Source organism: Pristis pectinata, chromosome 10 (genome assembly GCF_009764475.1).
Source record: "Pristis pectinata isolate sPriPec2 chromosome 10, sPriPec2.1.pri, whole genome shotgun sequence".
Taxonomy (NCBI): domain Eukaryota; kingdom Metazoa; phylum Chordata; class Chondrichthyes; order Rhinopristiformes; family Pristidae; genus Pristis; species Pristis pectinata.
The window spans coordinates 71,493,373-71,565,461 of NC_067414.1; the positions used below are offsets into that span (position 1 = coordinate 71,493,373).

Here is a 72,089-nt window from a genome sequence, read left to right on the forward strand (position 1 = left end):
GTGGAACCGGCGTGATTTCTCTCAGTGGCAACCCAAATATGTGCATAGAAAGTAGTGATATCTAGGTGAGACAAGAGTAAAAGTGCAACGTGCTGCACATTGCAAGGACCAAGATCAAATAAACCAACGCACAACAGCGTAATCCTCACATTGTGTATAGTAAATCTTGGGGTCCAAGTACATAGATCCCTCAAAGTTGCCACACAAGTGGATAGGGTGGCTAAGTTGGTGTATGGTGTGCTGGCCTTCATTAGCCGGGGGAAATGAGTTCAAGAGCCGAGAGGTAATGCTGCAGCTCTACAAGACTGGTTAGACCACACTTGGAATATTGTGTTCAGTTCTGGTCACATTATAGGAAGGACGTGGAAGTTTTGGCGAGGGTGCAGAGGAGATTTACACTGCCTGGATTGGAAAGCATTTCTTATCAAGAAAGGTTGAGCAAGTTAGGGCTTTTGTCTTTGGAACAACAGAGGATGACTTGACAAAGGTGTATGAGATTACGAGAGGCATAGACAGAGTGGACAGCCAGCGCCTTTTCTCCAGGGCAGTAATGGCCAATACTTACAGGTCACCAGTTTAAGATGCATGGAGAAAAGTTCAGGGGAAATGTCAGAGGTAGCTTCTTTTTTTTAAAAAAAAAACAAACAGTGGTGGGTGCCTGGAATGCACTGCCAGGGGTAGTGGTAAGGGCCAATATGATAGGCAGATGGATGAAAGAAAAATATAGGGGTCTGGGAGGGGAAGGAGAGAGGGGGGTTAGATTGAATGTGGATAAGGTTTATATAGGTCAGCACAACATCATGGGCCAAAGGGTCCGTACTGTGCTGTACTGTTATATGTTTGTGTTCTAAATATCTTGTGCAATCCAAATAATGCCTGTTGGGTTGATTCCGATCCACAAATACATAATAGGTGTCCTCTCAGAAAAATTGTGAGCAGCTGACTGGGAAGCATACAGTATTGAAAGGGCACAACTTTCAATGCATATTAGAAAACAGATGACAACCTACAATTATCTGTACAATTTAAAATACCACAGATTCCAATTCAGAAAAGGGAATGCTCATCACAAACAGAAATCAGAGGAACCTTGCTGAAAGCTGCCATAGGCATACTAGGTAGACTGATATATTGATCTTGACAGCTGCTTTCAAATTAATAAAAGACTTTGTGGGTTCAAGAGAGTAGAGAAGGATGATGTTTGAAAGCTGTGTTCATAACATGAGAAGTATTATCCTCTTAAAAAAAAAATCAGTCACTTTTGCAGCCATGAAATTCTTATTAGGTACAAAACAAACTCACTGCTGATTAGGGATTTCAGATATATAGAGAGCAGCCCTACCTAGGAGTATCCAAAATGCCACAGGCATGAGTTGAAAGTATCATTTGGTGGAATTAATAATCATACTTGTTGAATCATTGTAACCTTTGTCAACTATTTAATCCTGAAAAAGAAAATTTTAATCACATCATATGGTCCAAACAGAAAAAATCTCTTTTCTAATTTATATTTGACAGTTCCCAAATGCAAAGAATGTGAAGTAGTAAATGACAAAGCTTACCTGATGTTGGTTTCAAAATAAACAGGATGCACCAGCAAACAAAACCTCCACTAAGCATTACAGATTATGTTAATTTGCTTTGCAAGTTAAGCTTTTGTTTGCATCCATTGAACCAGTGATATTTTGTCAAAGATGGAGATTCCCTCTCTCTCCACCACACACCCCCACCCCCCAAATATCACAATCAAAATTTATAAATAATTACAAAGATCACCCAAAGACAAGATGTAGGCTTTATTTTGGTACACTTTTCAGCAGTGGGCAGATGTCAAGTAACACCAGAATACAGAAGATTTGAAAAACTGACAGCTGAAGATACGGAAACATTGCAAAAGGATGTTGCAACACATCAGCAAACAGATAAACTTGACCTTCGTTTCAATAATTCCCTACTGCTGTACATTTAACATTTTATTCTGCCAACATAAATTGGAAGTTTCACCTTCCTACACAACCCTAAAAAGAGATTTGCATCTATTCATAATAAAAAATTAACTTAAATTTCTGATCAATATATTTTACAATAATAGGCAAATATTAAATGTTCATGACAGTCACTGGTAATTGTGATGTGTTCAATCACTATCAACAGATAAAAATATCAATATGAATATATGCATCAACCAGCTTTGAAATGAAATACAGGGCTAAATAGCATTATATTAAATATAGACTTGCTTTTCAACATTGAATTTTACTCCAAATTTTGAAATGCCCAACATTTTTAAGTGCAAGCAATTTTCTTATAGAATAGAAGCATAGGAGCCACAGGCGCTTCACGATAAGCTTTTTAGCTGTCAGCTACATTCATTGTTATTTCAACATCTGGCTATGACCTAGTCTCAAATATTTCCATAGTCACTCATTGAATATTTACAAACCTCCTTAACCAATAAGTGATTGAAGCGACACATCAGACGTATTAACTGCATTCAAAAAACTCAAGACAACTGCATGTAAACATAAGTTTAACTCTGAATATCTGTGGAAAGGTTCCACTGCATGGGAATGCTGCACTTGTGTTGCTGCAGAAAGCCAGCCACTGTAATGCATGGTACAGCAAAATCTGGCCACCAAACCATGAGGAATGAGTTGACAGGCATCTGCTGCAAGCTAAGCTTGAATGACAAGCCAGTGGTCCTCCATTACTGTCCAGACATTTTTTCTTACATCAGAAACTGGCTTGCACTGCTGGGATCACACTGTAATAGCCGAACAATGGAAGGATCGCTCTTGGCACCTTTAATAAATTCTTCAAGGGAGAGTTTACCTGGAAATAAAAAATTTTTTTTTAAATGTTATAGAACTATATAGGCTTTTCCAACATGGATATTCTATCAATTAATTGTTAATTTTAGCTGATGAGCACAAACTTTTTAAATACCACTTTATGGCAGGAGATTGAGGTGGAAAATTCTAAAGCAACAGTAGGTTCCTCACTGTAGGTCAGCTCACTGAGCCTTACAGATTCAAATATTTGCTAATTGGAATACAATTCCTCAGGGCTGTTGAATAAAGCCGACTGCACTGAACTGCACAGGGAAGGTTTACCGCTAAGCGTTTACATTAAGTGTGGAATTAAACAATGCAAAAAATATAAACAAAACCTTAAGCCTCCAAAAGCCCATTTTGTTATTACTTTTTGAAAAAATGTAACTAATTTTATCCATTTATTAAAGTTGCAGATAAATATCAACTGGGTGGGAGCCCTAGAGAGGAGAGACATCACCAATAATATTTTCCCCAGATACTTAAGGGACAACGTGAAGGACATTTAAACCCAAATGGTCAACTGAATCACTGATACCACTACCCAGATTGACAGAAGTCAAATTTGTGTGCTGCCAAGTCAACTGAATGTTATTACATTCATGGAAAAACTCTGGACAAACAGCTAGGCCAATGTTTCTACATGCGAGTCCCATACTGTAAGGGATACAATCCTACAGACGAGACATTAAGTTGAAGCCCTGGGTTCCCTCAGATAGACATTGGACTTTAAAATGACCCAATTAAAGAGGTTGATAGTCCAATTAACCTTTCCCATTTATCCAAGGCATACACTGGTCTTGAACATCTGATATACTATGGAAAAGGGGATCAAATATTCAAAAAACCTTGGATTACACTTTCTGACAACATTTTCCTCTATTAAAATAGACACAGGAATTTATAAAGAAAATAGCAAAGTCATAGACAGGATGATATAATTACAAAGTTACTAGACAATGTTGATGACTTCCTCTATGCTTACAGTGAAACATTTACAGTGGAAGAAAACAATGTAACTTTATAAGCACAGAATTAAGTTTGAGCTGTTGGGTCTGAACAATCTTAATCCTCTGCTTGACTTCCCAAGTGCAATGCTGCAACAAATAGTATGTTACTTTAAATACACAACATTTTTTCTTTATTCCTCCTCTAAATTGACCTTTGGAGCCAGTTTATAATCAATCCAGAAGAATTTGGAACCAATTCAATTTCATCTTCAAGGTCAAAATGAAACTAACATGCTTATTACTGATAGGTTAGCCAGTATGAAATGCATGGGTACAACTTCCAAAATGGGGACAAATTAATAAATGCATCACAATGAGGAATGTAATGGATCATTTGGTATCGTGGCGGCACAGTGGTTGAGCAATCAGATTAGTAACCAAGAATCCTTGAGCAACAATCTGGAGACAAAATCCTGTTGTGGAACTCAAACTACTTAGTAATGATGACCATTAAACTGTTGTAAAATAAAAATGTAGTTCTTTAATGTTATTCAGGGAAAATGTGTGCCCAATTTGGCCTATACACGACTCCAGACCCTCAGCAAGAATGTGATAGACTTTTAACCATCACCAAAATGATAGAGCAAGCCACTCATTTATATTGCAACTGCTACACTGAAACAGATGCAACATTAAAATGGATGGATCACCTTGCATCAAACTCAGTCACAGCAAAGACATTCCTAGCCCAGACAGTCTTGCAAAGTCCTCCTTATAAACATCTGGAGACTGGTATCCAAACTGGGAATGCTATCCCTCAGTCTAGTCAAGCAACCTCCTGATGTCAGTAATCTACAACTGCAAGTGCAACTGTGTGCCAGACTCCTCCATCACAATCCCCGAGTATGTGCTGTCCAACAGCATGACTGACCCAGAGGTACAACGGTATTCCAATGAGAGGCACAAGCCCTGGGAGTCCTCAACACAGACTCACGAAGTCTCACTGCACTAAATCAAACTTAGAAACCTTCCTGATTACTACTCATCATCCTCCCTCAGCTGGTGGATCAGTGCTTCTCCATGCTGAAGAACAGTTAGAAGCAGCACTGCAAGTAACAAGGGCACAGAACATACTCTGGTGGGGGAGTTCAATGTCCATCAGCAAGTTGGCCTAGTATCACCACCAACCGCAGAGCTGGCCAATTCCTACAAGATATAGTGCCAGTCTGCAGGTAGGGAGTAAACCAATGTGGCTGAAAACCTACTTGAGCTAGTCTTCTCCAATCTACCTGTTGTTGATGCATCTGCCCATGATTTAATTGGTTAGGTAACTGGCTGTACTGTCTGTATGGAGGCACAGACCAAGGACACCCTCCATTGTCTTGTGTGGCACCACAATGGTGCTGAATGAGATCAGGTCTGGCAGCTCAAAATTGGGTACCCATGAGGGGTTGTGGACTATCAAAATGTACAAAAAGAGCAGGAAGAAGGTGGAAGAAAGTAGTGGTGGTGGGGGTGGGGGCGGGGGGGTGGTGAAGAGTGAAGGCAGGCTTCAGCTTTTGACTGGCTGAGACAGGAGTAATGACAAGTGGTAAGTGCTGGTACTCTTGTGGGATCATGAGCACAAGGAGATGTGAAGCTTGGGTTCACACATAATATTGGGATTAGCAGCACTATCACAATCAATGCACGTTTTACCAGGATAGTTGATGGGGAAGGGGAGAATAGGGGAAGCAAACGGCACCTCAAACAGCAAACCATGGCTGAACTTTCCAAATTTTCATTGCAGGATGGACCTCAGACATGATAAAGTGGTCAAGCTCGCAGATGAGAGAAGTGCACAGGGTAGGAAAAAAATCCTAGGCCATGAGTGAACTAAGGGAAAAACCAAATGAATGTAATCCCAATTAGCTGGGGAACAGAGGAGATTCATTCAAGGTGGATGTAGTCCACTGTCGATAACTGGAAGAAAGTTGGGACGGTGCACCAGAGCATATTCTTTTGATGATTACCAGCTTTAGCAATTTACTCATTTGCAGTAGATAGTTCACAAGTATGTGGTCCAGATGATTCAAAAAGCATCAGATCTCAGGATTCAGTAACTTGACTAATGAGGCAAGTTTAACAACGTTGGACCTGCTACTGGCCCTATGCATTCAGTGTTACTAACGCTATAGGGTTCTGACTTCTGAGTTCCATCCTCCCTTCCTCAAAGTAATAAATTAAGTAGAGACACAAGAGATTGCAGATACTGGAGTCTGGAGCAACAAAGATGCTGGAGGAAGTCAGTGGGTCAGGCAGCACCTGTGGAGGAAAAGGTCGACACCCTTCATCTCTACAAACTAACTGGTATTCTGATACTTTGGGGTCTCACCCATCTAGTGAAAGGCAGTGAGATGGAATGGTCTGCTTCAGTGTATAGGGATTGCTCCTCTCTCATTACCAACATAAAAATTAATCCCTTTACTGGGATTATTCCATTAGGAATTTGCAACGTATTGCTTGTAAATTTTGCTATGTTCCATTTGTTACATACCATCGTTGTTTGTGTCCATCTGTCTGAATATCTTGTCTGTTCGTTTTTCTGGCGTTGATTCATCTTCCGGCATCTTCATCACAGAAGATACCATTTTATAAATTGCCTGAGTGCATGGAAATGGTATTGGTTAACATCATTTACTCTACTGAGACAATACATTAATATTAATTAAAATGTTGTGTTTAAAGATGATCTCTTTACATTCAAATTTGATGCGTGTACCATGTAAACCAAAGTAGTTAAATTAGTGCTCGATTTTTCCTAAATGTCAAAAATAACTGTTAAAAAGGCTTTGAAGTTCATTCACAGTCTATCAAGTACATACAATTGCTGTTTAGGAATGACCACAAAATACAGACTCCTTTTGACAGTGGTATGGATATGCAAACATGAAGCTGGGAGTACAGAAGTATGCTGCAAGTTTTTTCTCTATTTCCAAAGCAAATTTTCTGGAAACTTGATAGTACTCAATTATAACAAAGACATGTTTATCAAGATATTTCAATTTAAAAAAAAGCATCGGAAAAATTGGCACATCAAAATGAAATGTCAACATTCAATTGCTCCCTCCAGTATGTTAAGGTTATGACAGCTTTTCTGAACATACCATGAAAGCTAAATTTTGGGAGCAACCAGAAGGACAGGTTGGTGAGATTATTGTAGAATGCATCACCCTTTTGATTACTGTATAATTTGTTGTGAAGGTAAAGGACTCAGCAGAAATAATTAGTTTTTGAAATGCATTGAATTTTCTAATTATGTCATAATCTTTCACAAAAAGGTTTTAATAGTAATGGTCGTATTCACACAAGTATGTACTAGAACTCCAGAAAGATATGCAGATTCTATCAAACTTTATATTTGGTTAATTTTACTTTGCAACTTTTCATTACACGTACAGAGTATCAGCCCTAAGACATGACAGCTCACATAAAGAGTCTATACACCAAGAACCACAAACCCCCACCCAAAAAACACACCTGCACAATTGTCACACCCTGCACAGACATTTTCTTCAATTTCTACTATGGGAATAGGGGAGGTACTTTAGGGGTGCTTGCTTTCTTCTTGGGGGGGGGGGGGGGGGGGGGTCAAAATAGCAGGAAGTGGCAGAAAATTCAGGTCTAGGACAACCCATCTATTTTGTTTCATTCACCAAATCATATTCTGTGGAAGCCAAATGCACTAGCCAGAGCACACACCTAATTTTTATAGAAAAATACAAATAATAGTTGGATGAAAGTAATACACACAACCTATTCTCTATGTAGCTTCAGTATTTCTAGTCAACACAACTTACAGAATGTTGCTCAATACTTGCCTTCCTCTCCCTCCATCCCTATCACCACTCATCACTACCTGTTTATCGGTAGTTCTAGCATATTGCGCTCTGTGCAATTAAGCAAGCAGAAACTGCCACAATGATTATTTTACCAGGGTAACATTGTACAGGATGCAGTAATTGTGTGTGGTTTGGAGAAAAAGAACATGGGTGGACCCAAGGAAGTAACTTCAATTACCATCTTGGAATTGTTTGAAAATGTTAATATTTTTACGGCAAATGATTTAATTGATTTCAGCATTAAGTTTAGTCTAAAATTCAGTTTTTAGAATTACTTCAGGCTAACTTTTGGTCCAACATCATGCCAGCTGAGCATTGAGTAAATTATTGACAGCAATAAAATAATAATCAATCCTTCAAGACATGTGATTGCTTCTGCCCGAGCTGTTAACTTCTTCAGGTTACCAAAGCGCTGTTGGTACACTTTTCAAAACTGGCTAAACACTACAGAATAAAAATATTATTTAGTGAAAGAAGAAAGATCGCTATCCCTTTTATGCAAACTATATTTCCTCAAGCAGATTGCAATGTGTTAAGTGGTAGCCATAGATTCGGTAGAATATCTGACAGGCTTATCATTAGTCTATTCCTTTTTTGGAAAATAGGTATACTAGCAGTCTTCTCTGGTAGCCACCAGAGGAAAAACAATTATAAAGTAATTAGGATATGGAATTCAATGCTGAATAGTAATAGAGTTCGACTCAAAGTAATTGAAAGGAAAATATTTGTAGGGTGCCTGGGGGAGGATAGGGGTGTGGGACTAGCTGGATTGCTGTTACATCGGACCAATATGGACTCAATGGCTGAATGGCCACCTTATTGATTGTAGCCATTGCATGATTTTGTCTACAGCAAAGAGGCTTGGAAAATGATTGTCCACCACCTTCCTTCCCACTCTCTTGCCCCTGGAATATCATTATATTCACTCCTAGTGACTGACTTACTTTTATATAAAGGGTAAACCAACATTCCCATCATTTTGGAATGAGGAATTTTCCAAATGAGGGGCCCTTCACTGCTTATTCAATGCCCGCCAATCAAGCTATTGTCCTGCAAGTACCAAGAATGTACTGTGCAAAACTTGTGTCATCTCAGTCTTTCCTCACCCAGTCTGCACTATATATTGTCTCTACAATCTACATCTGTGGCACTATTCTCATCGTCCTCTCACATTCATTGTAATGCAGACATACTTCCTTTAATGGTTCCTTCTATCATATGGCCAAGGTCATTCCTTGGTATCTAGGGCTCTATCCTAAGTCCTTTCTATCAATGAGATACAACAACACAGTGGCAATAACTTGAATTCCCAAGTGCACATTGTGGTTACCTGACCTAACCTTGCTGCTATTGCTAGGTCCAAAGCCATCGTTACTCTTCATATTCTTGTTAAATGTCAACTTAACAAAATACTAGCTCAATAACATGAAACTGAAATTAAAACTTTGCCACTGTCCTCAGCTTGTCCTACATTTCAACTTATTGTTTGTCATTAAAGCTAACCTCAGGGTAGTGGGCGTTTGCATCCTGTTTGAAGTTAAACTAAACTTTCACCTACATATCTGACATGCTATCAAGGACCCTTTGATAACACTGCACACTTATAGCCTTCAGCTACCAAAAACAAATCTACAACTTTATCACCATAAAAGCCTGAGCCTCTCAAAGCTTTTCCCATTTCCCTTCCAAAATTCTAGGCTCTTTCAACACTGCAGTTTCTACACACCTACCTCAACCAGACTTTTACATCTAATGAAAGAATGAGAATTTTCATTTTCATGGTTCAAATATTTTATCATGGCACAACTTATCAAAAATACATCCCCAGAAATACATTCTCAGCAATAGTAAAAACTTTTGGCAAGAAACAGAGTGGATCATCTAACCAGAGTCTTGTGTTTTACAATAGAAAGCACAATCTGGCATCAGAATTCAATAAATAGGTACTGCAACATCAAATTAAACAATTTTATGCATTAGCATACCTGCACAATCTCCAGCATTTCACTTCTGCCTAATGTACCCATTCCCATCCAGGTCATACATACTAAACGCCCATTTCAACTTCTGTTCAAGCTTTCCCCGAGATGTAACACTAAGTGCAATTATAAATTCTCTAAAGTCAATAGTTCCGTCAGCATTTGTATCAAAGGTACGGAACACGTGCTCTGCAAACTTTGAAGCATCTCCATACGGAAAAAAGTTTGCATATATTTTCTTGAACTCTTCTACAGTTAAATGGCCACTGGGGCAATCTTTAAGGAAGCCTTTGTACCACTCCTGTAGCTCATGATCTGTGATTCCGTATTTTCTCGCAGGTCTTGAAGCACCTCTGGACGAAGTTTACTGTTCTGCTTTCCCATCCTCTTGGGTTTAGCTTAAATCTATGAAAGTGAAAAGATAATTAGCATGAGTGAAGCATTTCAAGTTAAATGGGGTATATATCCCAAATACAACTTAAGTAATCAAGACTCTAATCAGGTAGCCACAGTATTATACAATTCTCTCAGGCAAACAGGGTAATTATGTAATTCCTGCACTTCAGGTCAAGGTGTCTTGCTATATTTTCCCATCTTTATGCATTCAGCAAAATTCACTAGGAAAATTAAAATGAGTGACATGAAATGAGTGACCAGAAAATACTGCAAGTACTAAACAATAAGCAACCAATAGATAGAAAGCAAACTAACATTTCAGGTTGACATTCCTTCATCAGAACTGGAAAAAGCAACCGATGTAACAAGCAATGCAGGAACAGAGACTAAAAGGAGTTATTAAATGACAAAAGTGATGATGATGCAAGCAAAATTGGGAGGGAAATAGAAGATACAACTACTACTGAGGTGTTACCTTAGGATTGAACATGACTTGTATGCACTCCGGTTCTGTGGGTTCCAAGATGGCTGATGAGGCCAAGGAGGAACAACAGACTCTTCCACAAGGGGCAAGTGATGGCCAACTGAATGGGCAGGAGGGTAGCTAGTGAAGTGTCCACTCCTTTCTCTAGTTAAGCAGGGCATCAGTGGGCTACCAATGAACAACCTCAACATTCTCAATACCATCCCGAATAAAAGAGACTCCTTTTATCTGCCAAAGTATTTGTAATAGTCATTCTCCTCCCAAAAGGCACGTGTTACTCTACAAACTGCAGTGGATTTGCTCTGCAGCACACAACAGCGCCAAGAAAATAATAGGGAGCCACAGCATCAGCTATACTTGGTTTCTGACTCCAAGAAGGATTGTGGAGTATCGTTTCTTGAATTTGGCTGCCTGGAGAAATCACTTTCATCTTGCATTTGGTACATGATTGCACACCAATGATTTTAACCAATGGCACAACACACCCGATCTCAATGCAATCTGGTTTCAAGCAAAGCTGTCTGTCATCACCGTAACACTTTATTCAAATTTTTCTTGTTGCAATGTTACACATCACCTCTAACAAGCTACCCACAAGACTGCATCAATATACAAGAAACCATGAAGCACTTCAATCTAATTGCCTCTACCTCTGAACCAAAGTCAATCCAACCCTAGACATTAGCATGCAGATGTTTGTGTGCACATAAACAAAGACAAGAGGGCCAAGCTCCAAATCATCATTGACTTGTTTATTGGATTTACATTTAGGATCTGCAAAGCAAAGCTCCTTTATCAATTTACCCCGCTGTACCACACTGCTCCCTAATAATAAAGGTGCACTACAAGATTCTGGAATATACAGACCGCTTCCCATATCTCAGAAGCCACCTCTTAGGCAGGCATTTGTGAAACTTACCATCACTTTCATCATACCACCAGAACCTTTAGTCATCTGAGGAATAAAGCCCAGCACAAAGCTCATGGCCTACTGGGCAGCAATGATACACATCCTCCTGTTTACTTCTGAGGCACTTCAAAGAACTGGAAACTTACCAACAATGCTGCCTCCACAAAAATTTTCTAAATCCACTGGAAGGATAAGTGAACCAATGAGAGCAAACAGCCCCAAGGCAACACTGTCAGCATCAGAGCTCTAATCACTCTCAGGTGGACACCCAAGACTCTAGAAAACTGGCATTTTGCTCCAAGATTACCATGAAGATGGAGGAAACTACTCAAGAATATTCTCAAAGCTTTCTTGAAAAATATCCCCATTGATTTATGGGAACCCCAGCAGGTAACCAAAGTGGAGAAACAGTATTCTAATGTTATGGAGAACCTAGAATCCCCTCAAGTTAAGACTGAAAATTGGTAAGATCCATTCTTACAGTTGCACACTTCATGGCACAATCTTTAAGACACAGTTGGTCCATACTTGAACTGTGCATTAGAAAAGAGTATATTTGCTCTTGTAGGAATGCAGTGCCAAATTCACCAGAATATCACTACTGACACAGTGCTAGATAATATAGAAAAATTGCACAAATATGTACTCCCTAGCGTACAGAGGGGACAATTTAATTTTTTAGGATGTCGAAAGGAATGGGATAAATAATGAGAAGTCCTGGACCAGGGAATAGAACTTTGAAATTCAAGCCAGTTTATTCTGGAAGGTTACCATTCTTGAAAAGGGTGGTGGAAGTTTAGAATTCTCACAAATATTACATGCTAGCTCATTACTTCTAATTACAACTTCAATAGTTGTTGCACCTAATGGTGTCAAGTACTTTGAAGTGAAGGTGGTTCAACCATGACCGCAATAACTGGCAGGACAGGCTCAAGTGAGTTGATCCTTTTCAGAGACTTCAGTACTCTGAGATTTCATCAGAAGCCATAGTAATTTAAGGCCCCAAGATTAATAATGTGTTGAGAGTTTCTTTAAGCGCAGGTGACAGCTGGAGGAAAGGTTGGGAGGATGGTAGCCAGATTGTTTATCTGCAAGTGGAGCACATGAAAGCCTAGACTTCTGTACATGCTTCAGGTACTTTTCTTGGAGAGGTAAGAAGCTTTCAAATGATCAGGACAACCAAGGACAAGATTTAACCAATATTTGAAGTTCAATAATGAAAATACTAGCTAAACCTAGTAAACTAAGAGAACATTGGTTACATTACTTTGCAGTAACGAATTATAGGCAGAGTTTTTAAATGCCACAGAGTACATGAAGCATAGACTCTCACTATTGGCATTTATAAATCAAAACTCTAATTAGCTTATTGTATCAGTGTATGTTGTGATACAAAGATTCACAACAGAAAGATATCAACTGTAGCAATAAATGGATTGCCAACACTGACATGTTTAATGCTCTACAAGGTTGAGTTTTGGTCACAGGGAAGTACAGCTGTGTCTATGGCTTTTGGGAGGGGCCTGGTGAATCAGCAAGGCTACAGTCCCTCCTAACTATCATTAAACATGTTAACATTGGACACAGGATGTACATATGTCTATGTTGAATGTGTCTCCTCCAAAAGCGACCACTTTTGAATGTCACCCTGCGTCCTTTCAGTAGACAGCATAAATATTTTGGGAGAGAACCAAAAATAAAAATGCAAAATTAGGAGGAAAAAAATTGTTCTTTGAAGGTGTGTCCAGCAATGGCTCAGCAGAACCGCTGACCAAAGTGGCACTGCCCAAAGGGCAGCCCGTAGACTGTGCCTGCACCAGGTGGTGGCAGAACACCTGGGAAAAGCCATCTTATTCTTTCCCTCAACAATCCAAGTCTTACAGTACGTGACATTAGGAGTGACCTCTCCACAGTTCATGAGACAGAGTTCCAGCTTTAAAATGAGCACACCCTCCATGATCAACAAGTTAAATTGTAGAGATACAGAACAGACTCCGTTCTCAAAACTGGCCACATGGCAAAGGACTACATGCCATTTGAACTGTACTGCAGCTCTATCCAATCTCGTGCTCTAGGACCTCTCTCTCACTCTACCATTATCAAACCAGGGGGCAAATGCTTTCCAATCCCTTTTCATCACCTACACATCGGGGACATGCTGGAATGCTCTTCAGCTGCTTGGATAAATGCAACACTAGTACCTGAGAATTTCAACACCATTCACTACAAAGCAGCCCACTAGATCAGCACTCCAGCTAGCATCTTAACTATACCACATTGGCCTCCAAAAGCACATTGCAGCAACTTGCCTTGGCTTATCCATCAATGTCACCATGACGTGCGACTTCTACCACCTAGTGTGGCAAAGATAGCAGGCGTGCAGGACCACTATCTCAGTCATACATGATCCCGGCTTGGAAACAAGTCATTCCAAGTCAAAAAAGCCTTGAACTCCCTTCATCTCAATGCCAAGGAAAACCTTCTCTACAAGTACTACGAGAATTCAAGGCTATGGCTCCCTGCCATTTTCAATATCCCCTGAATGATTTTATAAAAATGTGCATTTACTAGATTACAGTCTATCAAACTTTCTCTTCCTTTTTGCAGTTGTTCATTCAGTTCAGAAAATTAATTTACATAAATTTTTGCTGTTCCATTGGCAAATGTACATTTAGTGTGGTCCTACATCAGCTAATCATCTCTTCTTAAGAACTGGAATGGTTCTTTATACTAGAGAGCAAAACATGGTCCCAGAATTGCTGGCAAAAGTCAGCTCTTGCTGTCTCCTCAGTTTCTACTTCAAGCTTCAAATTCACAGCTGAATCAATTAATGGTTCCCAGGTGGCAGTGTTGAAATGTAAACAAAATAGACCAGGTAACAAAATGGGCCCTCAATCCTACTAAATGCACTGAGGACTGGATATACAACACCAAGCTAGGAGAAATAACCCAAGGAAAGTCAAGAAGGGATGCACAATAATCCTTAATTTTGTAAACATGCAAGGTTCAAAGGTGTTAAAACTCCGTAAAACAATGTCCAAATGTAATAGTTAACCCAAGGAAAAGCTATAAAGAGCCAAACCTTAAAAATTAAATTATTTTCAAATACTTCAAAAATACGTTGTGAATGCCTGAGAACTATGCAGAGCCGCAAATGGCAGTTATTGTCTGTCTGCATTAATGAAGGACAAGGAGCAGGCATGTGGAGATGTCACATTTGGGAACTTGTTGGATTTGAAAGGCATTTGCTCTTTGTCCAAGTTGATATCCCTGAATCAGAGGGGACTGAGGACAGTTACAGAGCCAAAAATGGAAAATCAGAATACACAAGTACTGTAACTTAGCAACACATGATATACAATAATATTGAAGTTCTCTTTTCAACATTTAAAAATGCTAAAATGGCTTGAGTCAACTTTAAACACTAAAATCAGAACACTTAAAACTAAAATAAATTTAAGTGTTGACCGTTAATTTTAGATTTACCTTGACACTGGTGTGATGTATTTTAGGCACTGACGTTAATCTATAGGTAAGTAGGGGATTTAGGTCTTATGGACTTAAATAAGCAGACAGTTCAGTATATATTAGGGAACTAGCTTGCTGATCAAATAACCCAGCATTAAAACCATTTACTTTTAACATTTATTTAAATTTTTGTACCAAATGCTACCACTCATGCTGTCTTTCCACAATCCTTCAAAACAATTGGACAGATCAGTGAGCCAATGTCAGCATTCTCTCTCAGGCCAATATGCTCAGCAGCAAAGCTTTAATTACATTTAGTCAGCTCAAATGGGCAGACCGCGTCACTTGCATGCCTGACGCCAAACTCCCAAAACAGATACTCAGGACTCTGTCAAGGCTACCACAGAGAAAACTCAAGGGGGTGGGGAGTACCATTGCTCATCAGCTCAGGCATATGACAACTCAAAACGAAAAAGAAATGTCCAGAATGGGACCTCAAGTCCTCAGGAACACAAGTAAATCCAATAAAAAAAAAGGTAGGAATGCACCACCTCCTATCCAGCCAATCCATCAAGAATCATCTGCCTCATCTTAGCCACAATCTGGATCTCACATGAGCCTCATCAGCCACCTCAGAACCCACAGAAATGAATGGGAAGCAAGACAAACTCAAGCTCAAGGAAAGCTTAAGCCCACCATCATTCTACTGCTTTCTGCTGGTAACACTCAAAACATGACTTTGTATTTAAGACTGTCCAAATATACGTATCTTAAGGAAAGCAATACCCCAGGGAAAGAATTAAGAAACTGGGGGGAGAGCACTTTCCTTTGATTCTTTTGAAATTAAACCTTATTGTATATTAACCCAAAATATGATTAAAAGCCCCATGGGAGTATAAACGCAGTAAATTTTGTAGTTCAAAAAGGTCAACATTTCCCCAGGTTAGATCCTACTTTCCACATCTACTGGCAGGATTTAAATTTACTGCATTGCCAGAAGTTGTCCAAGATGCTTTGTGACATGGGCTTTTGATCTTACGCAGATATATGACCAGGTGGATCATGAACTCATGAGCAATTGAGGTATACAGTGACACACAAGTACAAAACACCATAGGTGTTTAATTAACTGTACAAAATGGGTTCTCTAGAAACAGTAAACATCTCAGCAAAATCCCAGTGGTTTTAAAATCTACTGCAACAACAGAGTATGCATCCAAAAGTAACTTTTCCATTTTCATTGCCAATGATGACAAATCATTACATTACATTCCCCTCAAATGCATATTAAAAACCAAATGAAACAAGGAACAATTTTCCGAGGATTGTCAAACAAGAAAAATATTTTTATCATGTACCATAAATGAAGCACATTTCCTAACATGTCACTGAGAGAAACTGATGAAGGTAATGCCAGCAATTATGCAAGGAATGATGCCTAAATGAGTACTTAAAGTTAGGTTTTATGGAGGGTCTTGTAAAAGACAGGGACATGGAGAGGTTTGGAAGAACATCCCAGAAAGAGCAGGAAAGTTGATTAAAATTGTGCTTGCTTACATGCATTTTTGGAGTTCTTAATTTGGAGCAGGAAGCTGCCAACAAACACTACAGTTCAGAGAAATTGCACTGAGACTACATGCCCATGCAACAGCATTCATGTTGTTTTATATCCAGGTCAGCCAGAAAACAGTATGTAAGGGATAAATTAAGCTAGTTATCCACAAGGGACTTTATCCAGAAATTAATTGCTTCTCTTGTGATCATCCAAAGGCAAATAAACCAACAGGTTAATATTAATTGTCTAACAGCAGCCAAATTGGAAGTGTTGCCTGCTTACATCAAACCAAAACACTAAAATTGTTCTTCACTGGATGGCCAAAAAAAGACCCAAAGTCAATTGTGGTTTAGCTTACAATAATTGCAATTTTGTAAATTACTCTTATTGTTTCAATGTGCAAAAAAATTTGAAGTTACTATACATTCATGCAAATGAAGGAAAAGCATGGTAAACTAATTTAAAAATACAAAATTGCATGGGATTAAAAACAAATTTCAGCTATATTAGTCAAGTTTAATGATAATATCTCAAATACAAAAATATATATTTTCCACATGTCCAGATACATGAAAATGTAGTACTTGACCAACGCTTGAAGGCAGAATGGTAATAATGGACATAACTATGTTTTAATCATTCCATTAAAGCTCATTCAAATACAAAAGGAGCAACAATACATTATAGCCTGACCCAGGTAATGAACGGGTTTCCGTTTTTTTTTTACAAACATCCATAAGTCCAAAAATACACAAAAATCACTCGATATGGTAACCATACCTCCACAGTATTGTTTGAATAGTACCAAAAGCGCATAAGTGATAGAACATTTATTAGAAGTGGAGAGCAAGGGAGAGGAAACTAGTTCTGCCCTTCTTAGGAACAAGCGTATATACAAACATCAGACTTTTGAATTTAATATTATGGGGGTTTGCTTGTACGTAGGAAGCGTCTGTAAGTCAGGCGTTTGTAACCTGGGGATGATCTTAATTATCATTTGCCTCTTCTGTATGGATGCAATGATATTTTGCTTATAAAGCAACATTTTATGGAAGTACTGTAGTGCTTCATTAATACTGAATGAATAGTTAAAAGGTCAATATTTAATAGCTCTGGTAGTTGAAGGAATATTGGCCAGCTCTAGAAGACAATACCTTTCTTCTTTTTGGAATATTAAGATGAATTTTTCAGCTTACATTTCCACTACATTTAAATGAAAGGCAGCACCCAAATGAAACAACTTCCTCAGGAGTCACCCCATTTCCAAGATTGACCAGTGGATACAAACTAAGCCAAGTGACTCAGAGCATGAAAATGTACCACTGTGTATACAATTGAAAAGCTAGGAAAACAGAACCCTTCTCTAATTAGTCAACAAAATAACAACTTCAAAAATTATGACTGAGGTACAGCTAGAAATATTTTTTCCCCCAGTACTGATCAATTTCTGACACCAGTTTCCTATTGGACTTCTGTGTAACTATTTATTTCTATTGTTCTACACTCACCAAGGGTCTACACCTCACTCTCCATTTCAACCTCGAGACACAGGAGTGCTCCTGACTTAGTTATGCAACATAAAAGCACACTAAAATACGACATGACTAGCAGTAAGAGGCCAACTTGTCAATGTAATCACCCTCACCCCAAATCAATGATGACCAGAGTATTACTGCTGAAATCTTCTCTCCTGCACACACCCATTCTTCGCTGCGAGTTTTAAAAAAGACCCAAGGAATGTTTCTGAATTTGCTCTAGCTCATTTCACTCATGACCCCCTCATGCTCAGATGTGAGAAACCTTTCCAAGCAGTCTGTTATGGATTTAAACCCATACCTTTATGGGAATGGAAAAAATGCAAATACATCAACATTCTGCTCATTTCCAATTAAGCCATAAAACTTTAGTGTGGTCAACTGCCATTGACTTGAACCAAATAGAGAAAATAATATTTGATGTATAAATGCTACCTATTGCTCCAGTTAAACAAGAGGTAAAGCAGGTTAACAGCTTTCCTGTATTAAATAAGTGGTCATGCAGCCACACTTGGAGTCAGAGAGATCAGTTGGTGTCAACGGGGAAAGAAAAGCAAATATTATAATTAACTGTTAATTTTAATAAATATTCTCAACATTATGCTTTAAATTAGCAAAAGCACGAGGTGAAAACAGCAATTTAGTTCTTCATAGCTCGTAGAGGTCCAGTAGGATGAGTGTTTAATTATAGCCGACTACTGGAGCACAAGTAAAACCATAACAATACAGGGCAGTAACCTGGCAGCTTTCTGGAACTGTTGTTTCGCTTAAGCTTCAAGATACATGGCGAAAACGAGAGATGCATGTCACAAGTGGAAACGTGAGCAAGAAGTTTCAGGTTTTAGATTTTGTAATGACTTTTTAAAGTATGTAGCATGCATAATCCAACAGATGTTATATAACAGAAAATCTTCAAATGTTGAAAAATCAAAGAATGTTAAAGGTACTACCAACCCCACTAACCTAGTAACTTTTGCGAGGAAGAACTTTTTACTCCATTACTCCTCAGTGCAGAGAGATTAAACCGTATGTTCTTTTCTTTGCATGTGTATTTCATTCAAATCCTAACTTTGAATTCTCTCCAAGCTATTCTTCTATTTCATGGGAAGTTGATCATTGTTGTGGGTTTGCTGGTCCAATCCTGAAAATGTATGATATATGATTCTTCCGTTAAGCCCTTAGTCTTCATTGCAACAGTGTCTCCATTTCAAAAGTACTTCACACTGACTAAAGCAGTTTGGAACACTCAAAGCAAGAAAGGTGCCTTAAAGATTCCTCTATCACATGATCTGTCTCTTCCCTTGAACAATTTACTTCCTTGAGAATTTATCACCACCATTCATATGTAGTTGGAGGAGACAATTAAAGATTCATTTGTGTCAACATTTCCAACTATATAATACTGACAACACCTAAACAGGGACACAAGGTAAATTTGGATACAAGAAGTACATCGGAGGCGTGACTAGATTCTAAAATTTGGGAGTACCAGGAATTGCTACACAACAGTAATTCAAGTAAATCGAGACATCATACAGAATGAAAGAATAAGGACATGGGAGGAACGGGAAGGGAGAGAGAACACAACTTAGGAACAAGAGGCCACTCAGATCCTCAAGCCTGCCTTACTATTTAATAAGATAATGATTGGTCTTGTTGTAATCTCAACTCCTCATTCCTATATACTCACAGTAACCCTTCACCCCTCTCTACCTCAAAGATACTCAAAATGAAGGGAGTTCCAAAGATTCAAATCAGAGGGAAAAATTCACCTCATCACCACCTTAAATGGCTGACGCTATACACACACACATATATGTATAAAAAATAAAAATAATGCCCATTACTAGATTCTCCTACAAGAGAAAACATCCTCTCTATATCCACTGTCAAGGTCCCTCAGGAACTTGCACTGCTAATCAGGTCCCCTTTCTCTTCTAAACTCCAGCAAATATTAGTCTAGCCTGTCCCAACCTTTCCTCATAAGGGCACCCGTCTTTTCCAAGCCGTGGTCAAGGAAACCTTTGAGCCACTTCCAATGCATTAACATCCATCCTTAAAATCAAAAACGAGAGAAAACAATGATAAAAACAAAACTGCACAAAGAAAACAGATTATGGCGTGAGGATACTACTCAAAAGAACTGACACAGCAAACACAACCACCAGGCACATCTTCCCCTCCCTCCCCACCTCCACTTTCCACAGGGATTGTTCTCTCCATGACTCCTTTGTCCACTTGTCCCTCCCCACTGATGACCCTCCCGGCACTTATCCCTGCAACCGTGCAAAGTGCCACACCTGTCCCTACACCTCCTCCCTCACCACCATTCAGGGCCATAGACAGTTCTTGCAGGTGAGGCAGCGTGTCACCCATGAATCCGAGGGTGGCATTTATTGCATCTGGTGTGGCCCCCTCTACATCAGTAAGACCCGACACAGATTGGGTGACCGCTTTGTCAAGTGCCTTCGCTCTGTCTGCCACAAAAGCAAGGATTGCCCGGTGGCCAGTCACTTCAATTCACATCCCATTCCCATGCTGACACCTCTATTCACAGCCTCTTCTTCTGCCACGTTGAGGCCAGACACAGGTTGGAGGAACAACACCTCATTCTGCCTTGGTAGTCTCCAACCTGGCAGCAATGTTGATTTCTCTACCTTCCGGTAACCCCTCGCCTCTTCCACACACCACCCCCCCCACCCCCATCTTCCCTCATTCCTGTGGCCCCTCACCAGTTCTCGTTCCCCTCCCCAGCCCTCATGACCTGCCCATCTATTCACTACCTCCTTCCCTTTTCCAATGGCCTACTGCCCTCTTCAACTGGATTCCTTCTTCAGCCCTTTGCCTCTTCTACCTGTCACTTCTCAGCTTCTTGCACCCCCTCCCCTGGACTCACCTATCACCCTTCGAGCCTCTGCTCCTCCTGCTCCCCCAACCTTCTTATTCTGGCTTCTGCCCTCTTCCTTACCAGTCCTGATGAAGGGTCTCGACCCAAAACTTCGGCTGTTTATTTCCCTCCATAGATGCAGCCTGACCTGCTGAGTTCCTTCAGCATTGTGTTTGTCTTGTTGCAGCAAACACAAAACATTATGGAGTAGATTGCATTGGACTGTGTTCTCCAAACAGAATCATCACCGGCAGTTCTTGTACACATGCACTTACCTGGCCTATGTCTCTGGACCTCGCTCAAAGGCCAAACAATAACTGCACAGAGATCCTGTCCTTGAAATGCCCTGACTGCCTTTTAATGAAACCGAAAGTAGGAGTAAAGTTCTGCTTTCTATCAAAGTCGTCATTGTTTTAAAATGTCTTTAATGTTCAGGGTCATTTAAGAACCATTTAGCATTGAAATAAAAAAAATGAAAAACATATCATTGAAAACATTAAACTAAACTAAAATAATTAACTTGTCTTTCCCTCTGTATCTGCAAATCTATTGAAATCAATGGATCTTGGTTCCTGCTCCAGGAAAAACCCAACTAAAAGATCCGAGCAATGATTCCCCAGCATAATGCAAGGGAATTCCAGCCAATATGGGAAGTCCAAGAGCATAATGACCATATAGTGACAGAGTCAGACCCAATTCCATCACTAAATCAGTGCAGACATATGTAAGAACAGAGTTTGATTTAGCTGAAACTACTTGTCCTAGCCAGCTATTCGGCCTCTTATACAAAGAGGAGAAAAATAAAACATACTTTGAATCAAGAAGAAAACCGAAGACTTTTTTAAAAAAGCTGTGAATAAACTTCAAGAGTTCATGGAATGAAGGGAAAAAGGAAACGATTTGAGGGAAACATTACTTGTTCCGCTATTTCTAACTGGTTGCAAAATGGTCCTTTACCTGAAAGCACACGGAGAGGGTGAGTGAAAACAGTAATAAGCGGTGCTTTCTAAAACTCAATTGAATGTTTTGTCAAAGGATCTCCTCACTACACCAGACGTCACTGAAATCCAAATCTACAAATTCAAAGTAAACCAATAATGTTTTAGCGCAGAAATCCTATCCAATGTTTTGAGTTGCATATCAAAAAATAATCTTCAGAAGACAAGGGGGCTTGTAATGTTACAACCACATTATGCCTAGTTGGAAAGTCCAGACACAAATCTTTAAAAAAATCCTCATTATCACAGCTGTTATAAAACATTTGGTTCAGTTTACATTTGGCACTAAGCTCCATAGATTTTAATCATGTTGAAGTTGTTTTCCCAAGTCAATATATCTTTGTTAGGGGCAGGTATATTATTTGAAGGTCAAACCAAAATATTATATTTAAGACCAATTGGCTTTAAATACCTTGTTGTTCAGACTTTTAATCCTTTAGCTGCTTACTTATGTGCCAATTTTCAAAGCAACTATGAATCTGAAGTACTAAATATATGCTTTTTAAAACAAAATTATTGAAAATGAAACCTTCAACTCATGGTGAATGTCCGATAAGTAGAAACCAATCATTCTGAAGAGTTCCAGAAATTTGAGGGCAATTCACTTGCATTGTCTGGGTAAGTGACATTTCAGTTCAATTCTAAATCTTGTTGCTACAAAATTCTTCTCCAAAAAAAACACCAAACTAAATCTGTTCCATAATCATCTGTCACAGATGAAATTTTATTATATACAGCCAAGAAGCACTGCTCGTATCAACCCAGACTTAATACCCAAATACATCAAACCCAAAATAGGTCAAAAAAACTTGGATAATAAACAAATGCACCAAGTTAAAACAGAATAATTAGTCCTAAAATTGATAGTCTGAATAGTTATAATTTATCCTCAATTTAATGTTCTGAAATACCATGTCAGCTATGAAGTCTTCCAGGACAAATGTAATATTACTAGGCTAATTCTGATTTCAACCATGTAAAGTTTTACTGATGTAAAAACTGAGCGCAAATGTAAAAAGCAAACACTGTGCATAGTTGTGTAAACATACTGTACATGTCTATTTAAAGAGCAATCTAATACTGCCACATTGTTAACAGTCATTACTCATTAGGGGGAGTAACTGACTTAATTAAAATAGCTTACCACCATTTAGTCCCTGATTTATCAAATCCTACATGAAGTATGAATCATGAAGTCCCCATCAATAAAAAACTGTGGGCCAATAAACTAATAGCACAAGAACAAAATATTGAAACAAAGGATTTCTGAACAGATTCATTTCTTTGGACTTGGCCATAAGCTACAAAATTGATGAACTTATTTCAAATTTTGGGCAAAATAAAAGTTTCTCTTTAAAGCAGTCTTCATTAAGTAAGGAAAAAAAGTTCATTTTGATCAACAAAGTGTCACATATTCACTATATTACAATTTAAAGTGAACAATTTAATAAAATAAGCCGCTTCCATGTTGGTTGACATTTTTTGCAACATTTTCAAACAGTTCTCCTTCAAGGCATCCAAAGGTGGGCTGGAGCAGGGGTGGATTGAGGATGCGTGGCATCATTTTCTATTCATTTACCCTAATTCAAAAACTCAAAATGCTATGGCATATTTAGCATTAAACAGGCAGCCAGATAGCAAATTTGACAATAGTTAGAACCAAATCAAGGACGAGGATCCCAAACATCATTCCCTCCAATGGATTCTCACATGATCCTTGGATGCTCTATCAAATGCTTTCAAGTATTGATTCTTGTTGGGAATGACTTCCATGTTGGTTCCTATGAGAAATGACTTGCAGCTATTGCACACAGCAGTAACAAACCCCAATGTAATGGCAGTGAAATAGTTGGATGGAAGATAGAAGCACACCTAACATAAATGGTATTGATTGCTTCAAAATGGACAAATTAATTCTTTGGTAAAGAAAATTCAAAAACTTTAGATACTTGAAATCTGAAACAAAAAAGGCTGGAAATGCTCAGCAGGTTAGACAGCAACTAGGAAAAGAGAAGCAGTTACTATTTCATGTTGAAGACCCTTCTTCTTGGGAAAGCTGAAGGAAAGCAAAGAATTTTAAGTTGCAGAGAAAGTGGGGTGGAGGTAAGAAAGATGAACACTACAAGAAACATCAACTCTGTTTCTCTTTCAACATTAATTCTTTGATATTTGTTTAAATGCACATGTTGATCATTGTCAATACATCTTTGGGGGGGTCTTGCACTGAAATTTACTGTGCACCCTGAGGTCTAACCACTTCTATTGAGAAAATAAATTTACATGTTTTCAAATATTTTAAGTAATAATTTAAACCACAAGAGTTTCAAAGTTTAGTCAGGATGAAATTTAGTAGTTTCTTTCGTCAATGTAGCACGTAAGCCATTACATTTATATCATGGAAATCCTATGATAATTTCCTTACTAAAAAGTTATTTAATGAAATTGTTCTACAGTACTGTAAAATCTGTGCATTTGCAACAAACCACACAATCTTGCAGTAGAATATTTCCAAATGAAACAATAGATTCAAGGAATTCTTCAATGTTCACTGACTTAGCACTTGTAATTGTCCACAGAAGGGTACATAAGGAATCACCACATTTTTCTTCCATAAAGCATCCTGTATTCTCACTCATTTCCACAAATTAAATGGCAATTTCTTACTATGAAATAGCATTACATATTTGCTGCAATACAGATAACCTTTTCTTCCCTTATTGCACATACAGTACTTTATGAAAAGATGCAGAGGAGAAATATAGATTCAAAAAACAGTAAAGCAGTCAATGAGACTTGTTTTGAGGGGTTCAGAGAAGACTTCCATTTTTTTAAAATACTGGCATGATTTAAAGTTCAGTTTCAATTTCTAAAAATGTCATATTTGGCATAACGGCATTATAGCTAGGACAAATTGGAACTATTAAAATAAGTACACTTATTTGCCGAGAACAACACACAATACTTCAAATTCATTTAGAAAAGGTTAAATTATGGGCCAAGTTTTCTCCCCTATAATGTATTATTCAACAATGAGTTTTTTTTTTAAAAAAAGGCTAATTTGTGTGCTCATGAACATTTTTGCCCTGATTTCAAAGCCAAGCTTGGTTACAACTGTTCAGGGAAAGTTCCTTAAAGCTTCCTTGCATTCCCTCACCACAGCAGAAGAAAAATTAGAGCACGTTTCTACCTAAAAAGTGGATTAGGAAGACAACAAAGCAGATACCAAGATAAGAATTTTGGCATTATTAATACTACTGTGTTGTAAGTGACTTGACTGCTGGGACTCCACCTACTCCAATAATCTTGCCAGAATCCACTCATCCACTTGAGTTTTGGAGAAGACAACCCTTACTATACCATTCAAATACTTATAGCATTATACTAGTTTATTCTGCAACACAATTTTTTTTTCCCTCCTCACAAATTTATAAATTAGAGCTCAAGTCTTAAATGGATGGATCACATTCATACCACTTTGGAATTATTCAGTTGTATTGGAGATAATTGACATGTAAACATTTCTTAAAATACACACACGTAGATATATATATCTATAGGAGCAGCAATTTCATTATTTTCCTCCTGTAAGGTTACACCCAATATTACAACTGAGACTCAACTGGTTCTGCAATATACAATTTAACCATTTATTGTTGACATCTGTAACACTCTCAGCTAGTGCATGCAGTAATATAGCAAGTTAGAATATTACATTAATTCACACAAGTTAATAAATGGGAGACTGAAAGCAGTCCTTTTTACCCCCCCACCCCCCCCAATACCGAACTAATGTATGGCTGTGTCCTACCATGGTTCATGTATTGACCAGTCATTTTCACAGCCACCAAGAGGTCGCCGTCACAATCAACTGTAATTCATCTAGAGAAATCCAGTTTTGGCAGATCCAACAGGGATCCATGGCTCAGAGACATCTTTCAAAACAACCCCCACGTTGCTGACTTAAGCTGCAATTGAGTCAACCATTTTAAAACCAAACTGATTTCTCCCCCACTTTAATTTACCAATGTTTGAGGTCTTCAATGATCGACAAACTGCACTAAAACACACACAAAAGCAACAAACTTTCCTGATGCGTTCTAGCCAAGAATATGGAAATACCAATTTGGAGTAGTGCCATTGTTTTACTTTGTTTTGAAGTGGTGAACTTGTATAATGGTATAGGTGAATGTGTTTAAATAGGTCAAGATGCTGAGAAAGCTGGTATAAATCAAGTAGTTTGCAACTGTATTAAGTTCTTAAGGCAAGCTTCAGGAGAGTAGTTGCAACCCAAAATTAACTTTACATTTTTCCCAGAAAGGTTAGCAGAGCAGCTATATTACCCTATGCCAAATAATCTATTCAAAGTGAAAATTTGAACTCAGTGATCTATAAATCAACCATAGAAACAGTCTAAAAGACCAGTCATTTTCAGCTAACTCTAAAATAATCTCAACTGAGATAATTTAACAATGCTGAAAACACATGATCATATAAACTGAATAGCACGTTACAAATATTTAATCTAGTTGCTTTCATTACCCATTGATAAATAATACAAGCAGCCCATCACTCAGTTGTACTGCTGGATAATGAGATGCAATGAAAATTGAAAGCAGTCACCGCAAGTATCATGTGGAACATGCCATTTCCCTGCAACAAATACATGAAATCTTATGTCTCCGAAGTCCAAATAATGCTGCATTACTGCACTTGTATTAAAACATTTGCTTTCAACACACATGCATTAAACCCAACTCCAACTAGAGACATTTGCCATGATAATATTCTGAATAAACCCCTGCAAGTAATCACCCACATGGAACATTCCAATGAAGTAACCAACTGGAAAAAAGTAAAAGCTAACATTCACTGAAGGGTAAAGTCATTGACACATCTTGTAATATTTTCCAGTTTACGCCAACATGTTGACAGATGATTGCTTTACAAGTTAGCTTCCTTTCTATAAAAGTACCTTAATTTTCTTTAAAACAAGATTTGATCTGATCTTTCGATGTACAAGATACCCTATTTCAAAAGCAACTGGAAAACATGACCCAATGCGCAATCCATAAACATGTTGGTATCAGGTACATTTTGCTAATTCAGATGCAGTTAGCTGGTTTCAACATGTTGTCACTTTACAGTAATTGGATACCACAGAAAAGTGAGAGATCAGTCAAAATATACAACCTGAGCTATATGGTTTCTTATCTATTCCACAATTGCTCATCTTTGTATTCCACCACAGATATTTGTAACATTAATTTTGCCATTATTAGCTGGCCTGCATGCACATTAGTCATATTTTGACACATAATTATAACACCCAAAGCTCTGTACAATGAGAGAAAGACATGTCTACTCTTGTACTCAAATCCTCCTGCAACAAAAGCCAACATACCATATCCTAATTGTTTGCCATACCTGAATATTAACTTTCAGTGATGTGTGTTCAAGGACACCCACGTCAGTAGGAAAACCAAAATCTTTCAATTTCTCACCAGTTAAAAGTGCTTTGCCTTTTTCTTTTGCGACTAAAGCCCAACACATTTTCACATTATATTTCATCTGACATGTCCTTGCCCATTCTGTTTATATCCCCCTGAAGCCTTGCTGTATCACCCTCATTCTCCCCACTGTTACCAGGCTTTATAATATCAGCAAACTTGGATACATTGTATTTGAATCCCCAATCCAAATCATAGACACAAATTGTCAACAGGCGGGACCACAGCACACCATTAATTATATCTCCTCATCTAAAAGCTAGCTGTTTATTCCTCCCAATATTACATATTCCACTTTTATTTAACAATCTCTGATGCCTTATTTAAAGCATTCTGTAAATCCAGATATACTGGTTTGGCCTTATCCATTCTGCTAGTAATAACCTAAAAGGATTCCAACAGATTTGTCAAACACAATTTCCCTTTCATGAATTCATGCTGACTCTACCCAATGAGATTATTATTTTTCCCCAAGTGCACTATTACCAATAATGGACTTCCTACATAGTTGTGATTTTTTTGATGTAATGACGCAAATCAAACACGAGCGCTAACCATTGCACTCAACACATTACATGCAAACGTCAGCTGGCTTTGCATTATGTAGGATGGACTATATCAAAGTCGAGCTTACATTCTTTCTGGATCTTTACATCCATGTGTCATTTTGCAGCGGTCACTAGAGAGAAAAGGATAGAAAGACCAAAACTAAAGAAAATTCAACTTGATTTAGGTTATGTTAAATATATACTCATTCCCTGAATTCTACTTATTACTTAATATGTATTGTTATGTAATAGCCTGATCACATACCACACAAGATATTCTGCTACATCTCATCTATCCTCATCATATCAAATAATTCAGAGTTCAACTACTTTCATCACTGAGACCACTGCACACTGCTAAAAGGCCATATAGTCCTCAAATCGCCTACACTTTTCAACATAATTACCACTGATCCAGGGTTTCCATTTACTTTTCCATCTAATTGGCATATTCCATCTCTTGAATAAACTCATATTTGCTATCTCTTCCAGATGCTATAAATCCCCTTAAATCCTTCTATCATTTTCCCTCACAACCACAGGAGGCGCAAAACTTATTCCTTCACCTCCTCCCTCACCACTTTTAAGGGACTTAAACAGCCCTTTCAGATGAGGCAGAGATTCACTTGCACCTCCTTCAACGTGGTCTTTTGTATTCAATGATCATGATGTGGCCTCCTCTACATTGGCAACATCAAATGTAAACTAGGCAACGAGTTTGTGGACAGAATACAGTACTCTGCAATGGCTATCTCAAGCTTCTGGTTGCATGCCATTTCAACTCCCCTTCCCATTCTGTCATGTCTGTTTCTGGCCTACTCCACTACCAGAGTGAGGCCAAATACAGACTATAAGAACAACACCTCATATTACTCTTTAGCCTACAGCCCACTAAATTTTCCAACTTCAGGTAGCACAGGTGGTGTGGGTTCCTTTCCCACTCCCACCAGTCTAACCCATGTTCTCTCTCCTTTTTCCCCACCTTCTCCATCCCTCCCCCATCTGCCCATCGTTCCCCTCATCTGGTCCAATCTCTCACTTATGAGCTCCTGTCTCACCCCTCCCACATATTTCTATACACTACCCATCATTCTTCTTCCCCCTCTCCACCCTGTCAGTCCTCGATACAGGGTCTCGACCCAAAACATCAACACATCCCTTTTGCCTCCATAGATGCTGCTTGACCCACTGAGTTCTTCCAGCAGTTCATTTTTAAACTCCAGTTTACCCAATCTTTCCTCATGGCTACAATTTTCCAGTCCTAGCAATGCCTCAAATCTCCTCTCCATTGACACACATCACTTCTTTTCTTTAGTGTGCTGGCCAGAATTGTGCTCAGTACTCAAGCAGCTAACTGTTGTATTCTATGCCTCTACTAAAAAGGGAATATCCCAAATGCCTTTTTAAACCACCTTAATCACCCATCCTACCTTTTAAAAATCCTCAGACATGTACACCAATGTCCCATTGTTCCTCCACACCTCTCAATGTCCTCCCAAATCTTGTGCATTACTTTGTCCTGTCGTAAACACTTTCTTGGTCTAAATTCCATCTGCCACTTTTTGACTTTTTGGCCCAAGTCAGCACAACATCAGTACCTTCCTGTAGTCCATCACTTTCTCTTTCACCATCAAATACATTGCTTTTTAATGTATACACTGCAAACTTCTTTTATCACACTCCAGATGTCAAGAAAGACCCATGGAACGCCAGTGGTAACAGCCTTTCAGTCACAAAAAACACCAACAGTTACCTTTTGCTTCCTACCACTAAGCCAATTTTGGAATCAGTTTGCCTCTTTCACTTGGACTCTGTGGACTTTTACTATTTTCAGCAGATGCTATGTGGGATCTTGTGGTCTACATTAGACACACTGTCCTCAACAACCCCACTTGTCAATTCCTTAAAAAATTCAGTCGTTAACAACCTTCCCTTTGTAAACCAATGCTGGCCATCATAGATTAATTTCCTGCCCAAGCACTAGCACCTGTTAGATTATATCATTGTCCAAGCAAGAGTCTAAGGATATTCACATCATACACAATGATCATTGCCTGAATAGAAAGATACAACATTAAACATAGTCATCACAAAAACCTTTAAATCCATTGAAGGAAAATCAAACCAGTATTATTGACCTCTTCCAAGCCAACATCACAGGTGCTGAGGCCCTAATTACACCCAGTCAACCCACAAGGGCAGGCCATATCATTCACCAAGCTCCCAAAACATATTCTAATTTGTATTGCCTTCTTCCCCCACCCCCCCCCCCCCAAAATAATGTAGCAGTTTACATTTCTTAACATTAAATTCCACCCACCACCTATCCACCTTGTGTATTCTGAAAGTCTATTACTAGCTTCCTCAAAGCTTACTGCATCAAGCTTGGTATCATCTACAAATCTGAAAATTGTGTCCTCTACACCAAAGTCTTAATCATTAATATATTTTAAGAAAAGCAGTGGACGACTTAATGATGTTGGGAAACTCCATTTACATTTTCCTGTAATCCAAAAGAAACCTCTCCCTATTATTTCCTTGTACTTAGTTAATTTTCTATCCATGCCACTATAGCTCATTTTATTTCATGTCTTCAACTTTAATGACACCTATTGAGACAACTTTCCTTCTGAGAGACCACTTATGCCACATGTACTGCATACCCTCATTGACCCCCACTGTTCCTTTATTGAAGAACTATCACATTAGTTAAACACAACCTGCCTTGATCAAATCCATGCTGGTTTTACTAATCAATCCATACTTGTCCAAGCAACTGCTAATTCTGTCTGTGATTATTGTTTCTAGAACTTTTGCAACTACCGAATATTTAACCCTGTTAATGAGTTAATCCATCGACCTTTTCTGAGCGATGCAACACTTGCAATTTTTCAGAACTCTGTCACCATCCAAAGGTACAGCCATTTGGAAAGTTATGGTCAGGCCCACCGCAACCTCCTCCTTTCTTCAGCAACCTCAGATACAGCTGCACTGGAACAAGTGATTATCTACTTAAAGTACAGCAAGCCTTTCTAGTACCTTTTAATTTTTAGCCCACCCTGGTTCCCAGCAACATCTTTCTTGATAAGTTTCCTCCATTGTTTTTTCAATAATCTGGGATTATATTTCATTCAGGCCTTCTCACTTACTATACATCTCCCCACCCACCCCCCTAAATATGATGTCAGCATTGCTGCTGTCTTCACAAAAATGAAGGAAAATTAGGAACTTGCCTACATACATTCTTTATAGACTTACAAACTATTGTTGGATTTTTTGATTTTACCTGCTAGTGTTTTTTTTAAAATGCCTTCTTTGGTTTTCCTAATTTCACCCATGCACTTACTTTACTCTTGTAGGCCTTCTTGGTGTCTAAAGTTATCTGTTATACTTTATCATCAAAGGGGGACTCTAGGCTTGGCAGTCCTAACTTTGTGCAGGAAAATGTTTATCTGAACCTCTTGAATCGCCCTGAACTTTTATTTCTCTAATGCTGATGTTCAAGTAGATGTTTGCCAATCATTTCAGTCTTCCAAATAGCCTTCTCCACATTTGAAATCTTTAATCCAATTTTATTGACCTTTTCCATAAATACACAAAATCTAATTGAATGAAGATCACTACCACATATTGCTCTCCCACTGATACTCTTCCCACCTGCCCAGCTTCATCAAGTCAGAATCATAAACACAGAAACAGGCCCTTCAACCATCCACGTCCAAACCACTTGTGTACTTATCTACACTAATACCACTTAATCACTCCAAGTCCATAGCATCCCAGGCCTTTGCAATTGCTTGTCTAGATTCTTTTAAAATGTTGTGATTGTACCTGCCTATACCACCTCCTCAGGCAGCACATTCCAGATTCCAACTACTCTGCGAGAATAAAATTCCCTCTCAGATTTCCTCTAAATCACCTACCTCTCACCTCAAACCCAAGCCCTAGTCTTAGACACACCCACCACGGGATAAAGATTTTTAACTATCTATCTACCTCCTCTATTCTCCTCAATTTTTTATACCTCTAATAGGTCACTCTCTGATCTGTAGAAAATGAACCCAGCCTATCCAATTTCTCCTTGCATCTGAAATGCCCCAAACCATGCAACATCCTGGTAAATCTCTTTATTACCTTCAGCACAATCACACCCTTACTATAATGTGGCAAACAGACTACACACAATACTCCAAGTGTGGCCTAACTAACACTTAATGAAGTGGTAACATGGCAGCCCAGCTTTTATATTTTATGCCACAACCAATGAAGGCATGCATTCCATGTCTTCTTCACCACCCGTGCTGCTACATTCAGGAATTTATGGACTTGTACCCCAAGACTCCTTAGCTCATCAACACTCCATAGGGCCCTACCATATACTGTGCATGGCCTACTCTTGTTTACCTTCCCTAAATGCATCACCTCTCGTCAGGATCAAACCCCATCCGCCATTGCTTTGCCCAACTTTCCATTTGATCTATATCCTGCTGAAACCTTTGACAACCCTCGTTGCTATCCAGGACACTACCAATTTTCATGTCATCAGCAAACTTACTAATCATACCGCCTATATTTACATCCAAATCATTAATATATTTCACAAACATTAACAGTCCCAGCACTGATGTTTGTGGTACACCACTGGTCACAGACTTCCAATCAGAAACACAACCCTCCACGATCACCCCCTTGCCTCCTATTGCCAAGCCAATATTGGATCCAATTTGCCAGCCTGCCCTGCATCCCAGCGGCACAAATCTTTTGGACCAGCCAATCAGGTGGGACCTTGTCAAAAAGCCTTAAAGTGCACTTAGGCAATGTTTACTGGATGGCTTCATCAATATGCTTAGCAACTACTTAAAAAAAATTCAGTCCAATTAGCAAGACAGGATTTCCACAAAGCCAGGCTGACTGTCCCAAATCAATCCCTGCCATTAATCCTGTCACTTGGATTTATTTCCCAATTGTTTCCCCACCACTGATGCAAGATTCACTGGCCTTCAGTCCCCAAAACTAAATTCAGGATTGAAATCTTGCAACATCACTGCCCAAGTGTTTTTACACTGGTTAGAAATTTGGCTACAAATTTGCTCTATTTCCTTTGGACTGTTTGGAGGTCTGTAGTACACTCCCAACATTGTTATTGCTTGAGATTATTATTCTTTAGGTCAACCTGTACACCCTTAATGATCCTAACACATCTTGCCTTCTCACAGCTGTGATTATTATTACCATGTATGCCATTTACTCTGAGCTCCTGCAAACAAGGAATTTCATTGCATCTTGTGTATATGACAGCCCCTCTTCTATCCCCTCTCAATCTCAGTTGAGTAACCTGTAATCAGGAACATTAAGGTGCAGGTCCTGCACCTTTCAATGCTTCAGTAACAGTAAAACATCATACTTGTATGTGTATCTGTATCTTCATCTTCAGCTCATCAGGGTTATCTACTATACTCTAAGATACAGGTATACACCTTTTAAGCACAGCCAAATTGTGTTTTTAATCTTCTTCCCATGAATGAGAATTTTAAGTAATTCAGTGTTTGAGTACCAAGCACTAAGATGTTCAAGTACATGATTACTTGATCCTGACACCAATGTTATTTAAAACCCCAAACATGTATTTTAACATCAATACCATATAATTAAATAGGTTGAATGCGAGACATTAACCTTCAGATAACCTGCAAACTGCATTAATAAGGGTCATTTTCCCTTCTGTTTCAGAAATATTTTAACATTTAAACATGTCCTCAAAATTAAGTGCCAACTGTATCCAACTTAGTTTATGAATAAAGAAAAAACCTAACAAGTTCATTTCACTTTCCAAATACTGAAAATAAAATTTTGCATTGCATCATGTGAAGGGTCACATTGGCAATGCTGGTATTAATCACTGTGCAGATGCTCCCTCTCCCCCACATCTTTCCTTTCAGTCAGAGAGCTGCCCAAAATTCAGCTACAAACAGTGATGTAATGGTCATTTTGTGGTAGGCCAATTTTGCATAATTTACACAATAATGATGTTTCTGGTTTCTATAAATATTTCCAGACTTCACTCCTTTCTGAGAAGCAACTGACTTTAAGTTCGGATCAGTTTTAAGACAGTTACAAACTTTTGGCCCACCTTTCCTATACCACACTCATTGGGTTGTAAGTGCCATCTATAAACCCCTGAACTAATTTAAACCCCTCCAACTTATTTGTTCCAACCCTTTTGAAGTGTCACTGGTCCAGCTTGTACTGGTCCCACCTTCCCCAGAAGCTGAAGTTTTCCTTCCTGTGGCTTGTCCATCACACATTCACATGTACCACCTTCTTACGTCTGTATTCACTGACATGGGGAACCAGGCACAATCTCTATTGCTACAGAGGACAAATGTAAATTCGAAGAACATCTCATATTCCTGAGACACATGGGACTGCAGATGCTGGAATCTAGAGCAAAAAAATAATAAACTGCTGGAGGAACTTAGTGGGTCAAACAGCATCCGTGTGTGTTTGGGGCGGGGACGGGGGGGGGGGGGGGCGGGAAGGAATTGTTGATGTTTTGGGCTGAGACCCTGCATCAGAGTGGAGTGGGAAGATAGCTGGTAGAAAGAGGAAAAGGGGGAGGGGTGAGACATGGGGCTAAAGGTGATAGGTGGACCAAGGAGGGGTGAGGGATGATGAGGTGGAGTTGGGAGACAGAGGCAGGTGGGTGATAGGTAGAAGCAGGCAAGAAAAAGGGCAGATGGAATCAGGTGGGAGAGTGGAGGATGAAAGTGGAGAAAGCTGCAGGAAGATAAGCAGGGACACAAAAGGCCACCAGTGCCGGAATCTGATAAGGAAGATGATAATGGGAACTGTTAAGGAGAGATGAAGGGCAGAAGGAACCAGATGTGGGATCCTGATGCAGGGTCTCAACTTGAAATGTCAACAATTCCTTCCCCCTCCCCACAGACACTGCTTGACTTGCTGAGTTCCTCCAGCAAATTTTTTTGGCTATGTCACAAACTGCAAATTTTCCCATTTTAGATAACACACCCCTCTGGTGTTTTTTCTGCCACATGCACTCGCCTGTCCACCTAGTTTCCTTCTCCCTTTGCTCACTTTTCAAAGTTTCATAAGTCTCAAACTTGAGTTTATTGTCATATGCAGAAGTACATGTATGCAGAGGTGCAATGAAAAAAAACTTACTTGCAGCAGCATCACAGGCATGTATCATATAAGCATCATTCACAAGAAAAACAAATCAAATAAATTATATACAGTTTTTTTTACAAGGAAGAACACAATTAGAGCAAAAAATAAAGTCCATTTTAGTGCAAAGTGATCAGTGGTCATAGTGTTGCTAAACTGTAGTGATTACAGTTTTGCAGTTGGTTCAAGAACTGAATGGTTTAAGGTGTTCTTGAACCTGGTGGGATGGGACTTCAGGCTTCTGTATCTCCTGCATAAAGATTGCATGGCCCATATGGTGGGGATCTTTGATGATGGATGTTGCCTTCTTGAGGCAGCGCCTCCTGTAGACACTACCGATGGTAGGAAGGTTTGGGTCTCTGATGTATTGGCACAATCCACTACAATCTGCAGCTTCTTACATTCCTGTGCATTCAAGTTTCTCATCTTCTCCCCCCCGACCTATCGGTTCTCTCCTCCCCCACCCCACCATCTGATTCCACCTATCACCTACCAGCATCCATCTCACCACCACCAAGGTCCCCCAACCCTCTCATACAACTATGTACTGGCAGTCTTTCTTCTTAACTCTTCGTTCGGATGCAGGACCTTGACCAGAAATGTCAATTCACACCTTTTCCTCCAGAGATGCTGGTTGACCCACTTTCTTCAAATATTCTGTGTCTTTCCCCCCCATCTGCAGTCTCTTTTGTCTACAATCTGGAGATGACTAAATTTATGGTTCTGTTGCTTAATCTCTTTCCTAATGCCTCAATCTACTTGCAGGTCCATAACTCCTCTTCTACCTACGTCACTGCTATGGTTATGAACCACAGCCTCCGCTTGTTGAAACTTCCCCTCTAGAATGAGTCATAGACTAATACAGAAACTGGCCCAATTTGTCCACGCCGACCAAGATGCCCATCTAAGATTGGGCTATTTGCCTGCACTTGGCTGTAGTCACTAAGTGATATCTTTGACTGTGGCAGCAGAAACACAACATACCATCCTGGAGTTATATCTGTGGACACAAACATCTGTCTCTTTCCCCCAGCAACACTCTATAACTAACTCTTGATCATTCTCCTTCCAACATAGCCATGCCATCCACAGAGCTTTGGTCCTGGTTATGACTGTAGTCCACAGGGAAAGCCATTATTATTCAGAACTCAATACTGGTTTAAGGGAGAGAAGCCCTCACTGGTCCCCTGACCGACCTGGCTGTGATTTCACCCTATTCTTGAACTGTGGAGTGCACACCTCCCGAAACATACTCTCCACAAAACACTTAACCTTGCACATGGACTATTGTGACATCAAGTATTGCTGAAGCTCTAAAACTCGAGAGTTCAAACAGAAGGAGCCGACCACCCGTCAGGTACTTCCTAGTCTACAGTTCCAATATTGTCCTCATTGGCAATCTCAGACCCTACAAGACTAGAATGGAAGCAAGGCATCCTCAATCCTGAGAGACTGCCTAAGATGAAGAGGAGGAAGAATATCTGTGCTCTTACACTTCATTGGAACCCTCAGGATGGCAATGAAATGAATTTATGTGAAAAAATGTTATTAAATAAAGACATTGCAACTAAAGATATTAAACCTATAGCTAAACAGCTCAGAAGACCTCAAATGAATTTCCAGACCATGTTCATGTTTCTTGATTAAAACACATTAAATTTTTGTCAGTTGGAAAGTCTAAGACAACCTTCAGTTCAGTTTTATACATCAGGTTTTACATCAAGTATTTTTTTTTGCAGTTTCAAATCCTCTGGCTCCCTTGATCCAGACCAAAGAAGTGAAAATAATTAATTTTATATTAGCTTTGCCAGTGATGACTAAAGTTTGCCAAATTGCAAGTTCTATAAAATTCTTTTCAAAGTGATAAATTAACAATATTCACTCATACTTAAAGAATGTTCTGTGCATAACAAATCTCCAAATTTTATTAAACAGATTAAAAAAATGTAATTAATCCTAAATTCTTGTGAAGTATTGGTACGGTGAAGTATTATGTAATAGGAAAAGCTATACAGATTTTTAAAAAGTAGTTCTGAATATATCCACTATGTAATAAAACACAAGCCTGAAAAGCATCTCAATTATAGGCATTACAGCAAGATGGAGATTTATGCGTACTTAAATCAGCTTCGAGCAGTTCTGTACTGTAAAGATAACAAGAGCCATATTTTCTAAACAATGCACTAATGACCTCCAAGTACGAAACATCTCTTCGCCAACCAAATAGCTAAAGTGTAGGAAGTAGCCAGTCAACCTGAGGAATGCCAAATCAGAGTGGCAAGAGCTCAATCTTTTGCAGCAATGGTAAAAATTTCTAAGTAAATTTGAGCATACCCCATTTATAGTTCTTTTGATAAAATGAAAACAAATGTCAACAGCATCACATCAAGGAAATAAGAATACCAGCTAATATCTAACTTTGAAACAAAAGAATGAAATGTATTTTTTCCAAAAAGATATGAAATACTTAGAAGTCAGTATCAACCCATCTAAATATTTAACTTTTACAAGGAATAAACAACATTGTGATGGTAATAACACAGTAGGAATGAGGATGTGTTGTTGGGAATACAAATATGTTTAAGAATTTCAGGTCCATTACAGATATACAGTTGCTCCAAGTTAATAAAACCTGTTTACCCTGTGAACACTAATATAGAACCATGAAAACAGTAATATTCCCATGAGTAATGAAGGGGACATGTCAGATCAGGTCAGCGTTGTACAGCACAGAAACAGGGCTGTCAGCCCACCATGTCTATGCCAACCTTTTTGCCCATTTACACTAATCCCATTTGCCTGTGTTAGGTCCAGATCTTTCTATGCCTCATCAATTGTCTGTTGAATTAGATAAATTTAATTTGTTCTGACACAAAGATTGCTTCCTTACCGAAGGCTAAAAGTGGAAGCAATGAGTTGGAGCACTAAATTATACTTCAAGTTATTAAGGTTGAACAGAAAGTAGCTTCACCTTCAATGACACTAGAAGTACCACAACTCTTAACCAATTTGACCCAAGATACGAAATGACTGATGGAGACCACAAGGATGCACCTGCTTGGGTTCACTGGCATCTTAGTTGTACATATCCCTGTTGGCAATCACATCAGGTCACTGATCAATCTCAGTCTTCCACACTGGAGGTGTGTTCACATTCCCTGTCCTGATGAGGCTCAATGAGACTCATGAGGAAAAGGAATGGGAAACAGGTGAAAGATGAAAGACTTGTAAATGAAGGGGTGTTTATAGCTGATAGCTTTGAGGACAAAAATGACCCATGTCAAACTATTATGATCTTGCAGGAAGCTACTCTTTCCACTTAACTAAGATTGGCCCTTTATTCAGAAACTGGTAGTCTGGCATGGAGGAAGAAATGCAACAACTGCAAAAAAAAAGCTGGCCAATTTTTTTGAAGACAGGAATCTGGAGTAAACAACCTGCTGGAGGAACTCAGCAGGTCAAGCAGCATATGTGGGAGGAAAGGAACTGTCGACATTTCTGGTCAAAACCCCGATTGTTTTTCCAACAGATTGTTTGTGGCAACTATGTGACTTGCTGCATAAAAACAGCCTACATTTTCTATTGAAAGTGACCCGAAGGACACTATATACCTCAACATAAATTTGTGACGCTCATGCTCCTACCTGATTGGGTTTCTTCATGCAGCTTAGCTATAAATCCATGTTGAAAATCAATGAACAGGTAAGAAATAGATTTGTCATATCGTCCACAGACTATGAAAATAACTGGGGACTTTTATTTATGAGGCTGAGCAGTGCATAGCCGTTAAAGCTCTGCTAAGACAAATTGCTTAGTTATAGGACAGTGGAGTTAATGAAATCCATATGGTTAAAGCAAGTTTTCACAGGGATTGATTAACTAACTAAAGAACTATAATCTAATAATTCACCCATGTTAATTTAATAGCTCAGGTACTGATAAAACCATTTTGTTAAAATGAGATGGAGCAAACAAAGAGGACAAACCTACAAGCTCAAGTTGACACAAGGAAAGCCTTTTTCTTTTTAAAAAAAAATCTGGAATGCACTGCCTGCAGATGTGGTGGAAGGAAGTTCCACTATGGTCTTTAAGAGGGAATTGACTGAACATAATGCAGAGAAAAATCTGCAAGGCTGCTGAAAGGAAGCTGTGGTATAGCAAGTTGCTCTGGAGGCAGTGTGACAAGGTGGGCCGAATGCCCACCCCCCCCCCCCCCCCCCCCCCCCCCCCGTGCCATAACCACTCTGTTCAATGTACTGAAACTTAAGGGGACACCTCAGTCAGCACCAATAACTATGATAATTTTGAAGAGGTTAAAAGAAAACATCCATTTCACTCTCCAGATGAAATTGTTGAGTTTTATGGTAGTGAAGTCTATTCTATTTGTTAGATTTGAACTGAGTTTTGTTTAAGCATGCAAAATGGGAAGAGCAATTGAAGACAGTGCCTACTTGAGTGCATATTATGCCTGCAACTTGGTAAAACATCCAAAGATGCATTGTAATATATTGTTTGATGTTCTTGCAATGAGCTAGGGGAGATTTGATCAAAAGTTTGGGCAAAGCAGGTAGGTTCTAAAAAGGATCTTAAAAGGATCAAAGAAAAGAAGATGAGTGAGCTGTCTCCTGAAGGTATGAGGAACATTGCAAGCAACATGATTGTACATTCCTACCATGCACACGACAATACATTTGCAAATGAAATGCCTTTCTGGAGTGATGAAACTGGAGCACACAGGACTGATACAACGCCCTTGTCTCAATGCCCTTAAGTGATATTCTTTGGACTGAAATTAAATGCGAATCACACAGGAAGAAAACGTTTCTAACTGCTTTTAAGTATCAAAATCTGTTTTGGATCTCCAGGTTTACTTCAGTGTGATAATCACATTTGCCCAATTTACAAATGGTTGCAGAATCATTATAAACTCAAGATCACATCTTTTCCATTGAAAGCAAATACAGCAGGAAGCTCTTTATTGGTGAAGGTTTACCTGGCCATTGTGCATAGAACAGTACAGAACAGGAACAGGACCTTCAGCCCATGTCTGTGCCAACCATGATGCCAATCTGAACTAATCCCATCTGCAAGCACATGGTCTGTATTCCCTTCATTCTCTCTGTTCATGTGCCTGTCTAAATGCCTCTCAACATTGCTATTGCATCTGCATCACTACTTCTCCTGGCAGCATATTCCAAGCACCTACTACTCTTTAAAAAAAACACTTCCCATGTAAATCTCCTTTAAACTTTCCCCCTCTCACCATAAGCTATGCCCTTTAGTACTTGACGTTTCTACCCTAGCTATGCCTCTCATAACTATATAGACTTCTATCACGTCACCCCTTGGCTTCTGACACTCCTGAGAAAACAACCCAAGTTTGCCCAACCTCTCCTTATAGCTAAAACTCTAATCCAGGCAACATTCTGGTGAACCTCTTCTGCACACTTTCCAAAGCCTCAACATTCTTCCTGGAATGCAGTGACTAAAACTCTCACAATACTCCAAATGTGGCCTAACAAAAAATTTTATACCAGGTTCATCTTTGATTTATAGTGACAAATTCACAAACTAGAATTTGTGGCAAATGCAGCACCAACCCAGAAACAGGACAAAAGGTAGACCATCTGCAATTAAACAAGTTACAGCTCAATAGATGCAGGATTTAATATTGGACTATAGTACTTCTACCAAGTGATGATGAACATTTTCTGCTAGTCATGGGTGATTGTGGTCAGGTGCTTGATGGAAACTACAACAGTGAACATACAACTTTATGTTCAGAACACTGCACTTTGCTATAAACTGGTTGTGGAAGAGTTAATTTTTGAAAGAATCTGGTATGGAATGTCAAGCTACAATTCTGGGCTAGCCATCAGTTAATGTTCAATTGGAATGTCAGAGCAGGCCACTAATGAAAGCACTATAAGTGGTCAAAACAAACACTAAAAAGGCAAGAAATGGCATCAGTTACAAAGCTCACAGCTTTGCAGCAGTGAGGAAATTTGAATAGGCAGGAATAAAATTAATCCAACTGACAAGTTCAGACTGCTTGGATGACTAATGTAGCTCCAGAAGGTGGCACAATCCAACTGGAAAGTGGACCAAGGAAGATTGTTGACAAGGACGGACTTCATGGAGAACAATGAATGTCAACCCAAAGTTTTATATCATCATCTTCCCATAAAGTGCACCCTTAATATCAAAGAGGTATATTAATGATCACATGACAGATTAGACCCATAGTTAATACCAAAAATGAACTGAAATTAAAACTAATTAATTGTGAAGTTGAGGCTTGAAGATTTGCTTTAGCTAGCACAATTGCTCAAAAGATCTCAACATTGGTAATGGGTCTCAGCGGAAACATTTTAAAATCACACCATCACTAGTTTTCCCACACCAGATACCCATGTGATAATTCAACTTAATATTTCAAATGTCAGCCTCTGGTGGCAGCAAAAGACCAGGATCCACCCAGGGTCCCCACCATATGCAGTGCTACCTTGTATGCAACAGGCTGCATGAAACTCTCTTCTTCAGGGATGCAGCCTACAGCCTTAAGTCTGGAATCACACGGCCATAAGCAGATATTGACCAAAGGATAAACATTTTGCCACCATTTCCTAGCTCTGATCGAGATTATTGGGACAGAGCATAGCAAATTGAAGGTATGGAAGTGGTAGGGGGTAATTCCCCCTCTGTTCTACAAGTACCATCTCCTTTATGGCTGGAATATTGTACCTGTTGCATACAGTCATGTACTTATTCAATGAATACATTTTCTAAGGCTTTTTTTAAAAAATGTTCACAATTTTATTTAATGATTTCTAATGTTTATCATCTCTCTTATCCATTTTGCCAAAAGACACCATCAATAAAGACAGTTAACAGCAAACCATCAATTATTAGTCAATCTACTGCCCACCCTGCCCTCGAATATTGATGTGATAATGTGTTCAATGAATCTATGATAATAGACACCCAACTCAACACACATTCACATACAAGATGCATAGATTAACATATGGGCATATCCAGATATTAAGGGATAATAATCTTTTTACATCTTGTAACTATTGTGCCACATATATTTCTGTTCACCCAGAGTTAGTCTGCTGCACATACCAAGTATGATGGCCTGTTGAGAAGGGACCAGATAACAAATTGCCCAGGATCTCAAAATCTATCTTAATTGACCCTGCAGAATCTTACTATAGATTTCTTAAATGAAGGACACAAAATACTAAGGTTTATGGTGACCTTTTGTTTTAAATATAGGGAAGCTTTTATGAATCAAGGTATTAAACTTTCATGTAGAAAGTTGAAAAGTTTTTGAAATGTGTTTACAGTGGAGGCCAACTCTCCATGCCACTTCGAAGTCCCTTTTCTATCCAATCCTATCCCAATGGTAAGGACATAGAATTTTCCAATTTCACGTAACCCATAACCCACAACCCACATTCCTTTCCCACTCCTACCAGTCCACCGAGGTTCTCTCTCCGTGTTTGCTTTTTCTATTTACCCTGCCTCTCCCCCCCACCAAACTAGATTTGTTACCTTTCCCCATCTGCCATTCACCCACACACCTATCCACCTGGGTTTCCTTGCCATTGGCCTATTCCCATCTTCTCCCCCATCTGCCCATCCATCAGATTTCACATCATCTTCAGAGATCTGTCTATATCTTCCCCTCCCATTGCCATCTGTTTATCATCCCCTCACCTCACTTGATTCCACCCATCACCTACCAAACCCCCATCTCACCCCTCCCTCACACCCCTTTATAATGGTTGTCTTCCCTTTACACTAAGTCCTGATGCAGGGTCTCAACCCCAAATACCTACCATCCCTTTGACTCCACAGATGCTACTTGACCCACTGAGTTCCTCTAACAGTTTTTTGCTCCAGATTCCAACATCTGCAGTCTCTTGTATCTCCTTTTCCCATCCCAACTTACTAATAACAGGAAATTTTATTTGACCTCCAAGAGTGCTGGAAACAACACTCAAATCCTTAATTTTGCTCCAATTTTGATGAAGATCCAGCATTCTTATAGAAATCAACATTGGCTGAGTAACTAAGGGTCTAACTTCCAAGACAACATGCAATAATATTTAAAACAAAAATCAAGGGAACTTCTATTATGGTTCCTTTACAGGCCATTTTATTGCTGATTTCTGAAATAGTTCAAAACATTATAATCATGTATACCTTTTACTACATGAAATATATTGATCATGAATTAAAGACCAAGAAAAAGTTGTAGATTGCAGTTCATTTCTATAGAAACAAACCAGCTGGAATAGTCAAACCATTTTGTTTTAACTTTACTAAAAATATTGTGGCTGAAGGCAGTAGCACAAGCTATTTTTAGACAAATGAAAATCCCAGACCAAGGACAATGCAAGTCAGCATTCCCAAATGAAAAACAGAAGAATGTTGACTAAGTAAATATGCATTCATTTGAACTATTCCCTCACTGAATTATTTATACTCCAGTAATGTAAACTAAACTTGCACTTCAATCAGTCATGATTTTGCACTATCAAGCAGCATTCAGAACAGATATTTACACTGTATATTGCAAGCCAATAATTAAACATCATAAAAAAACCATTTGAAAATTGTTAAGTGAATGATTAGTAAAAGTGAAATTTCTAAATCAGGTTTTTTTTCCATCGATGTTAGATGTGGCTTTTTATTCTACTCTACCTCAACAACAGACAAAAATTTCAAAGTACTGAACTATGCACACAATGAATGTTTCTGCACGTACAAACTGGAGAGCACTCTGCAAGAATCAAGTATCTACAGTTTAAGGGGAAAAAATTGCCACATTTCCCTCCACATCAAGTGGGGATGAAAATTAGCCAAACAGCATTTATTTGATGCAAAGGTGCGGAATCCCACATCCCAGTTGTTCTCCAGTACCTCAATCAAGAGCCATTTAATGAAAAAGCCTCAGCATTGAATACAGATTATTTAATTGGGAGCATAAATTAATGTTTTACTGAATTATTGCAAAGATAGAATTTACTGGCTCTCCCTAAAACTGTGGTGAGCCTAAAAAGCTACGTTCCACATGGCATTTCAGGATTTAGACTGAAGGACTGGCATTAACCTTTCAAGTCAGCATGGTTTGTCAGAGGGAAAGTGGTGGGATTTCTCATCACCTACTGCCCTTCTAGACAGTAGAGACCATGAATTTGGGAGGAACTGTTGCATATGCCTTGGGGAGTTGCTGCAATATGTCCTGTAGATTGTACACACCACAGCATGTTAGTGGTGAATAGAGTGAATTGTCAAGGTGGGTTAGAGGGTGGTTGTACGTGGTTGGAAACACTTGATGATGGTCTCTGTACTTGGGTGGCATGAATATTACTCGACACTGGTCCACCCAGGCCCAAATAAAGAACAAGTTATTGCTTGCTGGAACTTCTGATGGAGGGAAGGTTATTGATGGTGGGGCCTTGGGTTCTGCCCTATGGAACTCTGATGTTCAAGGCAAATTACTACAGTGTATTTTGTACACAAGACAAAGACTTGGCGTGATGACGTGCTTGGCAAATGAAGTGGTTTTGGAGATTCGGGAGGCAATTCACTCGTCACAGAACACCTAGGTTCTGATCTACTCTCATAGACACAATACCAAGGTGACTGGTTCACTTTGTTGATTGACCTAGTTAAGTTTACAGATAAGGGCAGCCACTAGAATAAATCTGGCAAGCAATTTGAAAATATATTTGAACATCAAGGACAGAGGATTTGCATTTTATTGACTGTTACTGTCTAATACTTAAATGGCAAATTATATTCAAAATATGCATCAGTCCACGTCTAGAGGTCTTACTGCACTATACTAGTGCAGTAAGAATAGCAAATAGAACCAAACACTGCAATAGGTGAACATCATACTCTGACCTTTGGTGGAGTTTATTCATGTGGTTGGAACTAGGACACAGCCTTAAGGAATTCCTGAAGAAATGGCCTGCATTTGCCATAACCATCAACATCTTCCTTTGAGCAAGGCCAATGCCAGCTAGTGCCTAGTTTCCCTGTTGTTTACATTTTTATTAACCTGCTCATTGATGCTACATTTGACTACATGTATTCTTCATGTCAAAGGCAGTTCCTCACTCCACTTTGAAAATCGTCTCTTTTCTCAGAATTTGGATTGACTACAAGGGGGTGGGGTGGCAGTCACTCAATAATGATCACAATAATAACCCAAAGCCTGCCCTGGTCAATTGTACTGTCTCTGCCACCATCTTGGTTGAAGTTCAACTCCAGCAGAAATGCTGACCTGGCTGTTTGAAATGTCTCAGCTACTCAATGGTTTAAGCTCAAGTTGGCCATGAGGAGGGTTCCTTCAATACGTCAATAATCGTTTACCACTTTAAACTTTAATTCCTCCCATCGCATATCACTACTCTACAAAAAAAATGCAAAAGCTCTGCCTTAAAAGTTCCTGCTATGCTGTAACAGGAGACATGAGATGAATTGCAGAAAAGTTGGTCAAGCAATACTCAATTTGGCCATTCCCTTACCTCAGTTCACCAGATTCATACAAAACCTTAGGAGGTAAGAACATGCTCTGATGCATCTGCAAGGCATGGACTCATCTGCCACCAATTTAGGGCACAATACACATTTGGTAACCAGTATCCTGCAGCTTCATTTAATATGACTGATATAAGACAACTGTTAAATTCATAAGAATATTGGCAAGTTAAAGCAATATCAGAATCCTGACTCATTCATTCCTACCTTCAAATGAAATCACGAAAATATAAAATTCTCATATGTCCTTTAAGCTGCAATGACAGCAATTATTTCTATGGAACTGGAGCTGCTGAAATACAGATTCCTTAAACACAATTGTACAAAACAAAGTGCAAATCATACACTGGAAGGCTAACCATTTGGCAAGATAAAATATCTTCGTTCTTACAATTCCTCTCACTTTGGTCGATTTCAGCATGTTACAAGATATTTAGAATAGTTTATAAAATGAGAGACAATCTTTGAATAAAAATATAAAGTAGCATTGTTGACACCAAAACATCTCATACCAAAAACCTCAATGTGGTGCAAAGGAAATAAATGACTTGTAATATGAAGAATATGAAAATTATTAGGAGGGTTAAAGAGGATGCAAATTCTATGCCACAATTTACAAAAGAGAATTTCTTGATACTTTTCTTCCCATGAATCTCCCTAATATGGTCAAATTTCACCAATGGTGTCCAGAAAACTCATTCCACCATATTAAGGCTTACATTATAAATAGAATTTGTCCTTTCAATGCTATATCAAAACACCGTTTTATATAGTAATTTCAAGTCATTAGTGCCAGGAAACAATTCCCTTATCAGTTACAGTAATGCACATATGGCTGTGGATTACCAATTTCAGCTGCACAAATTCCTGGAGGTTTCATCCACAACGTCATGCTGCTCGCCCAAATCAAAACAGCTTCCTATTAATGAATAAATTTTAAAAATACATCAATTAACATTCGCCAAATTACCTACAATAACTGTCCAGGGGACTCTAGGACAATCTTGGAAGATTAGCCAACTCCAATGTTAGTACTATAGTACAAAAATCAGCAAACTCCAGAAATCCACAATTACCATGCATTTCTTAAAATGTGTGCAATAAGTATTTTTAAGAAAGTATAATTTTGCCTTTCTGATTATGAAAATCTGTAACACATCCTAGGATACAATTTCTACATTATTCTTTTGGGTGCCTTTATTGACTATAAAATAGGGAAAATACATTTTCCATTTCAGACAACACCAATCAGTAAAACACTCAATTTGTAAGCATACATATGAACTCACATTTTGCATTACACTGTTAAACACAAGCTTAAATGGGTTTACAAAATCTGTGGGGAGCTTTGTGCTGTAAACAGAGTAAAGCTGCCCAAGCTCAATTTCTAGAGTCCTTTATAATCATTAGACAAAATCTCACGACCTCTCCACCTGTTTTAATGCCGTGAAATCCAATACCCAGAGGGCAAAGGCCGGCAGGTCATAAGCCTCATGTTTTTCACATTTAAAAATGTTTCTGGGCAACACTTGATTTCACAGTAATCCACATGAATACTGCAAATCTGCAGAACAGAAAACGTTAACTCAGCAAACAGCCAAAAAGCTCAGGGCAAATTTCTGTTGCTCAGTACTGTCAACAGCCAAACTAACAATAACAAATTAGGATGCATGTCTGAAGAGGACAGTAACAGAGCCAGAAGATAGGTTCTGAGGAGTTTAAATCTACTGCAAAGCCTGTGAATTAGAAGCTGAAAAACTGGCATCAGCTGGCCATCTTTTGCTGCTCACTGTTGTTTAAGACAGATCATAATCTGCCTGCCCACATATTAAATAATGTCAATCAATCCACTGATCCATGAACAGTAAGGATCAAACCAGTTTTCTTCTTTAGTCAAAAGGAATTTTGATTTGACGGGCTTGTGCACTATTTAACACAGCTCAAAAGGAGAAACTGGTGGACATTTTACAATCTTAAGACATTTAGCCAACAAATGCAAGAATGAGTTATCAAAGGCACTAAATTGGAAACATGAAAAGTGCAAACTAGTTTGCCAGAAAGGGTGTAATTCTGTAAAGTCATGAAGCAATGGGATACTATGCTGCATCTTCATCCAAGTGGGTTCCCCAATCTTGATTCCACTGCTGAAATTGTGCTCATAATGGAGTATACAGAGAAAACTGGGGGGGGGGGGGGGGGGGGGGGGGGTGGGGGGGGGGGGGGGTGGTGGTGGGAGGGGAGAACAAATGCAGCCGATCCACTATTCTCAGGAGGCCAAGAGTAGTTGTATGTCCATCCATACCCAGTGATATCTCACTAAATCTTGGTTTACTTGTTCTGAAAGCTTTCACAAGGTTATGGACACACTGTTTTGTCCAGACTTCAAATATGTAAGCAGCACAATTTTGCTGTTGTTGCATAGATCACAAATGGCCAGTTCCAAGCTCATCACTTCAGGAACAATACAAAACTATAAAATACCCTAATATACTAAATGAATAAATACGTGTTACTTTGGTTTTGAGGGTTCATAATTTTCAGATGTATGTCATTTCAGAGGTTTGTTACATCATTTATAATGCAAAATATTTGGGAAGGTCAGGTTTCACTGTGAATAGTTAATAAATTAATAGTTTAACATATTTTTAATGCAGAAAACTAACTAGAGATTCCCAAAAATGAGGAATGTTAGCTGCAAGGTTAGACCAAGGGGGTTGAGGTTGTTCTCCTTGTTGCAATGGAGGTTGACAGACTTGACAGGTGTAAAAGATCACTTGTTTAATAAGGAAGATTGAGGAAAGCTGCATCTATCAGTAGATGATTTGAAGACCATGAGGCACAGATTTAAAACTTTTGCCAAAAGATAAATGGATGCAAGGAAAAGTTTTTTTTTAAAAAGAAAAAGCATAGAATAATTATGATCTAGAACTTTGCAGATAATGGTGTAGACAATCAACCAGGGCTTTAAAAAGAGAATTGGATAGGCACTAAGAGAATTTTGCAGGAACACGGGGAAAAGAAGGAAATGGAACTGTCAGAATTGCTCTACTACGAGCCGGCATAAACTCAATGGGCCATAAGAATTCTATGATTATTGAAAAGCTGGAAGCATGTCCAACAGCATATTGACATTTATTTACTTTTGATGTAACTATCATACAATCCTAATTCTAACTAAACTGCCTATACCAATTCCAACTAAACCACCTACTCCCAGAAATCCCTACTTAAAAAGGGTTAAAGTTTCTGTCCACGAAACTGCATCACTATGCACAGTTCACAAATAATTTGTTTTTCTCCCCCCCTCACCAAACAGCTTGACATCAACTTTTACTGTTCATCTTGTACTAATATTTAAACTGGTCTCATTCCTAAAAGACAGCCCAACTCCCACGATTTAAAATTACCTCTCCTACATTTTTAGTTATTTTTCAAGCTGCAAGCATAGCTGGCAAGGCAACCATCAACTGTCCATCTCCAATTGCCTTTGAGAAGCTTCAAGCCACCTTTTTGAACTGTAGCAGTCCTTCTGAAAATACTTGCACAATGGTGTTGGGGAGTGGTTTCTAGGATTTAAACAGAGCAAGGGGTTGAGAAATATAATTTCAAGTCAGAATGGTGCACAACCTGAAGGGGAATCTGCAGGTGGTGGTGTTTCCACGCACCTGCTGCCCTTGTCCTTCCTCGTGGTAGTGGATACAAGTTTGGATGTGCTGTTGAAGAAATGTAGATGTGTAACTGCGGTTCATTTTGTAGATGATACACACCACAATCATAGTGCATTAGTGGTGAGGGAATACATATTTAAAGTGTGGATTGGGTGTCAGTTAAGTGCTTTGTCATCTTGAGTGGTGTTGAAACTGTGCTCATCCAGGCAAGTGGAGAATATTCCATTGCATTCCTGACTTGTGCCTGAAGATAATGGAAAAGCATACGGGTGACAGGAAGACACTTGCTCATCATAGGATATCCAGCCTCTGACCCGCTCCTGTTACCACAGTATTCACGTGGCTAATCCAGTTAGGTTTCTGATCCTCAATTAGCTGATGGTGGGACTCGTGCTGGTAATACCATTGAATATCAAAGACAGGTAGTTATATTTTCTATTGTTGGAGATGGTAATTATTTGATGCTTTTATGGCATAAATGCTACTCATCACTTCACAAATGATATCCAAGATCTTGCTTTGTTTTTATGGTTGCAAACAGAAGTGAACATTGTGCAATTATGCAAATTCCAACTTCTGATCTTATGATGAAAAGAAAGGTTATTGATAAAGCAGCTGAAGATGATTGAGCCCAGGACATTACAGTAGGAATTTATGGGGCAATGTTCTGGGGCAGGGATGGTTGGCCTCCAATATAATCTCAACTACCTTTGCGGAAGGCACAAGTCCAGCCACTGGAATGTCTTCCCCTTGATACCTGTTGACTTCTGTTTTATCAGGTCTCCTTGATCCTACACTCCATTAAAAGCTGCCTTGATGTCAAGGACAGTCATTCTATTTCACCCCTGGAATCAAGTTATTTGCTCCATGGCTGTGATGAGAGTTGAGGCAGGGTGACCCTAGCAAACCTAGATTGAGCATCACAAACAGATTATTTGCAAGCAAATACCATTCAAAACACTAATGATGATACTTTCCATCACTTTGCTGATGATTGGGAAGAAAATACTATTCTTCAGTTATTATAGTGCATTTGTTGTGTCCAACCTTCTTAGCAGTTTTCCGATCACATTGAGTGAACTGAAATGACTGAACTGACTTCTGGAATGTGGGAATCTCAAGAGGAAGTCTAGATGGATCATTCATTACTTTTGGTTGAACATGTTTATAAGTACTTCAGTCTCATTTTTAGCACTCACACTGAGTGGGCCCCACTAACAATGAGCATGGGGATATTTTTAGGATTTCCTGTTTGCTATTTAATTGTCCACTGCCATTCATGATTAAGTGTGGCAGGGATGTAGAGTTTGATCTTATTTATTGGCTGTGGGCTCATTTGACAGTCTCTAACATGTTGTTTTACTTGTTTAGCATGCATGAGAGCAAGTAATATTACAGATTGTGATGGTGTACATTTTTGCTCCTGATGATAATCCATAGCACTTGATGGACACTCAGTTTTGGACCTATTTCATTTAACATTATAGGACTACCACAAAACAGGGCTTTTTCTGGCACAGGATAATGAGTGGTCAGTTTTACCAAGGCTGTGATGGACAGATCCATCTGTGATGTCAACATCAAGAGGTTTAAACACTATATTCAACATTTCCCCCCCCCCCCCCCCATATTTGCATATAAAATGATCTGTCTGGATGTCATGAAAACAAAAACTTTTCACATAAAATCTTGGTACACGTGACAATAATAAACCAATTACTACACCTGAAGATTTAGTCAGGCTGCTCAGTGATGACAGAACTGAAGTTCCCCACCCAGTACACACACTGGGAGGATGGCAATCAGGTTTCCATACCCCTGTTTGCTGGGGTGAGGAATATGGAATAGCAGAATTGCTAGTGTAGATGGAAAAAGGCCAGCCTGGATACCACTGAATGGAGACAGTCAGTATACATTGAAGGAGATGGTATAACCATTCCAGTAAATGGAATTTAAAATTCACACCAAATGGAAATGTTAGGTATGTTAAGAAAACAATTGATCATCTGATGCTATGAAACACAAAGTGGTGAAGATTCCTGGGGCTGCAACTCCTTGCCTGTATCCTACTGTACATCAAGCCTGGTTAGTCTGACCTGATGGCAGGAAAGGACAAACCAGGGAATTGTGATGGATGAGACTGACATGAGCTGTCAGGTGTGATGCTGACAGTACACCTTTGTCAGGTTGTTAATTGATTAGCTATCCAATTTGTAGGCCACACCCCAGGTGTTTGTAGGGAGGATTTTTGCAAGGACAACTAGGCTGAGCACTACTTTGCAGTGTACCATTTTAGTGCCTAGATTTATGTCAGGTCCATCTAGTTGCACCCTTTGTTGTTTTGAGAGTGGTTTGAGTGTCTTCCTTGGCCAATTCAGAGGGCAGTTATGAGTCAACCACATTGCTGCAGCACAGCAGGCAATAATAATAGATTTCTTCCCCTTAAAAGGGCATTTGTAACAAATTAGGCTTTCAGCAACAAAATGGCAGCTTAAGTCATCCCTATCAAGACGATTGCTATTCTTTTTAAACTCCCGATATTAATCTAAATTTAAATTCAACAGCTGCCATGGAATTTACTATGACACAAGAGGCTATTCAGCCCATCAGGCATGTGTCAGCACAGCAGAGCATCCGTCAGTGCTATTTCCTCTTATTTCCTCATGTATGCCCATCCCCGTTTTGACTCTTTCCACTTACCTACATTAAGGGATAATTTACATTAGCTAACCAACTTATCACACCTTTGGGATGTGGAAGAAAACTAGAGCACCAAGGAACTCTCACAGTCATGGAGAGAGCTTGCAAACTCCACACAGACAACACTCTAGTTTGGGATTGAACCCAGTACCCTGTCAGTGCAATCCAGGTAACTTAACCACTACACCAGTGTATCCAAGCAGGGATAGGAACCTAGATTGCAGTCAGGATCAAGAGTTTCCATTTAAATGTCATAGCACTGACTAAGTGGAGCAGAGCAACAGATGAAGTACTTACGAGACTGCCTGTGGAGAATTCACTCCACTCAAGGGAAATCTGTGCAAGCACGTAATCCAACTAAAAATACGACTCAAGTAAAAGACAGCATTCCTCCATGCAGATGCAAGCTTAAGCTTGTGGATACAGTAGCAATGCAACAGAAGTGTTATATTAAAGAGAACATCACTATGTATTGAATGAGATGGTAGAACCATTCCCATCAATTAAAAAAGAAAATCACACCAACTAACTGGAGGCATCAAATAGACATTCTGTGAAAACTATTACTGTTATTTGGTATTGAAGAATCTACACCCAGATTGTTCCAAATGTTTCTCTTTACAAATGCTGACAGATTTCTGTCACAAGCATAGACTGACAACTAGGCACAAAATTAAATATTTTCTTTTACAGCTTTAACTAAAAGAGAACTAAAAATACATCTGAAAAAAAATTGGGCATGAGGTAATCACAAACCACAAGTTTTATTGAACAAATATAACTGAAAACTCAAGTATTAAATTATCAGGAAATTCTAATTCCAATGCCCAATGACAAAGCATAAACGTCTAATCATTCTCTTCCTCCAGCACAATACTGTGTCACAAATTAATCCTCGGAGGCCAAGTACGTGGCTGTTCATTTTTAAGCATCTCTTTCGCCGGCTTCCAAAAAGCAACCGTAACTGGTCCTGTTCTTGGCTCAGGGCCCTTTGTTGCTGCTATGAGTGAAACCTCGGTCTCAATCAATGAGGGTTCTAGGTCATAAATCTATATGCCATCACTGTGGCACTTTGACACTTCTATTTCACATCACTTGGTTCCAAATCATACCAAAGCTATTAATGCAATATTACCTTGCATTATGAACTGTTCATCTCCAAAATTAAAATTATTAATACAACTTCGACATGGTTAAGATCTATTGGCAGTCTGAATTTCCCATGTTCACAGAATAAAATCAGCTGGTAGATTTTAAACCTGTTACCCAGTCATCTTTACATTTGTTAGAACTTGGTAGTTTCTCTTACAATATGGTTATTAATGTTATGATATGGCAACAAGCTGAAAATTTTGCTCAAAACAGTTACCGACAGAAGAATGTCAGAAGATAATGACATGCTTTTATTCAATTGACCAATAAAAAGACTAATTTCTAAACCAAATAATTTACAAGTTTGTCATTTACTCTCCCCCCATTGAATTATTACCAATATTTTGAATACAAAATGCCTTTTTCATAGAAGTACAAATTTTGAAATCCAGAGGTTCCCATATATTTTACTGGCTTTTAACAAAAACTGAGTAATGCAAGTTTATAGCTAATCAGTTATTCTGCATTTCTAGATAATGTGCAGTGCCACTTGTTATTTCACTCACAGACAAAAATATTTACACAATTGGCCACGTGCATTATTTTTCTGCCTTCCAAATGTGAAGCAAAAATTCTGCTTCAAAGCTCAACCCACAGGCTACCACAATTCCAGATAATGACAAGATATTTCAGATGTGATTCCCACAGCAAGCCAAAAATATACAAAAACCCACTGATTACAAAAACTAACTTTTTTCATAAAATTAAGGCAGTGCATCTGTAGTGAGAAAAGAAATACAGAATTGTGACTACAGGCAACAGTATAATATGATCATGCCAAAAGACACTTCCAAAAAGACTGGGAAATGAATATTTAAAAGTGTAGATGCTGGAAGTGTGAAATAAAAGCAGAAAATGCTGGAAACATTCAGCATCTTTGGAAAGAAAAAAGGTCAAAAACCCTGGTCAGAACAAATCAACATCACTTAGTTCTAGAGGAAAGATTTGTTTTTCTACCCCAATATTTAATGCTTTAAAATTATGTTGAGCAGAATAGTTAAGAGTGATACCAGATGTGGATCTTCATCTATAAATCTCTGACATAGAAGCTTTTGATCACCACTTTCATGGCTGGTAAGCTGCTGCCGTGTACCTCCTCACATGGGAAATGGAGAAAAGCCATTATCAGGACACCAGTCAGAACAGCAGGCTACCTCACAGCAATATTAATTAGCAGCTCAAATCATTTGAGGATGAAATATCTCATGACATATGGGTCACAACAAATAAAGGTTTTACAAAAAAAAATTAAATTGAAAGGAAACAATCTGGAAAACAGCAAGGTTCTGAACTTTTCTTTACTAACGGAGATTTAAAAAAAGAACTGGGTTAACAAGTGGGTATGGACCTCCCTTGGTTCTTATAATTTTAATTTATTCAAAAGAAAAATTAAATACTTTGGCTACAAGACAAATTGCCCCTAAAATGCATTGCCCAAACAATTATACCCAAATCTCTGGAACTGGTGCAAATATAATTATCAAACATTCAATTTTCATACAAGCAACAGATTTAACAACTGATTTGGATAATTGAAGCCATTAGCTGAAAAGTTTGAGAAATAAATATTTTTAAAAGTGGTATATTTACCACAATTATCAAAGTAAAGCATTTTAAAATAGCACCTTGAAAAAGCTCTTATAATGCTCAGAATTATACGATTAGGTTGGCCGAGTTACAGTCCACAAGGATAGCAAATCCTATTAAGTCTTGGTGATCCATTACACAACACAAATCTAATTTTCCAGGTTAACCACCACACTGTCATCATTCATAAAAGAAGCTACTTGCAATTTAAAAGCCTGAAGATTTCAAATGCAGCTGAATATCACTCGAACACTGCATTATAAAACCACTGGGTTTACTGCATTATTTTAAATATTAGTAACAAGGTTATCTTGTAGTGGGCTTCTGCAACTAAAAATATTTCTGATTACCACTGAAATATGCCTCTTAATTCAAATAGAAATGGAAGCTGACTTAAAAAGGGTGAATTCATTTGGGAAAGCAGGTCAGCAAAAGCCTTGCCACAATAATGCAGATAGGAATCTACACAAGTTCCTATACAGCATAGTACATAGTGGAAGTATATAAAATGTTAATAAAGCTTACTGATGCAGGAAGTGAATACCCAATTATACCCTACACTGCTTGACAAAGCAAATGTTTATTTTTCTTGATTAATCACACAATATTTATAATCATGCAAATTAAATACACAGACAATGTACTGAGGTTGTACAATGCAAACTATTTTGAACTGAGCTCAGTATAAGGCAGCTCTCTCAATTCAGATAAAGTAATATTTAGTTTTATTAATTGTGCAATACTCAAAAACAATTTAAATCCAGAAACAATATACTGCAAAGTTATACCAGTCAATTTATCTCCAAGTGAGTTCAGCCAAAAACTGCAAAAAAGGTAGGTTCAATAATGACAACTCACTTATACTTCAGCATTTAAAGATATACATTTCAATTTCTTAGGCCTGTTTGTTTTACAATTTTGAAGAATCATTTAAATTCAGACTTAAAAATGAACTGTTTTCCCATCCTTTTGCCTCCATCTCAAGCATGTAATTAATTTCTTTTAGCCATGAGCCTGGGTCATTTGTTTCTACTCCTTAAACGGCATGAAAAATCTTCCCATTCTGCTTCTTATACCAATAGCATTCCACTCCTATCACACAAGAGAATAGTACCTGTCCATCTGAAATATGGTGAGGTAGGCAAAACAATTTTTACAATTAGAAAATCTTTCATACAAATAAAAGAGCTTTCGTGGGGTGTTACAGTTTAAAGACTTGGTTCACATTAATGGAGTTAAAATCCTTTTTGTAAAGGTCTAATATAAATCATGCCAACATTAATAGATGTAGGTCAAACATTTTAAAAGGCAGGTATAGGAAAAAGAAATTCCCACTAGTCTAATAAAGATCTGCTGTTTGGGCACAATTAAGGAAGTCTTAATTTGGCTTGCAGTGTAAATGACCTTGAAGGGCTTGATAAAAACATTGAATATCAAACACTAAGCTATCAACACTCCCATTTTAGCAGGCATAAAATGTTAAAAATTAATTTTCCAAGAAGTGCAGGTTATCCATTATTTGAATCTAGTTACAAAACAAGTATTTTCTTGTTCATGGAGCATCACCAAACTACACCAGGGATGTTACATATTATTGTACAATTTAAAATTAAATCAAACCATTTATTCCAAGGAGACGAATCCGGGCAAGGTTGAGCCCCTCATCATACAAGTTGTTAGATCCCGTTAACTCAGCCACTATACAGGACTAACTGCCTTTTATACTGGTATGAAAAAGGCCATTGTGGAAATGCTCATATTTACACAGCCTGACATGACTACTAAACAACGCACATTTCCTTCCACTGCTTTACAACCATTCACCAAGGTGTGAATGAAGATTTTAAAAACCCTTTCATTTGATTGCAGTTTACAAATTTCTGTCAGATCTCCAAAACCACTCGGAACTTGCCGACTGACGTGAAAGATGCACGGCTGCGTCAGATTCAACCTAGTATTTTTCTTCCGCAAATTAGCATTGTAAAGGAAATGCACAAGGATGCATTCACTAGTGAGAAGAATCTCCCTCACATAATCAGGTTTTGAGTACTTAAAAATAAGAAACCCAACAGTGTGTGCCTTTGTTATGTATTCTCACTTGCAAATTGTAGTCTGGTAAACAACAGTGCAAGTAGAGTCCCCAGAACATTATTCGGACCAAAAGGTCTATGTCACAAAGTGCTGGCCTTGTTTTAAATTATTAGTCCAGCCAAGGATTAATACTTGCCAAGTTTCCACAATCTCACCAAACAGATCTGATGCCTGTTCTCAACTCCTGTTAGAGTGGAAGGAAACTAACACAAGCCTGGAATCAGAACTTCGAAATGTGTACATCTGCCATAGGCCCTATACCCAGAAAGCAGTGCATGTATGTATTTACTCACGTTATCCATAGATCGCTGTACGTCATCTTAGAAACCAGTTATAAAAGTATGTTGAACATACAATTTTAAAGTCAGGCAATTTTCTTGTCCTACCAGAATATTTACTTTTAGGATCGAGAGTTTTACCTCCATTTGACAAGAACAAAAAAATTAAGTACAGTTTAACATAAATTACCCTAGACCTCATTAGATTCAGGGTATTCTCTCTAAATGTCGGGGAAATGTTTAGCTTATTGTACACAGCGCTTATTTTAAAAATAAATATGCAGTTTGAATGCATCATTCCCCGATGTTGCAAAGCAGTATTTTGGCGTTATATCGAGCAAAACGGAAAAGATTTAAATGCTGATGCTCGTGGTCGGTTATGCAAAGAGCGCAAATAAGCGAGTCACCGTTCAGTCGAGGCGGATACTGCAGCTGTCAACGAGCGAGAGATTTTCACATCAACAGCAATTTTGAACACCCGCTAACCACCTCGAAGACAGTTACACGCCACCAGCCAGGCTTTCTAGTAACAACACTACAGACTGGGTTTGGGATTTAAAAAATGCACCTTTTGGAGACCGAATCGTTAATCTAGTTTTCAACGTTGAATCCCCAGAAAAAAAAGTTTCCAAAACAAAAGCAAAATCTAGTCGACGCGACGTTTAAGTCAATGTGTCGCGGTTACTTTGCAATCTAAAATGACAGAATGCGGCCTCGGGGAGAAAAGGGGGCGTGAATACTTGCCGTGGAACTGTTTGTTGAGTGAAAGAGAAATGCGGGCGGATGGGGGGGGGGGGGGGGGGTGGTGAGATGGGATGGGAAAGAGTCCGGCCTTTCCATACTTTTTCCTCGCACCCCCTTCACGCCCGCAACCAGCCACAAGGACCGCCCGGATAGTTGCACTGTTTCTCACTCTGCAATCCAGCAGCACGCACGTACAGAGACTCACCGTTTACCTCAGGAGAGGGGGGGGGGGGGGGGGGATATCTTCTCAGCCGCTTTTCCTCCTTCACTTTGACTTTTATAACTCCGGCGCTCAGTTTATAATTAAAATCTTATTTTAAGAAAAAAAGTAGCTGAATAGCGATAAGAAACTTTAAATCAAAATAAAAGATTAAAGCAATTTTTTTTGTGTTGCTAGTTTAGCAGGATAGGACAGCAGCGAGCATGGTCGGCAGAAACAAGAACGCCTGTGGATCGAGTGAGAGTAAGCGGGGTGCAGGCAGAGCCTCCCCTGCAGCGGCTCTTCCCATCTCAGGCCAGGACAAGCTGCAGAAGCGCCGCCGCCGCGCTACCATCTAACCTTCCCAGGGCCAGCCCACGCCGCCAGTCCGGGGGGGGTGGAGTCAGGGAGCCCTTCACTCACACTGCCACTGACAAGCCCACTTCCATCCTGCCCCCACACGCGATGGCATTACATGCTATCTTGGAGGATGAAACTCGGAAAGGAGAACGCGAGCGTGTTCTCGCACTTCAGCGCCTCTCGTGAAATGGGTCTCTCTCCCTCCCCCGTTTCCAGTTGGCACAGCCCAGGCTGAGTTTGGTTCCCGGGGCAGGAAGTGGGGCCCAGAGCACCTAACGCGGCTGCTTTAGTGGCTTTCTCAATAGATAATCCCCTTAACCAGGGTGAACGTGTAATGTATATATTCGCTTCAATCTATACGTTACAAGAGCAATGTTTTCTATGCATATATGTGTGTGTGTCTATATATATATATTCAAAAAACCCAAACTTCCTTGTTGCTTCTCTTTTTATTCTTCCTGGAAGAATAGCGATATTACAATAGACTTCCCCACCCCCTCCCATTTAGTTTATTTTCGGTTTAGTTGATTGGATTGTAAATGATTAGAGTGCCAGCCTGCAGAGAACATGCTTGTGTTAATTTGTTATGAGATACAACTGTTTCGAATATGTAGTCATTAAGAGAATTATATATATTTTTAAAAATTATATGTATATATATAAATAATCCTGAGAGAAGTAATCAAATGTTATTGAGACGTAATTGATTTTTTCCCCCGCTGTTTAAATGCCTAAATTACTGCGAAGTTTCGCACAACTGCAGAGCATGAGATTTAGAGATGCATTTCCCAACATAGACGGGCAGAGGAGCAACGGTTCGCAGGGAAAATCCCGCTCAATGCAGGAGATTTTTGAGTACTCACTTTCAGTAAACTGAAACCCTTCGTTTTTCTTTCTTATTTTCATTCGTGTAATACTTATAAATGTTTATTCCTAATACAATAACTATTTAACACGACCTATGTGAGCAATCAGTTCCAGAATTAGTCCTCTCAATGTTTCTATTTAATGACATGTATGAGAAAAAATCAAAAAAAAGACTGGACATGCTGGATATCTGAAATAAAAACACAAAATGATGGAAACACTCGGCAGGTCCGGCAGAATCTCAGGAAAGAGGAAACCCAGTTAATGTTAACTTTGTTTCTCTTTCCTCAGATTCTGCCTGGCTTGCTGGGTGTTTCCAGCATTTTCTGTTTTTGATTCTATGAACTGAAACATTTTGGAGCCATACAGCTGAATTACTAAAGAAGAAAATACTTGCTTACAGAGGGTTCCACAAATGTTTGCATGATTGATTCCTGTAATAAGAGGATTGTTCTCTGAATAGAGATTGAGTAAAATGGACTTCTATTCTTTGTAATAAAAAGACAAAATACTGGAAATATTCAGTGGGTCAAATAGGATTTGTGAAGAGAGAAACCGGTTTAGTGTTTAAACTCTATTTCTCCTGCTGTATGTGCTTCCTTGCCTGCTGAATATTTTCAAGGTTTTCTGTTCCCATATCAGAATTCCAGTATTTGTAGTATTTTGCTTTTGGTTTTATTCTTTGAAGTTCAGTGGAATGAAAAGGGGGATGGGGATGGAATGGAATCGTAGTCTCTAAATAAGGAATATTTAGCCAAGATAAAATAACTTCAGTTAGATTTGCCACTATTTGAAATTTTCAGCTTTGGAATGGTTAGTCATTGAGGATATTCAAAAATGGAATTGATTGATTTCTGGGGCACTAAGGGATTCAAGGAAAATTGTCATCAGGTGGGAAGGTGGATCTGGGAAGAAAGATCTCCCATGATCTTACTGAACAATGGAGCACATCTGTGAGGCTCCTGCAGGTCAATGGTAATAGGGAAAATACAAAGGATATTAATTTTCCACTAATACAACCATAGAATTAGGGATATAAGGGGGCTGGAAGAGGTGAGATGCCTAACATGGATAATGACCCTTCACATTGTTCTAACTTAGCTCAGCCCAGCACTTTACACCCCTGCCTTTTATTTCCAAGGCAATTTTGGCTCAAAAACAGAAATATAATGCAGCAATTCTAATGAACTCACCTGAAATGTTAATTCAGTTACTATTTCTAGAGTTTTTACTTGATCTGTGAAAGCATGCATAATTTTCTGTTTTAATTTCACATTTCCAGCATCTGTAGCATTTTGCTTTTGTTTTAAGAGTCAATTTGTAACTTTCCTAAGTAATTCATTCATCAGGAGCATTCAGAAGCCTAATGTAAATGGCAGAGCGACTATACTACCTCAAAAAAAACTCACTTTGTTTGTCTGTTACCTCCTATGGCAGGGTCCCTGGATCCCACAAGGGCCTCAACAGCCAAGTCCATCCACGGAATGGAAGAGAAAGTAAGTCAGTCTCAACCCCGAGAGGCTGCCTAAGGAGAAGACAGTCTTAAATATCTACTTAGTGTTTGGAGTGAAATTACCTTCACTTGCGGTGGAGTGTGCAGTCTGGTTCCCATATTCACTGTTGAATGCCGGTCTATGCCAGCATTGTTTGAATGTTCACCATCATCTGGAGTCAGGGAGTGATAGAGAAAGACAGCATGGAAGCATCCCCTTCGGCCCAACTTGTCCATGCTGACCATGGTACCCACCAAGCTAGTCCCATTTGCCCATGTTTGGCCCATATCCCTCTAAACCCCTCCAATCCATGTACGTATCTTAATGTCTTTTGAATGTTGTTATTGTACCTGCCTCAACCACTTTCTCCATTAGCTCATTTCATATACGCATCACCCTCTGTGTGAAGAAGTTGCCCCTCGGGTCCCTTTTAAAGCTTTCACCTTTCACCTTAAACCTAAGCCCTTTAGTTTTTTAGTTCCTCTTCCCTGGGAAAAGGACTATGTGCATTCAGCCTATCTATGCCCCTCATGATTTTATAAACATCTGTAAGGTCACTCCTCATTCGCCTATGCTCCAAGGAATAAAAGTCCTAGCCTGCCCATCCTCTCCCTATTACTCAGGCCCTCGAGTCCTGGCAACATCCTCGTAAATCTTCTCTGCATTCTTTTCTGTTTAATATTGTCTTTCCTATATCAGGGGGACCAAAACTGCACACAATACTCCAGGTACAGACTCACCAACATCTTGTACAACTGCACCATAACATCCCAACTCCTATACTCAGTGCCCTGACTGATGAAGGTTAATGTGCCAAACACCTTCTTCACCACCTGTCTACCAGTGATGCCGCTTTCAGTGAACTTAAAACCAGTTGTTAAATAAAGTCCATTGCTGTAGCACTGCTTTTTTTCAAAGATCTCATTCTTTTACTGTGAACTGTCATTTCCATCCATGCCACCCCTGTTTCATATTTTGATAATGAATTTACTGTTGCATAAGTATACATGCAGGCATGTTATTATTATAAATTTGCCTTAGTGAATAAATAACATTGATCTGAACAAAACCCACCAGTCTTTGACCAAAATAAATATAGCATAACATTCTTATTTATATTTTTATATAATCCAAATTCACAAGCCACAGAAAAACAAATGATTTAAAAATTTAACTTTTTGATATGTGCGGCTCTGAAGTATGGGCTGTGTTAAATCTTAGCAAGGATTTAATAGAAGCATTCAAAATTATGAAGGGTTTTAATGGTAGATAGAGCAGATCGATAAACAATGGGCATAGATTTATGGCAAATGGCAAAATAAATTAAAGGGAGAGGAATTGTTATAATCTGAAATTCAATGCATGGCAGTTTAGTAGAAGCAGATTCAGCAGTACAGAACTTTAAAAAAGGAAAGATATATAATTAAAGAGGTAAAAACAAAGGACTATGGTGAAAGAGCAGGGCAAGGGTTTAATTGGATATCTCCTTTAAAGAGCTGTCACAAACACACCAGCTCTCTGGTCTTCTCTGGGTTGTATGATTCTTTGATTTGATGGGTAACTATGAGCAAGAGTTGAAACATATTAGCTGATTATATTATACTTTATGGTTAGCATGGGGACTTGTGGATTGTGAAATGAGCCATGTTGTTTCAGCATCTCCTATGCCATGTGCTGAATTTTATGGCAAGGAAATTGTCCACTTGAAGTATGAGCCATGTTATCTTTGCTAAATTAACTTAAAAGGATCCCACAATTCACTTGATATTTTCTTACTAACTCCCCGTTCATGGAGCTGATAATGTAAATAGGTGCATGGACTATAGCAGGTAAATTTTGAATATTGATTATTGGCTGCATTTTTTTCCTAGACTATTGTTTATTGTGCATTTTCCTTTACCATTTTAAGAAGGACATTTGTTTGCATTTCAAGTCTTTTAAGTTACAATAGCAATCTTAATTTTAAAATAATGTGAGATCTCCATTGAACTGCAAAATTTAGATAAGGACAAAAGAAATAGGAGCAAGAGTAGGCCTATTGGCCTGTCGAGCCTGCTCTGCCATTCAATAAGATCATGGCTGATCTGGCCGTGGACTCAGATCCACCTACCTGCCTTTTCCCCATAATCTGTAATACCCCTACTATGCAAAAATCTATCTAACTGTGTCTTAAATATATTTAATGGGATAGCCTCTACTACTTCCCTGGACAGAGAATTCCACAGATTCACTACTCTCTGGGAAAAGCAGTTCCTCCTCATCTCCATCCTAAACGATAAAGGTGACTTTACATGGGGGAGATATAAATTCAACTGTACCTGAGGCACCACATGTGCTTCACCCCTGCCCCAAGCCCTATCTTTACAGAGCCAATGTTATCTTTTCAAAATATTCTGAAAAAACAATTTTAGAATGAAATTAGAATCTTTTGCAACAAATATAGAAAAGAAATTGAATGTCGAGGAAGGTGGTACCTTTGCTGAATTTTATCTTTTGATAACTTCTCTTCCCAGACTCTACTAAAGATATAGAATCATTGATAGACTACTTCCATAAGTACTTTACCAAAGGTGGCATTAATCACTGAGTGTGGGCAAACCACTTGATCACTGGGGCCACATGCATGTGCACATACAAACCTAGGAGTGATCAGTGGATAGTAATAAGCAAGCTGAGAAGTTGATGCAGGAGGGAGGGTTTTAAGATTTTTGGATCATTGGGATCTCTTCAGGGGGAAGGCGGGACCTATACAGAGAGGACAGGTTACACCCGAACCTGAGGGGGGCCAATATCCTTGTAGCCAGGTTTGCTAGGGTGGTTCAGGAGGGTTTAAACTAGTTTGCGAGGGGGATGGGAACTGGAGGAGTAGGTCAGAGGAAGAAGGGGATGGGGAAAAGTCAGATCTAACAGGCAGAGAGGCTTTGAGGAAGGAGAGGCAGAGTACAGGCTATAAAAGTAGTAAGGCGGATGGGCTAAAGTGCATTTACTTAAATGCAAGAAGCATCAGGAATAAGGGTGATGAACTGAGAGCTTGGATAAGTACATGAGACTACGATATTGTGGCTATCACAGAGACATGGCTGACATCAGGGCAGGAATGGATATTGAATATTCCAGGTTTTCAGTGTTTTAAAAGGGATAGGGATAGGGAGGGGGGAGGAGAGGAGGAGGGGTGGCATTACTGGTCAGGGATACTATTACAGCGGCAGAAAGGGTGGATAATGTAGAAGGATCCTCTCTAGAGTCAATATGGGTGGAAGTTAGGAACAAGAAAGGAGCAGTTACTCTGCTGGGAGTATTCTATAGGCCCCCCGGTAGCAGCAGGGATACTGAGGAGCAGATTGGGAGGCAGATTTTGGAAAGATGTGAAAATAACAGGGCTATTACAGTGGGAGACTTCAACTTCCTAAATATTGATTGGCACCTGCTTAGTGCCAAAGGTTTAGATGGGACAGAGTTTGTTAAGTGTGTCCAGGATGGATTCCTGTCACAGTATGTTGACAGGCCAACTAGAGGGAATGCCATATTAGATCTAGTTTTAGGTAATGAACCGGGTCAGGTGACAGATCTATCGATGGGTGAGCATTTAGGGGACAATGACCACTGCTCCATAACCTTTAGAATTGTCATGGACAGGGATAAGAGCAAAGAGGATGGGAAGATATTTAATTGGGGAAAGGTGAATTATGGGGCTATAAGGTGAGAACTAGGGAGTGTAAATTGGGGTGATATTTTTGAGGGGAAATGTACGATAGAGATGTGGTCGATGTTCAGGGATCTCTTGCAGATGTTAGGGATAAATTTGTCCCGGTGAGGCAGAGAAGGAATGGCAGGGTGAAGGAACCATGGGTGACAAGGGAGGTGGAACAACTAGTTAGGAAGAAGAAGGCAGCATGCGTAAGGTGTAAGCAGCAAGGATCAGACAGGGCTCGTGAGGAATATAGAGTAGCAAGGAGGGAACTTAAGAAGGGGCTGAGGAGAGCAAGAAGGGGACAAGAAAAGGCTTTGGCGAGTAGGGTTAAGGAGAATCCCAAGGCTCTTTACTCATACGTGAAGTGCAGAAGGGTGGCTAGAGTAAAGGTAGGTCCAATTAAAGACAAAGGTGGGAAGATGTGCCTGGAAGCTGTGGGAGTGGGTGAGGTTCTCAATGACTACTTCTCTTCAGTATTCACCAAGGAGAGGGGTCTTGATGACGCTGAGGACAGTGTTGTTAAGGGTAATGTTCTAGAGTATGTAGACATCAAGAGGGAAGATGTGTTGGAGCTGTTAGAAAATATTAGGACAGACAAGTCCCCAGGTCCTGACGGAATATTCCCCAGGCTGCTTCGTGAGGCGAGGGAGGAGATTGCTGTACCATTGGCTAGGATCCTTGAGTCCTCGTTGTCCACGGGGATGGTACTGGAGGATTGGAGGGTGGCGAATGTTTTCCCCTTGTTCAAAAAAGGTAGTAGGGATAGTCCAGGGAATTACAGACCAGTGAGCCTTATGTCTGTGGTGGGCAAGCTGTTGGAAAGGATTCTTAGAGATAGGATCTATGAGCATTTAGAGAATCATGAACTGATTAGGGACAGCATGGATTTGTGAAGGGAAGATCTTGCTCACTAGCCTGATAGGGTTCTTTGAGGAGGTGACCAGGAAGATTGATGAGGGTAGTGCAGTAGATGTGGTCTACATGGATTTTAGTAAGGCGTTTGACAAGGTTCCTCATGGTAGGCTTCTTCAGAAGGTCAGAGGCCAAGGGATCCAGGGAGGCTTGGCCGTGTGGATTCAGAATTGGCTTGCTGTAGAAAGCAGAGGGTTGTGGTAGAGGGACTGCATTCAGATTGGAGGGCTGTGACTAGTGGTGTCCCACAGGGTTCAGTTCTGGGACCTTTGCTTTTTGTGATATTTATTAATGACTTGGATGAGGGGGTGGAAGGGTGGGTTAGCAAGTTTGCAGATGACACAAAGATCAGTGGTGTTGTGGATAGTGTGGAGGGCTGTTGAAGCTTACAGGGGGATATTGAAAGGATGTAGAGCTGGGCTGACAGGTGGCAGATGGAGTTCAATCCAGAGAAGTGTGAGGTGGTACACTTTGGAAGAACAAACTCCAAGGCGGAATACAAGGTAAATGGCAGGATATTGTGCAGTGTAGAGGAGCAGAGAGATCTGGGGGTTCACATCCACAGATCACTGAAGGTTGCCACACAGGTGGATAGGGTAGTTAAGAAAGCTTATGGGATGTTAGCTTTCATAAATCATGGGATTGAGTTTAAGAGCCGCAAAGTAATGATGCAGCTTTACAAGAAACTGGCTAGACCACACTTAGAGTACTGTGTCCAGTTTTGGTTGCCTCATTATAGGAAGGATGTCAAGGTGTTGGAAAGGGTGCAGAGGAGATTTACCAGGATGCTGCCTGGATTAGAGAGTATGGATTATGAGGAGAGACTAAGGGAGCTAGGGCTTTACTCATTGGAGAGAAGGAGGATGAGGGGAGACATGATAGAGATATAGAAAATATTAAGAGGAATAGATAGAGTGGACAGCCAGCGCCTCTTTCCCAGGGCACCAATGCTCAGTACAAGAGGACATGGCTTTAAGGTAATGGGTGGGAAGTTCAAGGGAGACGTCAGAGGGAGGTTTTTCACCCAGAGAGTGGTTGGTGCATGGAATGTGCTGCCGGGGGTGGTGGTGAAGGCTGATATGTTGGGCAAGTTCAAGAGATTGTTAGATAAACATGTGGAGGAATTTAAGATAGAGGGATATGTGGGAGGAAGGGGTTAGATAGTCTTAGGAGTGGTTTGAAGGTCGGCACAACATGGTGGGCTGATGGGCCTGTATTTTGCTGTATTGTTCTATGTTCTATTTTCTCCCTCCTGGTATGAGGCCAAAATAGTGTCCTTAACACAATGCTAGCTGACATCACCTAACTCATTGTGGATCACTAAAAACCCTTTGGATTGCCTGCTTCCATTATTCATTGGGCAAAGTTGCCACCCTATTAGAGAAACTAATTCAATTAATTTCTGTGGTTTGGCTTTTCTTCCCATTAGCTAAAAGTCCGGATCTTTCAGGCATCCATTTTTCTTGTGCAGGTAAGAATTGCCCTTTCAATAAACATTGAACATCCCCTTGACTCTAGATGCATTACTCATAATATGTCAGAGTCATCAAGGGACCAGGGGTGGATGTGGGGTGCCATGAGTCAATCAAAGGCTGCTGATTCCCCCTTTTGTTGCAACAGAACTTTCCTTTGAGGGCACAAGGTAATCTGGCTATTCTATTGAATAGAAGAAGGCCTCTAGCAGATAACAAGCACTATTACAAATTTAGAATTATTGTTGGTCAAGCTTCTCAGATCTCCTTCATTTTGTACACCCATTATATTCAAAATAGTACATTCAGAAGACATGCACGCTTATCCTGCTCTCTCCATCTACTCTGATAATAAAGTTTGATAATTATAAGTAAGTAAAATGAGAGGCTGAATAGATAGATCACACAATATCTATTTAAATATTTTTCCCCACTTCTGTAAACAATGACTCACGAAGTGGTTCAGTACTACAGGTGCTGATAACCTTCTGAAACCTCACTCAAGTGGTCACTCTCTGTGTGGGAGGCTGGGTAATGAAATATTTTATAACACCACAACCAAGGCCTGTCTTGGCCTCTCCAGATGTGTGTGCAAAATGAAGGGGATCTGGGAAGCCTGACCGACAATAAATTCAACACTCGCAGCAATGCTCATTATCAGTAAGTAGAATAAATTGAATGTTGAGATGCATTAAAATGTCAATAGTGAACTGAAATACTGAGATAACCCTGCCACTTTATCAATTATTGGTGTGACTGCAGTTAGAATGCTGTAAACAGTTCTGGTCACGGTTGTACATGTAAAGTGCATTATAATCATTGAAGAGGCACAAAACGGAGCAAACAAAATGATTGTGAGGAGTGATTAGGTAAATTCACTAGAAACTAGCTGCTGATATGAAGGTTGTTTATGGGATTCTGGAGACAAGATAAAGTAGACCATTAGAAGACTTTGCACTTTGTCCAGAATACCAGAACCATAAGAGATAGTCTGAGAGGTGAGAGAACTGTTAAATATCTAGAAACAATGAGTGGAATTTTAACAAATAAAATCTAGGGGTCTAGGGTCAAGTAACATGCAAACATTTACTCTAATTCAATCTCTGGTTTTAATGCCAACCCCTGGTTTTAACAGAGGAGGAAAAGTGATGACCAACTCAGTGAGTGCCAGGTGCTCAATTTGGTAATTTAATGAGGCTGTGCCCCTAATAACTTATCTGTCTTCAGGTTTAACTCTCCCAAGATGGCTTAACAAACCTGGCAGCTAAAGGGATTCTTGCAAGGAAAGTGTAAATGCTTTTTCAGCATTGTTTTTGGTCCAGGTGGAGCAGGAATATTTGTCCATTCCCCAAACAAACCTGTTTCTCCCTCAGTATTCAGAATCTCCAGGATTCCCATCTCCCTCCAATCCATGTCTGGCACTCCCACCTTCTGGGTGGGTGTAACATTGTTTGGAAAGTCTTGGGATGATCAGGGTGGTGGGTGGGGGTTGTCATGTCTCCTCCAGCAGGCAAACTACTTCCTTTTGACCTGCACCCCTCACCCAATGAACCAGGCTGATTTCTGGGCAGGATCCACCAAAACATAACCCTGAGTATTAGTGATGCTGCTACTGTTCAAAGACTGCCATTGAAATGGCAGCTTTGGTTTGTTGAAAAGACTGCAAGCTAAAAATAATCCAGTACAGAAGTATGTACCTATTGGTGCTGAGGAGTAGACTCCTGGCAGTTTCCTCTAGGATTTTTATACACCTACATTCAGTAGGATGTTGTGTGTGTAAGTGAATTGTCTTCCCTAGTTTTTAGCATAAGTGAGAACAATAACCACATATAATTTCAGGCTTTGTGTGACAAGCAGGAACTATTTCCTGTCATGGCAGGATCTCATAAAGTAACAGTTCACAACGAGAACCACTGCTGCATATAGTGGTGTTGATCCATCTGCCTTTCTGTCAAGAGCAGTTGTGCAGATGGAGGAGCAGACACTCAGCTTCTTCAATGTTTGACTGGACTTTGTGGCAATGGAGGTGGATGCTTGGGGCAGAATCAAAACAGTTGGCATTACATCTCAAGAAATATGGATACATCTGGTTCCTCAGTCCATTGGAGAAGAATCCAGTTTTGCCTTCCTCTGTGAACTCCCCAACAGTTCTTATCAAAGACAATCGCTTTAGGTTGAGCTTGAGCAGATCTTCCTTCCATGAAGGCTTACTTTTCTGCTCAGAACCTACTCTGTTTCCCAGTTGTGTATCCATAGTCCGATGTTGCAGAAACAACATCAAATGTATTAAATATGTGTATGACCTGTGCTCTCAATGCATCAGTGCATCATGCCCTCAGAAATGTGGGATTCAGCTTCCTACTCTGTTGTGCACACTATCAATTTTTCACATGTGATCAAAGACACATCAAAAGTATGTGCCATGAGACTGAATTTCTGGCCAGCATCTCTAAAAAGTAAAACTCGCTCAGTAGTGTACTGAAGTGTGCATCTAGATTACATGGTCAACAGTCTACAGAACATGCTGGAAGTGGATACCAAAGCCCAATTTGGAGACACATCTACTGAGCCACATTTGGAGACAAGGAGAATTTCAAAGCAACCTCTAATCAAGACCTTCACAAGTGCCAGTATTGCATAAAGCATAAAATTATGTCCTTAATTTCACAATAAAGTGGATCAAAACACTATTCCTACAATTAACCTTTTCTATTCTTCTTTGTGCAATGTTTCTCACCCTGCAACTCCCCTTTGTGAAATCATGTAACTTCTGTCCTAACATGTTGCTCCCTGTTCTAGTAGCCTCCTGGTTGCTTTATAGAGCTTTGAAGGAGATTTTCAGTGGTTTGTCTTGTGCCCTAACTTGCCAAACTTCAATTGCCTAAGATCCTTGGCTTCAGTCTCTCACTTCTGCTTGGTCACCTCTTCCAGCCTCATGAGATAAGTTTTCTATCACCAGCAATTGTAAGACCATAAAATGATCAGCATGTCTCACTCATTTCATTTTTCGTGAAGTAACTATCTGGCACTATTACCAGGAATCTTTTCCTCAATATTCATTGGCAAACATCTTCAATGCTGTTACATCCTTGCTTTCCTTATTGTTCTTCAGTGTTCAAGAAGCAAGTATGGGCAGTTTAAATTGATAGCGACCAACAATAATTTGTAGTGATCAAGTCTGTGTGTGTATTGTATTTGTGAGTGGGTTCATAGATGTGCAGAAGATATGCTGCATGATCAGGTGTCCATTTATCTGTAATGAAAAAAGTTACCAAGTGAATGAGCAAAATGATTTTACTGTGTGCATGCAATGTCATACTTTTGTGAGCCGATGCATATACTAAGCTGTAATGTCCCAGGGATCTAAGGGATTAATAAATGACAGGCAGCTATGAAACACTCTCTGTAAGTAGGGGGAAGCAGAAGAAGATCCAGCTCCAGGCATTAAGATGTATATTAGTATCAATTGTAGGAGATTCCTGATCCTGTTACCTACATCCAAAGGGTCGAAGACTGTTAGTGCTGTGTTATGTGTTTGCACAGAGTTGTTACTGTCCTGAGTGGCAACCGGGAAATTCTACAATAAACCTGGTTGACACTGTAGGGTAGCATAGTGTACCTGGGGTGTTTTCTACTGGAGAGCCGTCATGTCCACATTAATGTGTTGCTGCAGGATTCTGTGACATTGCTCCTTTAAATTCAAAGCTTTGAAAAGATCTATAGTTTACAGCATTTGTCACTCAAACTTTCCATTGCTGCAGTACAAGCATCGATTGAAAACATACATGTCCACTAAAACAGTGACAAGGCACAGCCTGCACTGGCTGCATTATGGACCTCAGCTGCAGAGCATACATCAGATGTCTTATCCGTGTAGTTCAGCCTGCTCAATTAAAAACAATGGGCTTATTTAGAGCATTTGGAATTCACACACCGTGTTCCTCTGGAACCAAATTAGGTATGTGCCATCCTCTCCTCAAAACGGTCTCCCAAGTAATACATCAAGAAGATTCAGAGAAATTCAGGTTTTTCATCACCTTCTATGGAGATTTACACAGGGGCAGCTGAATATTAATAATCAGTACACCTCTCTATTCTCAGCATGGAGGTGTTGTAGGTACTGCAGCTGTTTCACTGCTTCTGTGACCCAGGTTTGATCCTGACCTCTGGTGCTGGCTATGTGGATTTTGCGTGACTGTGTGGGTTTCCCCCCAGTGCTCTGGTTTCCTCCTACATCCCAAAGACTTGCTGATTAGTGACTGTAAATTATCCCCAGTGTAGGTGGGCAGTAGAAGAATCAGTAGGGTGTTAATGGAAATAGGAAAGAGAATTGGTTACAGGGAAATAAGTGGGCAAACAGGATTGATAGGATTGCTCTGAGATCCAGCACAGATGTGATGGACTGAATGGCCTTCAATATTGTACAGACATAAGAGAAATAAAAAAAGTGATGGCTTCATGCCATTAAAATGTCTGGAAGTTAAATGATCCTCCTCCTACTCTTCTCTTTAGTTCAGACAGGGGCCAGAGAGGTCCCATCGTTGGGACAACAGAGAATGGGGAATATGAATTATGGAAGTATGTGCCACATGAGTGTTTTTTCATCATTGCCAAGATCCTGTCATAAAGCAGGTGCACAGATGAAGGTTTTTAAGTGTATGACTGAGTCAGGAAAGGCAATTTCAAATTTGAGGACAACAGGTGTTCTTCATGCCCAGCTGTTCCAAGTCATACTTCGGGCATTTCAATTTATTCATATAATTTCAAACAAAAGCTGTAAATGACAGCGAGTCTGCACATTTATTTTCCATATAATGCCTCTGTCTCCATTTCCAGACACCCATCTGCCTTTATTGGCAGCCTGTGCTTTCTTAATAAATATGAATATACAATAACATTGTGATTTGAGTTTTCTCCATGTATGGGCTCTGCACTATTTGTAGCCCACCTCCCCTGAGTGTTAATGGAATGGCCAATTTGCCTGCCTTAATTTTCAGTGGCAGCCAACCTGTTTCTTGGAGAGAATTGGGACCATTGTCAGAATGTTCCTGTTCATGTGACAACAGCTGGAGATGGATGTTAGTGACTCCTCACCAAGGGGTGGGTGGCAGCTGGAAGAATTGGCAGGAACAGTGACCCAACCCTGGACATTGAGAGCTGGGTCAAGATGGACTTTCTATAAAAGGCTGGAGGACATT

General features: G+C 39.4%; 1 protein-coding gene across 1 annotated transcript; it reads right to left on the minus strand.

Annotated features, from left to right (window-relative positions):
• Positions 1 to 1,781: 1,781 nt before the first annotated feature.
• Positions 1,782 to 57,856, minus strand: LOC127575257 (hippocalcin-like protein 1). The gene is given in 6 exon segments (XM_052024982.1): positions 1,782 to 2,832; positions 6,318 to 6,423; positions 9,648 to 9,677; positions 9,679 to 9,962; positions 9,965 to 10,046; positions 57,722 to 57,856. Coding segments are annotated over 5 exon segments (585 nt in total). The 5' UTR covers positions 10,026 to 10,046; positions 57,722 to 57,856; the 3' UTR covers positions 1,782 to 2,728.
• Positions 57,857 to 72,089: the final 14,233 nt, after the last annotated feature.